Source organism: Cyprinodon tularosa, unplaced genomic scaffold (assembly GCF_016077235.1).
Source record: "Cyprinodon tularosa strain WSP-4 unplaced genomic scaffold, ASM1607723v1 ctg1369, whole genome shotgun sequence".
In the NCBI taxonomy this organism is placed as follows: Eukaryota; Metazoa; Chordata; class Actinopteri; order Cyprinodontiformes; family Cyprinodontidae; genus Cyprinodon; species Cyprinodon tularosa.
The window spans coordinates 28,706-100,794 of NW_024038188.1; the positions used below are offsets into that span (position 1 = coordinate 28,706).

The 72,089-nt window shown below is 39.7% G+C and overlaps 2 protein-coding genes across 2 annotated transcripts in view; one reads left to right on the forward strand and one right to left on the reverse strand.

Annotated features, from left to right (window-relative positions):
• The first annotated feature begins 2,219 nt into the window (after positions 1–2,219).
• LOC119778649 (solute carrier organic anion transporter family member 5A1-like) lies at positions 2,220–58,737 on the forward strand. Its single transcript, XM_038277990.1, has 9 exons — positions 2,220–3,806; positions 35,880–36,012; positions 36,926–37,146; positions 38,151–38,315; positions 44,144–44,342; positions 45,656–45,815; positions 48,560–48,804; positions 50,259–50,323; positions 50,441–58,737. The coding sequence occupies exons 1-9, from the start codon at positions 2,846–2,848 to the stop codon at positions 50,962–50,964; spliced, it is 2,673 nt and encodes an 890-aa protein (XP_038133918.1). The 5' UTR covers positions 2,220–2,845; the 3' UTR covers positions 50,965–58,737.
• Positions 58,738–63,583: 4,846 nt separating this feature from the next.
• stard3nl (STARD3 N-terminal like) overlaps positions 63,584–72,089 on the reverse strand; it is a 20,497-nt gene continuing 11,991 nt past the window's right edge. Inside the window, exons 5-9 of the mRNA XM_038277993.1 lie at positions 70,935–70,988; positions 68,356–68,473; positions 68,139–68,237; positions 67,792–67,859; positions 63,584–64,352 (exon numbers count right to left, since the gene is read on the reverse strand). Coding sequence (XP_038133921.1) covers positions 67,795–67,859; positions 68,139–68,237; positions 68,356–68,473; positions 70,935–70,988 — 336 coding nt within the window. The 3' untranslated portion in view covers positions 63,584–64,352; positions 67,792–67,794. The remainder of the gene's footprint in view (positions 64,353–67,791; positions 67,860–68,138; positions 68,238–68,355; positions 68,474–70,934; positions 70,989–72,089) is intronic.

Sequence of the window (72,089 nt, forward strand, 5' to 3'; positions counted from 1 at the left end):
AATGCTGCCTGTTACCTCCAACCCCGAGGAAGCAAACGGACCGTTCACGGAGTTGTAATTTTTAGATACGCATGTGTTTGGATACGCGTTGTATATAGTTGTGTGTGTTTTAATAAAGCTCTTTCTTTGCATAAACAGCTTCCTGGCAAATCTTCATTTCCTGTATAAATTCATTCATGTCCTTGATGGTAGCATAATAATTGTGTAGTAGTGTAGGATAACATAAATACACAGCATATGAATGAATAAATATATGAATGAATAAATATATGAATATATATATATATGAATGAATAAATATATATATGAATAAATATATATGTAAATATATATATATATGCCAACCAATCACGAGCGACTTTACTTGTTTAAAAGGAAGCGGTTCCGTCCAATACTCAGTAAGAAAATTAAAGCCTGGCGTGGCCACGTGTGGTTTTGCTGCCAATCACGAGCGATTTCACTTGTTTGAGAATAGTGGTTTCAGCCAATACTGAGAAGGTTATCCAAGCCAGACCTGGCCAGCCGCGCGGGTTTGCTGCATTCATATGCTAATTAGGGCCATTAGTACAGCTGATCGCTCTCCACATACGTCAGAGTCCGTTTCCGACAATTTGTGGCACGACAAACGCGGACAAGCACGGGTTGCAAATTGTCGGAAACTGACGAAAATCAGGCAGATCTGTGGGAGTTTACGGGGGTTTACGGGGACGAAAATCTCACTTTTCATGCAGTGATAAGTAGAGGTAATGCAGCCTGATGATATTTACACCCCATCAGATACCGTTCCCCCCATATAAAGCAGGGGGAACGCTATCTGACGGGGTTTATACGCCCGTCAGTTAGCGTTCCCCCCTCAATGTCATTTACATTGAGTTGCAATAAATGCAAAACTCTCTGCAGGTTCTTGTCTTTGTCTTCCGCTCTATTCAGCTGTCTTTGGAAACACGGTGAGAAGGTGGGGGCCGGGTGGTGAGGGTTACGAGGGCGAGAAACGCAAAAGTAACGCAATAGTTACTTTTACTAGTAATTAGTTACTTTTATTGTGGACTAACTCAGTTACTAACTCAGTTAATTTTTGGGGAGAAGTAACTAGTAACTATAACTAATTACTTTTTCAAAGTAACGTGCCCAAGACTGGTCTTTATGTGTGGGTGTTGGGACGGAATAAATATCCACATGCTGTGAGATGGACAATTAGGATTCAATTAACTCTCCTGTGCTCTAACATGGCCCAAATATCATATTTTCTCCACACACACACATACACAGACGCGTTACCTCCCCTGGTCCATTGCATTGAATAGGGCCTCTGTAGCCACCACTGCTACATGGTGCAGATATTAAAGATAACAGCAGATGGCGCTGGTTAATTCCCAATACAGTTGGATTTAACCAAGGCTCATTTGTTACTGTAAACAAAAAAGAAAAAATATATAAAGATTGGATATGCATAGATGCAAGATTGCATATGAGATTTCTATTATGTGTTTCATAAAAATCAACTTTAACAAATACATCATAGAAGGTTGGAGTAGGGATAGGGGTTAGTTAGGTTAAAACGAGCCAACATAAAAAGAAAAAGTGGTGGTCCTTATCCAATTTAACAGGGTTGGGCGAGTGTTTTTAATGGGGCACAGGAAAAAGAACAGCAAACAAACAAACAAAAAAAATAGGGTACAGGACAGGTGCAGTTATTATATTAGGTGAGACACAAAACCAAGGTTGATGCCCCTGAACTAAAGATGAAAAACCTTTTATTAACAGGGCTGGCTAAATAACTGTTAACATGAAGTGTAATGGAAAAGTGTCGAATGAAATCTGCAAAGATTGAAATAAGTAAAAAAATATTTAAAAAAAAAGTGCATTTGCCCTTAATTCATGCAGGTAAATAAGAGATTCAACAAAGGGAAATAATAATGCTGCTCATATATTAACATAATTAGATATGATGCAGTGAAAATAAGATAAGAATTATATATTTAACATAAATCAACTTATTATGTTGGCAAATTATCCGCTTAAGTTAAGGGAAAATTGCACTTAATTAACAAAAATGCACTTGCCTTTAATTCAATTTTGGAGTATATGTTTTAAGTGGGGGGACCATAACAAGGACAAAAAATAAACAAAAACAAAATGTTCTGTTTCTGCGCCTGTCTCTTATTTTGAAGCGCGGCTTGTTCTGTTCCGGATGTTAAAGCTTTTACTTTGCAGCTGTTTATCAAAACAGAGCAGCTGAAAAACACTGCGGATTGCTGCAGTGCTGCTCCTGTTTCCTCTGATAAATCCTCTCCTCCTCCTCTAACTGCGGATTTTCCCCCATTATTTTAATCCTTCATCCTGAGGGGAGGATCTCTGCGCATGACAGCCTGTGGGAGGACAGCTGCTGCGGACCGAGGGTTGCCCTTGACTAGGGGAGGAGCTGGAGAGGACAGCGGGGGCCCCCATCTCGCCCAGCACTGATGGATGGGACATTGTGACGGAGCTGGACCGCCGGGGGATGCTGGCCGGGCCCCGCAGAGGGACTTCATCTCAGCCGGCCGTGGAGCAGCAGCAAAGGGGGATCTGCTGGGAGCCCCGGTGAGGGAAGCCTAAATGTTCTCCACCTTAGGATTAGATTGTGTCAGAAGGCAAGTGTGCATGAGCAGATAAACAAAGCCAGCCCAGACTGAGGTGTCTGCACTGCAGATAAGCAGAAGCTGCATCATTTCTTTCTGTATTGTTGTTCTAATGTGGGCCTCCAGTTCTTATTGATTGTCCAGACTGGTGATAACCATCATGGCATCAGTGACTGAACTCTGACTGTGATCTTGCACTGTGAGGTTTTTAGGCTTTGTTAGAAATAATGGCTGAGCATGAGGAGGCAGAGTTGTCGGAGTCTCTTAGGAACGAGGATGGATTCTCCAGTGAACCAGAAGAGCCGGGTACCAATTTCAAATCCAAAAGTTTGCCGGTCTTAAATGAAGCAGCTCCCCAGGAGAAAACTTTACTGGACAGCTCCACATGTATGTCCATAACAGCTGAGGAGAGCTCAGAGTTCATCCGGCTGCCCAAAAAGAAAGAATCTTTCCAGTCGGAGTCCCCAGTGAGATCCGGCTACCTGACAAAGCCTGGGAAGTCATCTCTGAACAGGCCGAGCTCCTACATGGAAAACACGGAGATCCGTAGGAGTAAAACCTTGGTCAGTAGGAACCCCCCGAACTTTTTCACGTCCAGACTCGCTCAGATCCGCCTGCCGAGCAGGAAGTACCTGAGCCTCATCCTGCAGGACTCTCGCTGCTTCCTGTTCTGCATGTGTTACCTGACTTTCATCCAATCTCTCATGGTGTCCGGCTACCTCAGCAGCGTCATCACCACCATAGAGAAGAGGTACAGCCTGAGGAGCTCAGAATCAGGCCTCCTGGTCAGCTGCTTTGACATCGGAAGCCTCCTGGTGGTGGTCTTCATCAGCTACTTTGGTGGAAGGGGTCAGAGGCCTCGCTGGCTGGCGGTTGGTGGGATCTTCATCGCTGTGGGCGCCGCTCTCTTCTCCTTACCTCACTTCATCTCCCCGGCCTACCAAATCCAGGAACTCAACTCATCCTCTGCTAACGAAGGCCTGTGTCTGAACAGCAACGCCAGCGGCAGGGATCGAGTGGACATCACTTCCTGTCCCAGGGACCAGGATGGCAACGAACATCGGCTGTATGTGGCGTTGTTTGTCATCGCACAGATCCTGGTGGGAATGGGCTCCACGCCCATCTACACACTGGGACCCACATACCTGGATGACAACGTCAAGAAGGAGAACGCCTCGCTCTATCTGGGTAAGAGTCACTTTTAACGGGACAAGGACTCCCCATTAGGTTTTACTGGGAATTCAAACCCATCCAGAGTCTAGAGAGACAATGGGCGTTTCTCAATTGACGAGAACGCGAGTACGTACTCGCGTTCTCGTCAAGTCCGTTCTTGGCGAGAACGCAGGAAGATCGGACTTGACGAGAACGCGAGCATGCAAGCATGTATGTGTATTAGATCTATGTATGTGTATTAGCATGTATGTGTATTAGAACGCGAGTACGTACTCGCGTTCTCGTCAAGTCCGTTCTTGGCGAGAACGCAGGAAGATCGGACTTGACGAGAACGCGAGTACGTACTCGCGTTCTCGTCAAGTCCGTTCTTGGCGAGAACGCAGGAAGATCGGACTTGACGAGAACGCGAGCATGCAAGCATGTATGTGTATTAGAGACTGACACGGGAGTGGATTTTCACTCCTGTCCCGTCCCACTCCCACAGAAAAAAATGGTGTCCCGTCCAGATCCCGGGCCAGAGTAGAAATCTAAATCCTGTCCCGTCCCACTCCTGGTGAAATTACTCCGACTCCCATCCCGCTCCCATTCAGAATGACTCCCGCTCCCGCACCACTCCCATTCTTGTTGTTTTTGAGCGCGGGTGAAAAACTCAGAGCGGAAGTTACTATTGGTTTGCTCCCGCTCCCGTCTGCTCCCGTTAATGTTTAATCCTGTACCGTCCCAATCCCGTGATCGTTACTAATACTGACTCCCATCCCACGGGAATCCCACGGGAATCCCGTGACCCATGGGATTCCCGAAAAAATGTCAGTCTCTAATGTGTATTGGAGCAGAAACGTACTCGTGACGTCATCACAGGCAACGTTGCTTAGCATTTCTTTAACAGTCAAAACTATTTATTCCCTACACAAAACATTTTGAAAACAATATTTTTAATTTCTAAAGCTTAAAAAACATTAAAAAAAATTACCGAACCGCAAAAAAACGCCATCAGAACGAGCGGTAGTTCACACATAACTAGACCGAGAGAAGTGCACTACAGACGGGGTAAATTTAGCCCTGGCTGCGGTTACCCTCGGAGGTCTGCTGGTCCCTCTGGTCCGCTCAACGTCTGACTTTTTTTTTTTATTTCGCACTATCTCTGTAAACAGACCACACAGGGAGGCTTAAATGTATAATGTTATCGCTTCAAACGATTTCAAAACGTACTTTTGAAGAACAACAGCAGCAGAAAAGGGAATGTTTAACTTAACACTGTGAGCGCTGTCTCGAATCAAGCTGCGGCCGCGGGGCATTCTGGGAAAGCGGTCAGTATGAAGAACGCACAAGTCTGCTCTGATGCATGCTCGATAAAGAGGGCGGGGTGAGAACAACATCCGGGGATTTAATGCGTTCTCGATCTGGCGTTCTTGAGAATTGGAACGGTACTCGGGCTGAGGCTGATGACGTATCACGAGTACACGAGCACACGAGAACGCTCAAGAACGCATATTGAGAAACGGCCAATGTCCTGCAAAGCACTGTCCTCAGCACATTAGGCGGCCATCTTGGGTTTAGTGGAAGCGCTTGGTGACAAACCGCCAAGTTTCTGAAGCAGATCTTCTGGCAGTTTTCTTCTTGGGGAGAAAATATGATTTTAATTCTGCATGCTTGAAAATACAAACCAAAATGAAGAGTAATTTCTATTGGATCATTTTACTCTGCACATTACAGTAGGGCTGCAACTAACGATTATTTTGCAAATCAATTTATCTGTCGATTATTTTTTTCGATTAATCGATTCATAATTGGATAGCCAAAGGTTCCTTAGAGAAGATTTTTATGAAATAAAGCCAGGTTTAACTACAACTTTTCCACTGTAGGAGTTCTGGATAGAGCATATTGACAGGCAAAAACATTATTTTTATCTTAAATGTAAAATGTAAATAGATTTTCTTTACAATTTAGATATAATTACTGCTCTGAATGGGTTGCTCTGTCAGCTTAAGGCATGTTTTAGAGTCTCTATACTCCAGTTAATGATTAATCTATTTCTAAATTAGTTGAGGATTACTTTAATCGATTAATCACGATTATTCTGATTAATTGTTCAGCCATACATTAGAGTATGCATCTAAAAATGTGATTCTCTAACATCTTTAACAGACTAACAAGAAAAATGTGAAAAATAATGAATATTTTTAACAGCAGTACAACTTTTCTTGCAGCTTCTAGTTGTCCTGCTGTTATTGCTGCTGGGTATCATTCAGCAGTGGTTCAGAAAGTCCATGGAGAATCTTTGACACTATTAAGAGTCCAGTTCCTGCAGCAGCTCTGCCACAGACCATGGACAGAGACTAGGGATACTCCATTGGATATCTCAGCTCCTCTCACTATCCTTTCCTGGGCCATTTTGTCTACAATATATTGCAGGCTGGAGATGGAGTATCTTAGCACTCTTAATTCCAGATCTTATATGGAGAGGTTGTTTTATTTTGTAGCTCTGGTTTAGATAAAGTAAAACTAGCTGTTCTGAAAGTACTTTCAATCAAGTTAATAAATGATGCGCAAAGGTTTCAAAAAACAACCTAAACTAAAAGGTTTAATTTAATTCAGTTTGAATTAATTCCTCCTAAATGTAGTCGTGATAATGCAATAAGAAATATTACAAATAAAATATCAATGCATGGAAAAGACTTATGTGTTTTAAGCTTTGTTAAAGGTTTAAGGGTTCTGTTTTTTACTCCTGCAGCAGCAGTGACGTTCAGCTCTGATTTTACACCACAGCAGCCACTCTCTCTGTTGACTCAGGGTATATGAGGACATTTGAAAACTGCTCCAGAAAGATCTGCAAGCAGATCAGCCGTCGTAAGAGCCGTCACCTCGCAGGTCCTTTCACATCCTACCCCAGAAATTCTCGCCCCAGTAGCCTCCAGCTTTACAGTAATTAAAGCAGCAAATGAGAGCAAGGTTTATGAAAGAGGGTGAGGGAGGGTGAATACCAACAGGGAGGTCCTCTGTGATTCTGTAGTCGGGGCGAAAATTCGAAAGCCCCTCAGAGGCCTGGATTCAGTTGGAACTTCATGTTCTTTTGGAAATGACTTGAATAGTAACAAGGTTTGATCCTGGGAGAAGCCGATGGTTGTGTGGACTCACTGGGATTGAGACTTACTATAATAACCCTTTACTGTCAGAATCTAACGTTTAGATTTATTTAATCCCACTCTAAAATAAGGAGATATGGTGCATAAACCAAAAAAAAAAACTCGGTTTAGTTGTAGTAAAAGAGTTTATGTTATAAAAACCCAGATTTTTTTGTGTGTTCTGCAGTATTCATAGCTGTCTTAAATTACCACTAGTTCACAGAATGAGGGGAAAAAAGGCAGTAAGTCAGTAAGTCTGGGGTTATCTCTTCATATCAGATTTTAAACAATGAAAATCACTGAACCCACAGAAAATGCTCTATATCCTCTGCATCTTCCTCCCCATGCATCTTTAGCTTTAAATCATACAGCATGGACTTGATGTCAAGCATAACGAAGTGTTTTATTATGTTATCAGAGCTCTTGATCATCTAGCATTGTTTGATTTAAATTGGGAAAGCTGATTATTGGCTACTTTCAGTTTTCTTTGTGTTTAAAACGGCGTTTCAGTTGAAAACAGAAGCGTCCTTCTCAGAACAAAATCTTCATTCTAAAGGAGATACAGTAGCAACAACTTTAACTCCTCCTGTTCAGAAGGTCTGCTAATTCTAATGCTTTTACTGTTGGCCCCTTTGCATCCTTATGTTAGCACCAGTGCTGAAAGAATGACTGATCACTGTCATTTTGCTTTCTTTTTGCTTTTTGTTTGCTTAGATCTGAGAAAATTAAAATCCAAAAAGAAAGGCCATTTCTAAGCTCTATCAGGGAGCTAATATTGTCTGGCAACGCCTGAGCTCCTTCTCACCTGTCTTCAACCTACTTTTCCTATCGGTGCAGAATCCTTTCTTGCCATCATTGGTTTTGTTAAGATAAAAAAAATTTTCGGTATCAGTCAAAACGTATAAAACAATTATTTGTACGCTATATTTTTTTCATTAAATAATACTTTTTATTCTGCACCACTGCTGTGGATGTGCAGTTTTCTTTACTTTTAATTTAGTCTGTCTGTTTTCCTGCTAAAATCTGTAGAGGTTGAACATCGGACATCAACCTTACTGGGTTTGCATGGAAATGTGGGAAGAAGTTACAGCCTAAAACTTTTTAAACCCCTTTCTCTGTTTGCCTGTCTAATGTAAAAACAATGTAGACAGCCACATCATTCCTAACCAAAAAGCTTCCTGAGCAAATATCTGTGGTTTAGAATGTTTTTAGTGGCTGTCTTAAGGTTATATCTGTGTTTTCCTAACTGCTGGGCATTGCTTATAAATTCAAGTTCAATTGAAGTTGTGTTGAAAAGCGGAATCTCTTTTGGCCTGTGTGGATAACCAGAGAAGGAAACATAATGTTAGGTTCTCGTCAGTCTGCAAACTAGCTGCAGTTGTTAATTTGAAACCGTAGGATGATTTTGATAATGAAACATTCATCTGAATTTAAGTATGCATGAAGAGAAGAGGGTGAACAAGAAGAGCTGATTGTCTCGATATGAAAGCTGAAAGTATCTGCAGAGGAAAGTGCTCAGGAGAAAGGGCTTAGCATGGAGGTGTTGTACTGTAATCCTGTTGTATTTGGAGCAAACTGTGTCACAGAACAGGCATTTTATTAAAACCTCAGGAAACTGTGTCAGCCTGTAGGGAAAAAATGGGCAAAAAATATAAAATATCCTCTTTAAATATCAGGGAATTAAAGATGCTGTACGTGTTGCATTCTGTAAAAGCAAACTGTTTCGGTTTAAGTACATCCTTACTGAAATTTTGGATCAATTTGGAGATATTTTGATTTGGATAAGCACTGTTTGTATTTTTCTGAAAACACATGTTAGAAACTAGAAATCCACAAGATTTGCATGAAAAGTTAGATAGTTGAAAAGAGCTTTTTACTGATGTTCAACTGTGGAAGTAACTTTCATTCAACAAATAAAAAAAAAACCCACAAAAACTCCGTACTGAAATTTAAAAGAAACAAGAGTTTGACATTTTATGTCAAAGAAACATAATTTATTAGACTTTAAGCTGAAGGCAGAGAAAAGAGTTGTTCCAACCGTCATGTTGGCCAGCACCCAGAATGCTTTTGTCTTCCTAGATGCACTCGACCAGTAAATGTTGGCATTCAGCTTCTTTTGTGACCACTGAATGCCAGAGACTGTCTAAAGTTGACAATCGGCCGCTGCTGAACATGGCAGGGCCTGAGCCGGGCGTCCCAGAGAGTAGCAGCAGACACTTTGGCTCCAGAAATGCGTTTGTTAGGTTAACGCCGGCTGACAGCTTCTACTGTTGCTGGAATTGAACACAGTTTGTTTAAAATCTGCTTTTAGTTTTTATTTTATTTTTTTTTTATTGTTCAATTCCTAGCATTGGGTAAACTCCTTCCGCTTGAGATCAATGTTTTGTATGAAATATACACTTTATTAAATTAACTTTCAACTCAATCTTTAATTATAAATGCATTTTTTCAATTTTCATCTCAGTCAGCAGAAATCCTGCCTCCATCCTCCAGATCAGAGCCAGATTAATTTGGTTGGCTGATTAATTGGGCCGATTATTTGCTATTTTGAAATAATCTCCACTTGCAGAAACTCCCTTACTTTCCCCATCAAACACTGCAGCTGAAAAAAAGCAGGTGAAACATGTTTATCATTCAGAATTACACCTGTAACACATTTTCCTGTTTATTTCTTCCCATTTCATAGACTTGGGTTTTCAGTTTTTATTGAACTCGTGGGACAAACAGTCGGATCTAAGTTTAATTCAGGAGCTGTTTGTGCAGCTATCATCTAGATGGATTCTCTTCCGTTTAGAAGAGAGATTACCAAGTAAAAAACAAAAAAACCCGCCCTATTCCTACAAACACAAACAATTAAAAACCTCATGTTCTCCTCAGGAAGGCAGCATTTTAGATAAGAAAACTCAAGGTTGTGAGAGATTGAATATCTGGGGGATGTTTAATCAATGGCATTTAGTTTTGTATCACTTTCTGTGCTTGGAAATGAAGACAACAGATGACTCATTTTAATTATTCTCCATCTCCATTAAACATCAGATGTAAGCCAAAAGTGTTATTGACTGAGAGAAACTGTAAACCATGCAAATAAAATCTGTGCTGCAGAACTTTTTTCCCCGTTTTAACCATGTTTAGGTCGATATTTTGAATATATTTATATTAATAATCTTAACAAAGCTGCACGAAGGGGGGCTTTGAAGCAATTTTTCTTTTGCGGTGAGAAGTTCCTGGGTTCAAATCTGGATTTTTCATATGTTATCCCTCTCCATGCAGGGGTTCTCTACCGGTACCCTGGTATCTTCCCACAGGTTAAAGCCATGATTCTCTGGTTAATTGTTGTTTTCTAAATTTCACTTTAGTATAAGTGTGTGCAGATTGTTTAACCTGCCTGTATCTTTCTTCTCCTGGACGGGGTTAGACCATCTCCTGTCCAGCAGACTGCTGCAAATAGGAACATTTAAAGCACAGCTGGGGTATTGAAGGGACATGACGAGCTGCATCATTTTGCTATACTCTAAATCTGAAGTAGCTTCTCTGCACATTTTCTCTTTCCAGGGTGAGAAAGGAAACTAAACTTTGCGATGTAAGCGTATATTTAAGATTAGACCAAAATCAGCTCATTATAAAAAAAAAGCATGGGGAAAAAAAATTAATATAAAACATTTAGTTTGTCATAATTTAGTTTCACTACATTTCTGGCCATGACGTAATTTGCGAATTCCCTGGTTGTGTTTCAGTAAATGGTGGAAGCTTCTTTGCAGGTTTCTGGGAGTCATTGTTCAATATTTGATGCATCGCATGAGTTGGAACCTGTCTGATATCGACCGTGCACAAAGAGCTGAGTCTACGTTCCTCTGCCTTTTATGCTACTTAGCCTTCTTAGGTTATTGTATTAGTTGCAGAGCTTCAGATATAAGTGAAGACAGATTATGAATTGAATGAATCTGAAGCCATAATGTGGACTGCTGCACATATAGACCTCCTCTGTTTGATTTTCCACCACTCCTAAGTCTGGAACCCAGAACCACAGTTTCTGACACAGACTTGTCTTAAAAAATTTTTGACTCAGAGTGTCTGCTGATTTTATTTTCCCAGTAAAAGGGAGAAAATGCCAACGGGGACAGAGGTTTGTAATAAATATTCATGTAAATCATAAATCATGCTTGATCCCACTGGAACATGGCCAGCAGCTACACAATGAGGCAGTTTATTTTCAGATCTGGTTTTCATGATTATGATTTAACCTAAGACTCCAGCTGCTTATATGCTTGCATCAGTCCACACAGCAGTGGTGCTGCAGTTAAAGGAGCATTTAAGGGATTGAATCAGGGAAGTGATTAAACCTGCCTTAGGTAGTAGGAGCGCTCTCATTGGTCAGCATCCGGCTCAAAGTTCAACTGGATGAACAGAGTTTCAAAATATTCTGAAATAATCACTGAATCAAATCACTAGCCAGAAGAATTACTAATAAAACATTTAATATTAAAGTTTCCCCCTCGCCCTGAGTGTGAAAAGCTATTGTTGACATTAAGGTAACCCAGGAATTTAGAGTTATAGTACCATAACATAACATACCATAAAACAAAATGAAAACTGTCAAACGTGGTGCACATATATACATGTATAAATATACAAATAAAATACACTGTAAAGTGAAAAGAGAAAGAAAAACAAAACAAGAATAAAAATTTCAGAAAACAAAGATGAAAAATTAAACCTGAGTTAAAAGTCAAGGAGAAAAAGTGTTTTCTCATACGAGTTTTAAAGATATCAGGAGATGGAGCCTGACGACCACGGCAGTTTGTGTAGGACCCAGAACTGCATAAAGAGCTGCCTCCTCTGCTTTTATAATGGAGCAGATAGAAGCAGATCTAAGAGTTCTTAGATGAACAGACCAGTTTAAAGTTCCTTATTACCGAGCAACAAGTCATGCATTGAAACTTTTGGTGTCAGCAGGTGCTCCCTGCTGAGATGCATTTGGGATCAGAAGGTTAAAAAAAATCTCATATCTCATTTATTTTTGCACTAAAAATAAGTCACCGCATTTCATTAGACATGGACAGTTGGCATGGAAATCTGTCCTCAGAGATATTTTCTTTACTTCCTGTTCCACAATTTTAAAACAATAAATCTGAAATAATCAGAAAATACCTAAAGTTACTATTTATGTATCAACTTAATGGAAAATATGTACTCTAACCTTTTAAGGCATCTTTTGCAAAGTAAGGAGGCATTTCAACAATGATCTTCTTCAAGCATATGGGTTGATTTTAGCCTCACTTTGTGTTACCCTACATATGGGATAAAGCCTGAAGGCTCAGCAGACATCCACCAGAATAATACAATATTTCTCTGTGACCCCAATAAGAGACACTCTGTAAGGCAGTGATGGAAGGCAGAAAGCTGCACTAAAAACCTGAAAAATAATAAATATATAGAAGCATGCATGGATTGTTTCTCTTTGCTTAACAAGGTTTACCTACAAGCCGTATTCTGCAGCTCTGTAAACACTAAGTTTACACATACATGTTTACTGCACTATCAATAATAATGAGGGATGAGCCTTATCCAGTGAAGCTGTTTGATTAGATTTCGGTTTAAAGAAGATTAAAGCAGCTTCTGTGTGTTGACTCTTCTTCTCTAGTGTCAGTCAATCCTGAAATGTAGAAAATGATGTCTTGTTCATTATTACAGGAAGAAGAAGATGTTCTGATTACATTCATTGACCAGCGGATGTATAGAGAAAAATATGTGGTATTTTCAAATCCCCAAACCAACACTATGTTTGGTTCATCAATGTTTTACACAGAATTCAGATGTTTTTTCAGATGTTTTTTTCCCCCTTTAGGTTTGCATATTTCTACCCACCTACTACATGCAATAATAACAATAATATAAAACACAGAAAATTAACTTTTCTTGTTAATATTTAGATAAATAAAAAAATAATAAAAAAATAAAAAAACGCTCCGTTTTTTTAATATTCTTTTGAAAAAGGAAAGCTTACAGTTTTTGAAAGGTACCTGCTTTATAATATGTGCCATTTATTTTAGAAACTACCCCTTTGTTTATGCTTTTTTTTTATTAAGAAAGAGTAATTTAGCTAAAAGAAGATCAATGCAGTTTTGAGGTCATTTTTGGAAAATTAGGGGGAAAATAGTTAAGTAAAAGGCTGCACATGTTATTATTATATGTTTATTTAAAACATTAGTTTGTTCCCAAGATTTTATGCTCAGTCTGAGACTCTGGAGCAGCAGGTTTTACTCTATCATAGGTCTGGGTTTTGGGTTTGTATTGAAGCTGAGTGGTTGCTAAGGGAGAACTGCCTGCAAGGAGCAGTCATTACAACCTTATGGCACTGTATGAGGGGAGGCATGATGGGAAATGTCCCGCTGCCCTACGCTTCTCCAACATTGTGCTTCTGTGTCATCTTTACAACCAAAATGTGGGGCAGCTCCACTTCCCCACTACCGGACAGTGTAACCATTATTAAACTCAGTCAAGCTATAGTAATGCTGAGTGATGCTTCCAAAAGATGTTCTCTGTCCCCTGACCTTCACTTTGAATCACAGTACAGTTGGCCAGCATCTGCCTGTGGCACTTCTCTGTTCTTCTTTACATGCTCATCACTGTGTACCAAATGACAGTGAGTTAAAGGAAAGCTGTGTCTACACCTTGAGGCTTTCTCTCTGCGGTTCGTTTTCCTGAAAAGAGAACACTGTGGACAAACTCTTTAAATAACACTTCATTATGTACACTATATGTATTAAATAAACACTGGATATGACAACAGATTTTGATAGAAATTGTAATCTTATTCAGATCAGATAAGTTGCTTAGGGTAACAGGGAAGTGGCCTCAACAACAGGGGACCAAGCTTTTAAAAAACTCAGATAGTTGCTCCATTTTCCTTTAAAGCATGCAACAAACAGTTAAAGAAGCATTTTATACATCTCTAGTTTGCCACATCATCACATCATTACATCATACATGTTTGCAGATGAGGAGACATCCATGGCTCCAGCCATATCAAGATATTACACTTTGTTCTTAGCTGAAGGACACCGCTCTCATTCCGTTCTTTATCCAATCTTTGCTACGTACAGAATAAAGATTATAAATGTATATAGCCGGACCAAGGATCTGGCCTAATTAGATAAACTACTGGGGAAAACATTGGTCCTGACATGCAACAGGCAGCTGATATTAAGGTGTGATAAACACACATAATCAATGATAATATCCTAATAACTGAAACTAGACTGTTTCATTAGGGTATGTTTTTAACTTAGAACTAAAAGAGTCAAACTAATTCTGAGGTTCTGACCACAATCCACACATTGCTTCCCAATCCTTCCCAATCCTACACTTTTTTCTTCCACTAAACGTTCCGTTAATGCGATTGGATAAAGAACAGTTGAAACAATCAGCTTCTTTAATGTTTCCCATTTTTTGGTTTTTATCCTGCTGCCGGTGACCGTCTCCTGAGCAACTAAAGCCGACCAGCACAATCATTTGTCAGGTGATAACCTCATAAAATCCCTTAATGGACCCTGTGTGTCAGCGTAGCTTTATTATTCATTATTAAGCCCGATGTTCTGTTACATTTCAGCCTCTGCTTGTTCATGTGGGCGTTTAATTTGTGCCGTTTTTCTCTGTGCATAACAGCAAGCGGTCCCTTCTGGCCGTTTATTATGGTGCTCAGATTACATGGAAACGGTGGTGGCAGTTATGAAACAGAGCCAGCATATTATGTTTGTGCTTTTTTAGATTTCTCTTTGCTTTATTATGTTTAAATAATAGGAATCCAACGCAAATAAGCAAGTGTTTCATGCTCAGAACATTGAACCCTATAACCAACAGTTCATCAGGTACTTCTGTACATAGGAGGTCACAGGTCAAACCCAGAAAACAAAGCAACTATTATCCTTTAGTAAGTCAAGGAAATTCCCTCAATTGTTTCCAACCCATGAAGATCCTGTTGTCTGAAATCACTTACATGCTTACATGAGAAAACGAGGCCTGAACGAAATATTTTTGCTCAGAAGAACAGCTGTTCGTGTTTTAGTTTCTGTGCCACAAAGTCTTATCATGTTTTCAGTTTATCAGCAGCTGGTGTGGGAGTGAGTTACACTTCTTTTTTATCAGTCTGTAGGCCTATCTGTAGACAGCAGAAAGACTCAGACCAAAGCAGAGCTGCATGGTTCTGACCTCCAGAGGTTACTAAAAGCTTAAAGTAATCAATAATGGTGGCTGAAATCATTTCAGAGATTAAATCATTGTTGAATCCTAGTTTGTCGCCATGTTTTCGTCACTTTCTGATATTTATTTTATAAAACATGCAGCTTTCTGTGAACACTTTGAATACTGATATTAACACATTGACTGGTGCTAAGGTACAGAGAGAAATTATCAAGAAGAAATATAAATACTTTGCAACCCAAGTAATGGAAATTTCCTTTTCTTTTACCGTATTTTCCAGACTATAAGCCGCTACTTTTTCCCAAGCTTTGAACCATGCGGCTAATAAGAAGGTGCAACTTTTCTGTTGTTTTATCCTAACTATCATAGAGGGAAGTCAAAGTTGGAAATGAAAGAATAAGGGGCTAATTTTCATTTAGCACAAGAACATGCTATCAGCAGGAACGATGGAGAACAAATGTCCCAAAATCACACATTTTGACATTTATTTGCTACATTAAAGCTGCTGAAATAACAAAGAGACTGGGCTCAACTCGTGCAGAGCTGAAATAAAGAGCTGACTAAACTCCATCCTTCATTATAAACTCAACTCCCATTAGCCAACAAGCTAATGGGAGCTAGCATTCTTCTTCGTCCCTACTCCAGGTGCGATATGTAGAGCTCCCCCTACAGGTTTGGTGGTAGTTCTGTAGACATCAGCAGCTTATAGCCTGGTGCTTCTTATATAGAGTATGTATGTTTCCAGTTTATTCAATAAAAACTTAGTGGACGGGGCTTATAGTGAGTTGTGCTCTATAGCCTAGAAAATATGGTAATTTTCAACTTTTCTTGAAGTGGAACTTTTTATGTTCAACACAAATTATTTTCTTATATAAACACCTTTTTAATTTTACTTTTACTCAAAAGCAGATTTCTGCACTCTTATCCATGACGCGTTTGTAATACGCAACAAGACATACAAACTTTGTATGTCTTGTTGCTTAAAAATAATATTTTCTTTCCAACCAAAAAAAAAATAAAAAATCCACCTGAAAACACTTTGGAAACCTCAGACAATTAGTTTAAAAAGGCATTTAAGAACAAATCTTTATCTGTGCACACTTAGTTTATTGATACATTCACAATACATTTTATCTTTAGTCCAAAAAGATGGTTTTACTTTACTCCCACGTTTGCACAGAGAACGGTTTGTACAGCTACGACTTTAAAATTATTATTTTTTTTTTGCTGTTGTGATTATTTTAATCAATTAAATTGCCCAACATCTTTTGCCCAATATCTTTTCTTTTTTATTTTATTTAGAAAAGTCTTAGAATTTAAAATTCACAAGTTATACCAATCTGATATTTCTTATTTGTGTCCCTGATTTTAATATATATATATATATATATATATATATATATATATATATATATATATATATATATATATATATATATATATATATACATGTGTGTGTGTGTGTGTGTGTGTGTGTATTTACACCTTTGATAATCAAAGGACTGTCCAAACATTGTTCGTAAAGATATTTAGTTTAACTGACAGTTTCTGCTGTCACCTTTCAGACATCAGATCCCAAATTGATCTACAACATTTTGTTGATGCTCTGCACAGACAAACATGGCTCTGTGTACAAAGGTAATTGTCTTCTAAAAGAAATGGCATCCAAGTGAATACATATTTCACACAGGTCTTCATGGAGTTTGATGCTGGAGCTGCAAAATTATCAGGAAGTTGTGAGCAGACAGTGCTGTGTCAGCATATAGCCTTGAAAAAGCAGTCCGAATCTCATTGTCTATGCCCTCTTTCCATCTCGACCCAGGTCGGCGTGGCCTCCATGGTGTCTGTCTCCACAAAGCCAGCGCCACATGGCTCCTCGCTCAGCATTTACTCAGACTGTTGTGTAGGAAAAAGGGCTGCTTCAGGGCTGTATGACATAAATAAACCCAACGAATGACTGGCTAAAAGCCAATGAAACATTTGCTGATTGAACGCTAACAAGCTTTTACCTTGTTGAATGACCTTTCACGTATACAAATGTGCAGCAATTTGGAAATTATGCTTTACATTTATGATCAGTTGAGTCTTATGTAGATTTTCTCTGATTTACAGCTGGCATCGATCTGTTTTCTAATGCAAGCTGTACACGTCCAGTTTGAAGGGATTTTTTTACTGTTGCAGCAACACTAGAGGAGGCAGTTTCTGCCATCATTTAAGGCCACGCTGATGCAACACACCAGCAGGAGTAGGAGCTAGAGAAGGGTGCTTTTAATCATTTTAGGGAACAGGAATGTGCTGATTAATTGGACCTAGTAATCAGAATCAGCAGATTTTCTAAAGGATCCTCTACGGCAGGATGTTTTCATAGAGGGTGATTTAAATAGATAAATAACATCCAAACATGGTAGAAAAGCAGCAGCAGTAGCCAGTCAATCTAATACTAATAAAAAAAAAACACGATGCTTGTTATATAGTGTAGTATCCTTCTGTCTGTCTGATAGGGTTTGACCAAAGCCACAGCAAAACAAAACACACATTTTAGCATGAATGCCTTCTTTAAACTGTAAAGCGCCTTGGTGGTGGGTTGAGGACTCTGGTTACTCCAGCAGTCTCAGGACCTGGCCTGATTGCTGTAAAAGGTTAACCCTGAGTTCCTCTGTGTACCAAGGTACTTCAGGGTAAGATATGAGTCCATTTGTAAAACCAAACCTTACCGGAAACTGGGTTTTCAACAAGATAAGGATTCCAAATTCACAACAGAAAATAGCTGAGGTGCTGCTGCGGTCCAGTCAAAATGTAGGGCTAATCCTTATTAAAATGCTTTTCAGAGCTTCAGAGAACCAAATCTCTGCCATCAACTAAAACATTATTGGAAAAAAGCAAGTACAAGAACCTTACCATAAACAAACACCCTCTCAGATACACATCTGCATTTGAATACTTTTACACTTTTTTCAGCAAGAGACACAAACTGGTTACAAAGGCGCGATATAAACCAGATTTCCAAGCTGGTATTGCTTAATTGTCCTCTTCGTCTTCAGATAAGTCCATGCCTTCCACAAAAGTCATAAAGGGTCTCCATATATTTTCAAATAAATCACCTTTTCCTTTTAGGCAATATGTTATACGTTCCAGGGGTAAAGTTGTCTTTACATTTGTCTGACCCAGTGCCTGATAGTTGGTGCTGCTGATTTCTTGCTTCTGAAGATTTTTAATATTAAAGTTACTTCTCTAATATATTGAATTGTATGATGGATTCTTAATTTCTTCCATTATTGTAAGATATTCAGTTTTCTATTTTAGAATTCAGCTCAAAGTGAGCCTTAATAGAGCTACTTTCTTGTCAGCAGGGTCTTGTGTTAAAAAACGACCTGTAGTAGAAGTTAATTGTAGTTTTCAGGTCAGGCTGGTTTAGATTGTTTCTTTAGACTTTATTGGTTAAATCGTTACTGGAAAATTAATTCACTCTGCTTTTAAAAGGGTACTGATGATATTAAGATTTTTTTGTTGACACACTGATTACTTTAATGGATGATCCACCAATTGATTTAGTCAAAAGCAGTTTTAAGTTGAGGTGCGACATGAATTCATGTCTCTTTAAAAAGGGGAGTGAAAACAAAGACGACTCCCAGCAATCGCTCAACTGTCCTATTTGGAAACTTCAAGGTTTCTCAGGCTATAGTGGAGGAAGAAAGACGGATCCGGACCAGAACTTTAACATATGCATCATTCTCCATCTATAAGGTGTACAGCTTTCTCAGCATTGAGCAGAAAAACTCACCTGAAAAAAAAGTCAAGATGAATCGACTGCTATACCTGCTTTCAGGTATAGCAGGACACAAATCTGTAAACACTTCCAAAGAGACTGAAGGGTGTTTAATCTTTAAATGCTGTCCAGTATTATGTAAACATTTCTAAACATCGGCCATTTTTAGTGGCATTTGTTGTATATTGATCTATCAAAACATTGTTGTTTATATTGTTATTCAATGAAAGCAATCCACCCCCATCTCCTGTCATTTATCTTCTGTCCACTTTTAAGTTTTAGATCACAATGAAATCAAATGTAGCTCATAAATACGAGGATTCCTTATTCAATTTAGCAAAAAAGAACATTCATTTTGTTTTTGTCGATGTAACTGTCAAATGTTTCCATGGAAAGCTATGAGAGAAGGCTGCTTGATGCTGTTTCTGGCTGTTGTGGACGATGTTCTGTGTGGGCTGCGTTGCCATGCAGCTGTTTTTACGGCTGCCTCGCAGCAAGAAGGTGCTACGTTTGACTCCCAGCCTCTGGTATTTTATACACAGAGTTCACTGCTTCTCTTCGTCTATATTTCATATTTCAAATTAAAAGCAAACTTAATTGAGCAAATATCCTTTAAAAATTAAAGGATTTTACATAAAAATCAACCTGTGTATCTTCTGTGGAGACATTCTTTGTTTCAGAGAGCACACAAAAATGAAGAGCTTTATCAGGATACAATCTAGGATGCATAATTCTTTACCTGCTGCTTACTGCCAGCTGCTGATTTTTTCCAGCCTCCAAACATGACTCACTCCACCGCGCTGTTTTAAACTAGATCCGACCAGATCAGACTGCTTGGCTCAATCTATGTACCTGTTGTGTAACATGTTGCATGTTAAATGTTCACTTTGTAACTACAGGGCTCTGGATGATGGGGATGCAGTGATGGGGGATGTTATATTTATGCATTTGAGTAGATTATAGTTCTGATGCAAGGCTGCCAGGAGTTATATCAGACTGCATGTTTAACCTCGGAAGCCAAAGGTTGTGGGTGAATAAGCAGAAGAGTCAGTGATGAAATGTCACATTAGAGTGTTAAACTCAAGGCATCATGTAGATTTTTCTAAGGGCAGAAAGGAAACAGAACAGTTTAGCTTCTGCAAGGAAAGAGAAAAATTCTGATTGAAAAAAAAAGAGTTAAGTTAAATAAGCATGTAAGTCATCCTTCTAGGTTAAATGTTCAGTTCAGGGATTTATAGTTTTTTTTTCCTTTTTTTTTTTCAAAAGTCTTGATCCATTCCTTATTTCTTCATGTATTTAGTATTAAATTTTGCTTTTTTATTAGAAATTCTTTGAACAAATTTGAGTAACAAAATAAGATTGTCTAGATGGTTTAATAAGTAGTATTGATTAGACATCATGTAGCTGACATGGAATGGGTCTGTATGAAAAGGTCATCCTTTTTTTGCTGTATGGTGCCTCCAGATAACACCTGCCAACCAATGTCATGTTCTGCATTGGATAAACGGCTTTCATGTGTTTGGGATCAGCTTTCAGTTGAACCACCAGCTGTGTCCATGTCTCAGCCATAAAGCTGTTGCTCTTAAGTAAAGCAGAAATATTTGGATTCAGTATTTATTAACTCTTTCATCTTTGTGCAATACACCAGTACCACAGGAACCCAGGAAGGCCCTCAGCATGCTGCTGTCACAACCATGCTTTACGTATGACAGAGTGCCAATCTGTTTAAAAAGCCAGAGCTTTACTCTTCCAAACACTCCTTTCCTTCTGCGTAAAGGGATCGATCTTTGCTCATGTCTTTGAAAGACATTTGGCTCCATGTTGGCAGCGGCGTTAAAGGTGTTGGAACAATCGTTGCAGTTTTCTGTTTATTTAAATTAACAATATTATTCACTTAGTTCATTAGTTATTTATGCTTTTATTGGCTGCACTTTATTTAAATGAAATACATCTTATTGCTCGTGCTGCACAGTATTTTTTCCTTTTATTTTTCAACTTTATTTACGTTATTTTTTTCTATATACACTTCTTATTGTATATACCTGTGGGACCCTTTATAATGCCTGTCACTTTGCGGCTGTTACAACAAAATCTCCCCATTATAGGGGCAGTAAAGGGATTGTTTTTTCTATTTTCTATTGCAGTCCGATTTAAATAAACAATTAAAACTTAAAAATTTATTAGGCTATCATTCCAAAACATGACTGGATGCAAACCGACTGTTAGTTTGAGCTCTTGTTTTATGACAGGTAATTGTCATGATGGGTTCTCAAAGAGCGACCCAAGTATGCAGAACACCACTGACGGACACAGGAATAAAAGTTCAACAAGTTTATTTTGTTACAAGCACACAGAATGTACTGGTTCTGGCTCGGGCCTGGACACTGGTTCACCGGAGTCTGTGTGGGAGACAGTTCAGTTAGCGTTGCAAGTTGGAACTTGATTTCTTGATGATAACTGATTGTACCTTGAGGGTTCTTGAGGTTAGCTTTGGGAGAGTGACTGTTGGATCTGGAGAGGAGTTGATCAGCAGAGTCCGCTTGCTGCTTCAGCGTCTCACGTCTATTAAAGAACAGACCTTGGCTTAGGGTTTTCCAGCTCTTAGTCCTGAGCTGCATGAAAGTTCTCTATGGTTCTTCGGGTTTGGCTCTTAGGGTCGGCTCGGCAAGTTAGCTCTTCCAGAGCTTCACAGAGGAGACACTGGATTCAAAGTCACAAAGTTTACACTGAGAGTCTAGGCTTAGGCGCTGACCAACTGGATCAACACTGCGGCGTTGAGGCAAGGTCTGAAGACAGCTTATATAGTGGATCCTCTGATGATCTAGATGGGCTGCAGCTGTGCAGGAGGCTCACTCAGAAGGATCCACGGCGGACTCTGCTGGAGAAAGGTGGAACTTCTCCAGCTCCCAACAGTACCCCCCCCTCAACGACCGCCCCTTGGCGGTCCGGAAGAGGTCGAAGGGCAGGAACGCTCGTACTCCTCGATAAGGGCAGGATCGAGGATGTACGAGCCCGGAACCCACTGGCGATCCTCCGGTCCGTAGCCCTCCCAGTCGACGAGGTACTGCCAGCCGCGACCTCGTCGACGGGAGTCCACGATGCGTCGAACGGTGAAGGCTGGATGACCATCGACCTCCAGGGCGGGTGGTGGGGAGTCGGAAGGCGGGCACAGAGAACTCTAGACGACAGATTTGACTTGGGACACGTGGAAGGTTGGGTGAATCCGGAGAGACTGAGGCAGTTGGAGACGGACGGCTGATGGACTGATGACTCGGGAGATCTTGTAGGGACCTATGAATCTTGGCGAGAGTTTTCGAGACATCCCCTTAAGGGGAATGTCCCGAGTGGACAGCCATACCTCTTGGCCTTCTGTGTACTCGGGGGCGGGACGTCTCCTGGAGTCAGCGAAGCGCTTGTTGGTTTCTGAAGATCGGTTGAGGGTGGCGATGGTTTCTCTCCAGATCTTCTGACAGCGTCGGATGTGTTGATTTACTGACTGGACCGAAATCTCTCTCTCGTCTGCGGGGAAAAGTGGAGGTTGATAACCGAGACTAACCTGAAAGGGAGATTGACCAGTGGAAGCAGATTTGAGGGAGTTGTGTCCGTATTCGATCCATGTGAGAAATTGGCTCCAGTCCACGGGATTGTTAGAGGTGAGGCAACGAAGGGTTGATTCCAGCTGCTGGTTCATCCTCTGTTTGTCCGTTTGATTGTGGATGGTAACCAGAGGTCAGAGAGGGTTTACAGCCGAGAGCAGAACAGAACGCTTTCCAAACCTGGGATATGAACTGAGGACCCCGGTCCGAGAGGATCTCTTGGGGAATGCCGTGTAAGCGGAAGACGTGATTGAGGAGCTGGGCTGTCTGGAAGGCCGTTGGGAGTTTCCTAAGGGGAATGAGATGGCAGGCCTTCGAAAAACGGTCAACAATGGTGAAAATGGTGGACATACCTCGAGAAACGGGGAGGCCGGTGACAAAGTCTATAGCAATATGGGACCAAGGGCGCGAGGGAACCGGAAGCGGCTGAAGCAGGCCAGAAGGAGGTTGATGTGAGGCTTTATTACGGGCACATGTGGAGCAAGCCAACACATACTCCTTGACATCTCTATGGAGGGTGGGCCACCAGAAGCGTCTTGAGATCAAAGCTATTGTTCTACTGACCCCCGGATGAGCAGAAAACTTGGCAGCATGCATCCATTGGATGAGACGGGACCTGACGGAAGATGGCACATAGGTTCGGTTAGTGGGACCGTTACCTGGGTCGGGTTCAGTAGCCAGGGCGGAGTTGATAAGGTCAGTGATTTCCCAGTTAACCACTCCCACAGTGGAGGAAGCCGGAAGGACTGGTTCAGGCGTCTCGGGATGATCGACGGAGTAAAGACGAGAGAGAGAATCGGGTTTGACATTCTTGGATCCGGGTCTGTAGGAGATGATGAGATTAAACCGTGAGAAAAAGATGGACCACCTGGATTGACGAGGATTGGCTTGCTTGGTTGACTGGATGTAAGCCAGGTTCTTGTGGTCAGTCCATACTAGAACCGGATGCTCAGCTCCCTCCAGCCAATGTCTCCATTCCTCCAGCGCCAGTTTGATGGCCAACAGCTCTCGGTCTCCCACATCGTAATTCTGCTCAGCGGAAGAAAGTCTACGGGAGAAGAATGCACAAGGGTGGATCTTCTGATCCGTGTCAAGTCTCTGGGATAGGACTGCTCCAACTCCAGAATCTGAAGCGTCCACCTCGAGAATAAATTGTTTAGCAGGGTCAGGCTGCATTAGCACTGGTGCTCTGGAAAATAAAGATTTCAATTTATCAAACGCTGCTTGCGCCTCAGGAGTCCACTGAAAAGTGCGTTTGACAGAGGTCAGAGAAGTTAATGGAAGGGCGGTTTGGCTATAGTTCCTGATGAACCGACGATAAAAGTTTGCAAAGCCCAGAAATCTCTGTAGCCGTTTGCGGTTCTCTGGAACTGGCTATTCTAACACTGCCTTTATCTTGTCCTCAGATGGTTTTACCTGGCCGCCCTCGAGCACAAACCCCAAAAAGATGACTGAAGACTGGTGAAATTCGCACTTCTCGGCCTTTACGAACAGCTTGTTCTCCAGCAGTCTCTGTAAAACAAGGCGGACATCTTTCTTATGTTCAGCGAGGTTCCTAGAGTAAATGAGTATGTCATCAATATAGACGAAGACAAACACATTTAAAAAGTCTCTGAGAACATCGTTCATGAGGGCCTGGAAGCAGGCTGGAGCGTTAGTTAGACCAAAAGGCATTACCAAATACTCAAATTGGCCCAATGGAGTCTTGAAGGCTGTTTTCCATTCATCTCCTTCTCGGATCCTAAGAAGATGATAAGCATTCCTTAAATCCAGTTTAGAGAAAACTGTAGCTCCTTGAACAGGTTCGAATGCAGAGGCGAGTAGAGGAAGTGGGTATTTGTTCTTTATTGTGATCTGGTTCAAACCTCGGTAATCAATACATGGTCTCAGGGAGCCATCCTTCTTTCCAACGAAGAAGAACCCAGCGCCCAAAGGAGAAGAAGATGGGCAGATTATTCCTGCAGCTAATGATTCATTTATGTATTTTTCCATGGTTTCTCTTTCAGGCTTGGAAATGTTATACAACCTGCTGCTAGGTAGTGGTGCACCAGGTAAAAGTTCAATGGCGCAGTCATATGGTCTGTGTGGAGGTAGGGACGTCGCACTGACCTTACTGAAGACAGGAGCTAGGTCATGGTACTCGGAAGGAACAGAAGAAAGGTCAGGAGAGTCAATCTCCCCCCCACCTCTAGGAGACCCCACCAAGGGGGCAGTCGAATGGAGGCATGTTTCATGGCATGAAGTGGACCATGATTCCAGGTGACGCTCAGTCCAATTAATGTGAGGATTATGCTTCTCCAACCACTCGAAACCAAGCACCAGAGGGGAACATGCAGAAGGAAAAACAAAAAATGTTATTGTCTCTCGGTGGTTACCTGACAGAAGTAGCTCGAGGGGCTGAGTTTGATGGGTAACTTGGTGAAGTCTCTTTCCGTCAATAGCAGAAACACTAAGAGGTTGAGTCAGAGGAATGGTCTCAATTTGGAGTTGTTGGACGAGGTTTGAATCGATTAAGTTCCGTTCACAGCCTGAGTCGATGAATGCAGAAAAGGAGAGGCTTTGGTTAGAACAAAACAACGTTGCAGGAAGCAACAAACGAGGAGATTTCTTAGTGTTAATTTGGCCCGCCCGACTCCTCAGATCCTCTGGCGGGCTCAGGCTTTTGATTTAACCGGGCAGGAAGCGATGAAGTGTCCACTCTCACCACAGTAAATGCATAATTTGCTTAGAAAACGTCTTTGTCTCTCCTCTGGGGTGAGTCTAATGCATTGGTTCGACATCTCTTTCGCCCGAATGAGAGGCCTGAATAGGCAGCGGTAGAGACTGGGACTTAGGTCTCTGTATGGGCAGCTGCTCTGTAGGGGAAGAACAAACAGTCACGTTATGTGAGGCAGATGAAAGTGTCCCCTGCTTTTTAGAACTGTTTCTGGCACGGATTCTATTGTCCAATCTGATCGTTAGACGAATTAGATCTTCGAGGGTAGCTGGTTCGTCGAGAGTTGCAAGCTCATCTTTAATGTGCTCATTTAAAGCCATGAAATAGGCTCCCTTCAGAGCGCTTTGGTTCCATCCGGAAGCTGCCGCTTTAACCCGGAAGTTGATGGAAAATTCAGCCACAGAAGAATTTCCCTGCTTTAGATTGAAAAGAGCTCGAGAGTCAATTGTTTGATCAGTTTCTTGGTTGAATACCTGAGTAAATTCGGAGATGAAATCAGAGTAATAACAGTTAAGGCTATCGTCGGTGGCAAATCTTGCCTGAGCCCACTCCAAGGCTCTTCCTGTTAGCTGAGAAAGGATGAAGGTTACCTTCTTGTAATCCGTGGAAAAGCTGCCTGGAGAGTTCTGAAAAATCAAACGGCACTGAAATAAAAATCCTTTGCAATCTTTCATGTTACCAGAAAACCTCTCTGGAAGACTTGGGCGGAACTCGGATGACGTCACTGCTGGTGACCTCGGAGGTGGAACTGGACCCGGAAATGGTTGAGGTGCCGGTGCAGCATTAGCGCTGTTCAAATTGTTAGCATAGCTCTGTAGCATATGGTTATGAGTATCAACCAGGCGGTATAACTCACGGAGCGTTTGGGTTTGTCCTTGTATTTGGGCATCCTGCTCCTCCAATCGACGGGTGAGGTGATCTGCTGGGCCTTGAGTTTGGCCGCAGTGTTCTGTCATGATGGGTTCTCAAAGAGCGACCCAAGTATGCAGAACACCACTGACGGACACAGGAATAAAAGTTCAACAAGTTTATTTTGTTACAAGCACACAGAATGTACTGGTTCTGGCTCGGGCCTGGACACTGGTTCACCGGAGTCTGCGTGGGAGACAGTTCAGTTAGCGTTGCAAGTTGGAACTTGATTTCTTGATGATAACTGATTGTACCTTGAGGGTTCTTGAGGTTAGCTTTGGGAGAGTGACTGTTGGATCTGGAGAGGAGTTGATCAGCAGAGTCCGCTTGCTGCTTCAGCGTCTCACGTCTATTAAAGAACAGACCTTGGCTTAGGGTTTTCCAGCTCTTAGTCCTGAGCTGCATGAAAGTTCTCTATGGTTCTTCGGGTTTGGCTCTGAGGGTCGGCTCGACAGGTTAGCTCTTCCAGAGCTTCACAGAGGAGACACTGGTTTCCTGGAAGACAGAGACAACGGTTAGAATCCAGGCTGGATTCAAAGTCACAAAGTTTACACTGAGAGTCTAGGCTTAGGCGCTGACCAACTGGATCAACACTGCGGCGTTGAGGCAAGGTCTGAAGACAGCTTATATAGTGGATCCTCTGATGATCTAGATGGGCTGCAGCTGTGCAGGAGACTCACTCAGAAGGATCCACGGCGGACTCTGCTGGAGAAAGGTGGAACGTCTCCAGCTCCCAACAGTAATGTTTTTACTGGAGCTGGGCAATTAACTATAGTTGCAGTATTTTTAAATTGCACTCAATTTTACTCGCATTAGAATTAACAACAGCAAGACAATCAATTTCTCACTCCATCCCTTTAGGTGACAGTAATACACTTAAAGTGGGTTAGCTGCCACACAGAAAGATAGAGTTGCTTCAATATCTATATATGGGTGTTGAGGGAGCAACTTTTTTGGACAAAGGTTACAGTAAAGTCCTGCAACAATGGACTCTGGAAGAGCAAGCTTTTAAAGTACTGAAAGCCTGGGGTGAAGCATCCACTAGTTTGGGGTTAGTGCAAAGAAAATTTTAAATAAAATCACAATATTGGTTAAAGCCGCGGTTCTCAAAGTGTGTGGCGCGACCCACTGGTGGGGAATTGAGACGTGACAGGTGGGGCGCGCCAAGTTCCGGTGTGTGTGTGTGTGTGTGTGTGTGACTATAAATGTAGAACGTGTGAGAGCAAACTGTCCTTATAGCTGTATGTTGCCGCTTTTTAGACCAATCAAACCCACAAAGTAATCATTACTAGCCTACATGCAGTCTAATTAAAAGAACATTAGATATGAGAAACATTTCACCTGGAACTGAAGTGCCAAAATAATTATTGACGTGACGTCGGCATATTATTTGTAACGGAATAAACTTTCGCGCCCCAGTGTTGCCAACTCAGCGACTTTGTCGCTATATTTCAGACCCCTCCAGCGACTCTTTTTCAAAAAAGCGACTAGCGACAAATCTAGCGACTTTTGGAGACTCTTACGTGAAAGCACGTATCGTTCCTTTTCTTGTCCTCCAGCGGCAGGTGCTGCCGTGGGGCGCCTCCTCCGTCCCAACCCCGTTCTCCCCCGCTATCGCAGGAGTCCCTCTCAGCGCTGCAGTCAGAGCAGAGACACAGCATGTTTAACTTTAGCGTCCAGACTGCAAATAAAGCGCACATGCGCCGGGATTGACGGCGCAGGTTGATCATAAATAACTGAATTTGAAATATTTTATTAGTTTATTATGCAATGAAAAATAAAGTAAGTCTATTTTTTCCTATTCTGTCTGCAGCACCTGCTGATTTTAGGTCTGCTGAGGAGGACCAGTTTATTGAAATGACGTCTGACTCCACCCTGAAGCTCAGGTTTAATGCTCAGACTAATAGTGAATTCTGGTTAGGAGTGGAGAGGGAGTATCCACTCATCGGGCAGAGAGCTGTGTGCATTCTTCTTCCCTTTGCCACATCATATCTCTGTGAGATTGGCTTTTCAGCTGTTGCTTCAATGAAAACAAAATACAGATCTCAGCTGAACATTGAGCATGACTTGAGAGTGGCAGTATCAAGCCTGCAACCCCGTTTTGAGAAACTGTGCAATGCAAAACAGGCTCATTGCAGCCACTAATGCAGGGATAAATAGACCTGTCTTGCCAGATGGATTTCACTTCTTTTCTTTTATTAACAGATTGCAGAGTGGCACTTTAATTTTTTCTATCTTTGAGCTTGATACAAATTTTGACACAGCTGCATTTTTATTTTCTTTATTTTTTAGCTTGCTGTTATTTGATGTAGATAGTTTGTATTTAGATACTACTTGTTACTTCAGTAAAATTGGAACATTTTAAGATTGTTGCATATTTCATTAGCATTGTGTTGGGGCGATGGGGACAGGCGGGGCTTGAAAATTCCCCCTTGTCCAAAGTGGGGAATGACAGAAAAAGTTTGAGAACCACTGGGTTAAAGTAATCACAGTTTTGATCCAGTGAAGGTCTGGATGCCAATCTTTCAATTGTGGCTACTGTTGAGCTAAATAGAGCTGAAGAGATATGACTAGGCTTCATTTTAAATCCCTGGCCACACATTTAGTCATGAATTACTAAATCATGTGTGTTTCTGAGAACTGCAGCCCAATTTGAGGAAAGCTTGACTGCAGCAGGGGCTCTGGCTGCAGGATGGAGCATTACTGCAGGAACCAGAGTCCTATCCTGCTTATGGCTGTAATGGACGGGAACGATGAGGCTGAAAATCAGTTGGTTTGATACCATTAGAAGCGTTTCTTCCATCAGCAGAAACACTGCTGCCTCAACAGCAGCAGCAGGCTGATGTCCACCGCTCATCTGTCTATCTATGTCTGTCTGCTTCCTGTCTCTTCAGCTGCTGTATCTGGATCTCTCTCTTCTCTCATGTGTTGGTCTCTTCTATTTGATTTCAACATTTGACGCCCTTTTCATCCTTTTATTCAAATAATTGTTTTTTGTTGTATTTTTGAGTAACCGCAATCTGCAGCGGTTTTGTGGTTTAAAAATTTTTGTGCATGTGTTTCTTCTTTTTTTTATAGAAACCTGCACTGTTCTTATTTGTGAAGGTTTCTGCAGCTAGATTGTAAACTAACTCCAGTTTTGCATAAACTAACAAGAAAAACTGCAGGTAATTTGCAGTTCCTGCATATTTGACTTTAATAAAATTTATCAAAATCTTAATTTTTTCTGGTAGTTTTAAATAATAAGTTAGTTTAAAAATTAAATGTACTCCCCAGCTGTTTTTTAAACAAAAGAAGACTGCTGAATTTGAAATCTAAGTAGGTAAATGTTCTTCAAAATAAGTGTTTTTTTTAATTGAGCAGGTAAATGAGACACTTTGCCAATGGAATAAGACAATTTACTTTTAAATAAGAAAAAAACAACTGCAGTCTCTTATTTCAAGTGCGTAATATGTAATTGTCTTATTTTTAGGGTAAAAATACATAATTGGCCTATTCAAATAAAGGCTAAATAAACTTATTTCAAGAAATCTTTAGTAATTTTTTTTATATTGTTTTTGCTAAAAATATTTAAAATGTAACAATTTCCAGGTTTTTGAGGATGAAAATTCCCCCCCATCATATTTAACCAGCAGGAATGAAAGTATTGCAACACATGTTTGGAGAATTTTTCTCCTTCCCCGCTTTTGGTCTTATGCTGTCTTCACATTTTCTTCCCTCTGTAGCGCCTGCTCAGGATCTGGGTCCTGGTTATCCGCCGGTCTGCATCACGTTGCGTAACACGGCTGGAGGCCAGTTCAGGGTTTTCCTTTCCCTTTGCCTCATGTAGGATTATCCATGATGCAGCTGAATCCCTTTGGGAAGGCTGAGCCGTTTGTGCTGACCTTATGTTTTATCATCCTGAGCATCGGTTGCATCTTTCTGGTGATGCAATAAAGGAGGATAGTGATGGGGAATCTGAAAATAGTTTGTGATGATGTTGACATTTCTGGGAATATTTTAACAGCCTCAGAGCTGCATCCTTTTATATTCATTAAAGCCTTTTGGAGAGACAAAAATGGCTGTGTGTGTACAACCCTGTACCCGCTCCCAAGAGAGAACACCTATTAAACACGTGCCAGGGCATGCACAAGCCTATTTCTCCTTGTGCACGCTCTGTTTAAAAGTTGCTGCTCTCATAGCTCAGACCAGCTTACTATGTCCAAATGTCTGCCCTCATCACTATATAGAGCGGGGACTTTATAGGAAAACTCAGTTAACTGACAGTTCGGACAGATGATCACTGCTTTATGCTCCCCGTTGGTCACATAACTCCTCCTGCACTGCACAGTGCCTGTGCCATCTAAGTTTCGGCTGTCCGCTAGCGACAGCCTATGGCGATATCGGGCCACTGTGACAGCAAATCCCATAATGGGATTTGCTCCCATTGCTCAAGGAGCCTCTTGAGCAATGGGAGGCTCAAGGCCTCAGAAGAGGCTCCCCGTGCCTCTTCTGAGGCCTTTCTTTTCTTCTCATACACTTCTCTTACAACCCTTAGCCATTTTCAAAGAACCGCAGTGAGAAAGGTGAGCTTCAATTACTTTCTGAAACCATAGCGCACCACAGATATATACGCCTGAAAGTGCGCAAATGCAGAAAAAGATAGCTAACGAGGACGAGCATGCACGTAGACATGTTACATTAACATATCACCAGAATGATTGACATTTAGGAGGACCAATTTATGTTTTAGTGTTTAGTATTAGAAACACCCCGATCATTAAATGCTGTGTATGCAAAAGGTGAATCATAGGATATGCTGTTCTGATGACTTGGAGTCTGTTTAAAGCATTATTCTAGGAAGACAGCATTTTGGAGAGCAGTAACTGATTATAAACTAAGCTGCAAACTGCATATATAATACTTAAAAAGTCAATAGCAATTTGCAATAAACAAGACAAATGCTAAATAGAAAAGTTTGGTATTTAATCCATTATTCACTGGTAGACCCTTATTTAACAAACTGTGTGGAATTATGGGGAACAACTTACAAAACTGCAATAGAAAAGATTATATAGTATGTATTATATAAGATTATATTGCAACTAAAAGAGCCATATGTTTATAAAACAGGATTTTATGATCATACTAGTCCACTAAAATAATTTAACAAAATTTAAAGATTTTTGTATAGTATATAACAGTGAAATTAATCCACAAAGCAAAAACATAAATCACTACCGGATTGTATCCAGAAGTTATTTCCTATTCAACAAAATGAATAAAAGGAATACTTGTAAGGGATTTATATTTTGTTCTATTATTATTGAATTGTTTATTTGTGTTAAGTAAAGTGTAATTTATATTTCTCATAAGCAGAAAGGTATTCATAAGCTTTTTCTTCATCAAGACAATGTGACTATGTTTTTGATATGTTTGGATAAAATGAAACTATACTAAACTATTTTATTGTAGATTTTAGATACGTCAACTAATGCAAATCATCTACAATATGTGTATCTTTTCATATTGCTTATTTTTAAACACATTTTAATAAAAAAATGTTCAAAAAAAAAATTTAAAGGTTAAACAGATTTTTTATCTAAGATCTCATCACAGTTTTGTAAGGTGGTCCTTTCCATGTCAGTTAGTAACACAACACCTTTTATCATTTACCAATCAAAGCACTTCAACGCCAAAACGTTAAAGGTGATACAACAACATTAAGAATATAATAAATGTCTAAAATAATATAATGAGTTTTATCGAAATCCCTTCTATCCATTATGGATAGGATTTCTTTTAAGAAAGATAGAAATCAAGATATTTGAACATGCTGAAGGTAGCAAACCCTGCAGATTTAAGGGGTTTTGTAGCTCATGGAGAGTGGGCAGCATACTTGAATGGTGTTTTGTCCTAATTCAGTCCGGACCTCCTGAAATAGGTCTTACTGTAGGAAATCACCATGGAGACACTCAGAAAGCCTCCTCATTGTTTCCGTCTGTCTTCTAGCTTTGAGTTGGATAGTTTTCCAAAGTTGTTGTGTAGTTTAGTATTGGAGTGGATCCAGGATGCTGCAGCTGCCTGTTGGTCTTAGTGTGGAGAGGAACTGGGTTTACAGGGAAGTCTGGTTCTGAAATATTGAGACTGGACCAGTCTGCTGTTTTCTGCAAAGAGACTGATGCATAAAAACAGCTTTTACTCTGAGCCTTTTCTAATGACGGGAATCATACCAAGCAATTTTAATTTAGTTTTAATATGTCAGGTTCGGGTTTCGAGGTAATAGGAATTGGTGGGAAATGTGATCATGTTTAAAAACTTTTGGCTGCTACAACTAGAATTTACATTCATGAGCCAAATTTAAAATTTCTCATAGTAATGCTCTATTATCCTGATTTATATACATTTAAATGGGGCATCATAAATACTTATGGTTGCTCTTTGGGCCATACAAAACATTTTGATTACAGATTTTGCATAAAAAAATTATGCTATTTTGTGACTTTGTCACTTTTATACAAATTAACTAAAGTAGGTCCCACCACCAAACTCAAAGCTTAAACTACACCCCACTTAATGAGAATGGGTGCTGAAGATGCACACTGGTACAACTGTTCATCTTTAACTCTTAGTCAAACCCAGAAACTGTTTAAGTAAATTCTCCTATGCAACCAGCAAGGATGCAGCAAGCATGTGGGGGTAAAATAAGTTAATGAAAACTTATGCTTTAATGTGTAGATATACGTCAGTAAATGTGAATACATTTAATATTTTGATTTATTGTCAACGCAAACATACATGTGGCATGAGATGTTTCATCCATGAGAACACAAGTTAAAGAGTTGTACAGCTCATGATAAAGCTGTTATATTCCTAAACATTTGGCGGCAGTAAAGAAGAGAAGAGAACAATCAATCAAATGTTATCATTTTGCTTTTGTTAAAAAAAAAATAAATTCAGCACAGATATTACATTTGATTGATGGTGTTGCTACCTGATCTGTACCATCAGCTTATTTGCGCATGTGCAGCCACATATACATCCGGGTAGCCCTTGATTTTAATTTGTAAAAAAGACCTAAATTAAGTTTTTCCCTCCATAAAGATAATAAGAGTATTAAACTATAATGTATTAAAGGTTAATAATTTTTTCCCTGAGCCTTTCTGTTTTATCACTTATCTGTGCCGAAACGGGATCCTACGCTACTTCCGGGAGCTAACTTTTTCGGTTTTGGATTTAAACATAAATCTAGTCTTTTTGAGTTTTATGTTTTTCTTTCATGACAACCTTATGGGATATAGTGTGTAATCTAAACAAAGAAACAACTAAAATGCAGATAAACGTGGTTTAATGATATGTTCTGAGCATGTCCGAGGATGATGTCAGACAAGCGGTCAGACGGAGAAAAATTAAAGAGCATCAAATTGGCTCAGAAAAGTCATGAAAATGTCTTAAAGATTTGTATTATTATTGTTCAGTGACTTAAGGATAGAAAAAAGTACTTTTAGTACCATAATTACATTATTTATGGCGATCTGGAGGTAAATATGCTTCAACATGTGGAAATGAGCTGATGGTACGGATCGTGCTTCCGGTGTGGATCAGGTAGTGACAGATATGGTTCTGTTTTCTACTTTTTTCTTTTCGTATTTAATGGAAGTTGGCAAGTAAGTCACAATTGCAATACTGCCCCCAGATGTTAACGAGTGTAAGAGCTTCATTAGAGGTTGTAGATCTGTAGCTTTAATAATTGCTCCCCTTTGAATAAATATGTTTTAATTATCCCATTTCAGCTTGAAGGAAAATAGAACATTATATTAAAAATGTAATAATGCTGCTGGGATTATGCCCTTCACTGGCTTAAACATTAATATCAGCCCCACCAATTAATCTAGGAGTCTTGCAAAGCATTAAAGGCTGTTATTGAACATCCTATTGAACATATTTTCTTTATATTGTGATGCGTAGTGTTTTATTTTCCATAAAAGCATTAGAGAACAGATCAATATGTTGATGCACCATAATTTTCTCAAACTTAGTAAAAGAAATCTTGGATAATAATCTGAAAGATTTAGAGTTAGCTCACAGCTTCACCTACTACAGCTAGAAACCACTTAGTATTGCTGAAATCTTGGTGTCATGATGGATTCAGACCTGAACCTTTAGAGCTACATAAAGGCAGTTATTAAGTCAGCCTTTTATCACCTGAAGAACATTTCCAGGATTAAAGGCCTAATGTCCAAGCAGGATGTAGAGAAACTTATTCATGCATTCATCTTCAGTAGAATTGATCAATTGATTGAACGGCAACAGTGTTTTGCAGTTATCAAAAGCCTGATGGACTTTTTTTTTGCCTAAAAAGTCCATCAGGCAGCTTCAACTGATCAAACACACTGCTGCCTGTGTTCTAACTAGAACTAAGAAATTAGAGCACATCAGCCCAGTTCTTATGTCTTTACAATGGCTCCCTGTAGCTCAGAGAATAAACTTTAAAATCCTTCTGTTAGACTATAAATCATTGAATGGATCAGCACCTCAATACATAACAGATCTGTTGTCAATGTATCAACCAGCCAGACCTCTCAGGTCTTCTAGTTCCAGCCTATTCTGTTCACCCAGAACTAGAACCAAACATGGAGAAGCAGCATAGTTGCTCCACTGATCTGGTCCAAACTCCCAGAAGACTGGAAAAGTGCTGAAAGCCTGAGTTCTTTTAAGTCAAAGGAAAAACCAATTTAGAGCTGCCTTTTTACTGAGATATTAGTAGTTTAAGGTTGCAGTCAAACTGGTTTATTTGCTTTGCAGCCTGCTTTTATCATGTTTTTATCTATATTTACTTTAATCTGCTTTTCCCCCCCTATTTTTTTGTTTCATTCATTTAAAGCACTTTCAATTGTCTTTGTACCAATAAACTTGCCTTGCCTAATTTACCTGCTTATTATAGAACTGTTTTGCCCTCAGTAGAGTGCTAAATGACCCAAAAGTACGTATTTAAGACTAGCTTAGAATAGCTTGACATGAGCGTCAGTGGTATAATGTGCCAGATTTGACTCTTTTTGTGGAGACCTTCTCAATAAAAATTTATTGTAAAAAACAAAATCAAGAACTGTATGTGTAAAAGACTGGAGAATAAAAACTAAGTGTCCCTATTTAAACAGAACATCATCAGTGACATGAACCTGGTTAGTTAAGCCTCATCTGGTTCTGTGCCTGGCCCAGCTTTGAGTTCTAAGTCACGCCATCACATTTTTGTGTTTGCTTTCAACCCGAGCCAGGGATTTAACCACATTAATTCCCTCTAATTGGAGAAATCTTAACTCCCAGTCTCTAGCTGGGCCCTTATTGCCCAGTCATATGATCTGCATACTGGACAGGGACACACGGCCCTTTTGTGCACAGCTCTTATTGTTTGAATAGTCATGGTGTGGATTGTTGCATAAGTCCTTCAAAATCAGCAGATGTCAGTGAGTTCATAAACATCTCAATATAAAAGCTGATTCATAGGGCTTCTCAGGGTAATAAAATGTGATATATTTGCTTATTAGATACAGAATATGTGGAAGAACAAAGTCTTTGTTGTACTACGACACAACAGTCTTTTAATAGAAGGTTTTCACATGAAAGACAGATTAACTCTTCAACTTTTTACTGCGCATAAGTGCAAATATCTTGGCGTGAGAAGCAGCTAAATTAATGGAAACAAGAACCTTAATAGAAAAATATTTTAAAATGCTAATTTAGAGTATTTGTGTCCCCTAGTGGCGATGAAACGCTACATTTGTCCTTTTCTTCTGTTTCCAGCCATCATGTATGTAATGGGAGCACTGGGCCCAGCAGCTGGTTACCTCCTGGGAGGAGTCCTCATTGGTTTCTACGTCGACCCCAAGACCGTGGTCAACATCGACCAGAGCGATCCTCGCTTCATCGGCAACTGGTGAGACCAATCAGCTGCAAATAAAGTTGATGATAATGGAGATACAAGTGATGTGTTTTCATATAATTTGTGATTTTATATAGATCTTAATTTTATTTAATTGAAATGATGAATATGTATCCAATGCATTAAAATTAAAACTTAAATTCACAAAATAATTCAATATCATAGTTAATATAAGAAGCTGAGAGAGCATAGAGTTTTAAACAGAGTAGAGGTGATCCTGTTCTGCTACAGGATCCATCCATCCATCCACCCATCCACTTTGCCCTTACACCAATAATCTAGATATTCTGTTTCTGGCCTCAAAATTTTATTAGAGAACATCACAGACCAATTATCATCATGAAGACCTGGAAACACAGCAGACAGGTCAGGGAGGAGGTTTAGAGTATGATTGTGATATTAAATAAATGATACTAAGCTCTTAATATCTCAGGGATTTTCAGTCTAATATTAGAAAATTAAACGTGTATAGCACTACTGCAAACTTGCCCTAATTGGAAAACAAACATTCTGAGCAAAGAGTTCACTATCAGAAAAGCAGTCCATGGTAACTCTGGAGGAGCTGCAGAGATGCCCAGGTGTGAGAAGCTGGTCAGAGTTGATGGATCTAGCACAAAACAGAACAAAAAGCTACAAAAGAGTAAAAACTGAGGTGGAGGTTCTCCGTCCAGCAGATAGCTTCAATTATTTATAAATGATATTTGATTTTCATTCTACATTACATTTATGCAGCACCTTGATCTGTCACAAGAAACCACTTAGAGACATATAGGTATTTGGTTGTTAAATATCAAAAGAAAATAAATGATGGAAAAAGTCCTTAACTGTCCATTTTATTTACAAGAGAATAAAGTTGCACACATGCTGCTTCTGGTTTGAGATAAATAAGTAACTTTGTGTGTCTAAGGTGGAGCGGGTTCCTGCTGTGTGCAGTGGCCATGCTGCTGGTGATATTCCCCATGTTCACTTTCCCCAAGAAGCTCCCTCCTCGACACAAGAAGAAGAAAAGGAGGAAAAAGCTGAGCCTGGACGACATGTCCAGCGACGATGACGTGCTGAAGGAGAAGAGCAACAACAGCAAGCACCAGACGGTCACATCGTCCATGGGCTTCGGCAAGGACATCCAAGGTACCAATGATTCACAAACTTCTCCCTTTTTATTTTAAATCTTCTTTTGAGGGCAAAAATAAAACCAAATATGAGGTCAGAAATGTAAAACTGCATCATTTTCATTGAGAGAACATAATAAAATTTAATAAGGAATGCTTTTATACAGATTAACTGTATACAGTTATGCTTGAAATATGACATACCCTTTTATTAAAGACAGAAAAGAATCAGCAGCTGGTAAAATAAATTGACAAAAGTAATAGTAAGTAAAAATTATAAAGAATAAAAATAAAAATTCATGACATTGTATAAATATCTATATACACATATGTATATATAGCTATTATTAATAACATAAGTCAACCAGCCTGATGGAGCTCCTAAACTAAAATTTTGTTGAGCAACACTTTGAGGCAATCAATTCCTGAAATCAGGTGACAGGTTTGTTGGTTCACTGTTCTTGAGCAAGGCACTTTAATTTGTTTCTTAGAATCATTCTTTAAACAAAAATTCAGAATCAATATTTTATTTAACTTAATGTATCGTTTTGTAATTTTTTTAGTTTCAGTTTTGTGTTATGTGAATTACTAATTTAGTTGTGTTAACTTTGAAGCACAACTGTATTTAAGTTCTTTATTTAAGCCTGTTGGTGTAAAGCAGCGTTTAGTTCAGAATACCAGTGAAAAGCCTCATAAAATGGTGAAAGAAAATAAAAATTACAGAATTTACTGCTGTAAGGCAAAGTATGAACTAATGGTCAAATTTAGTATCTTGAATGTATATCTTTTTATTTATAGCTGAAATAATTAAATTGATTTGCAAAAGCTGCCCGTTTTGGTGTTTTTGCACATAAAAACTACCTCAAAATAATTAGCTGGAGTACGAGAAGTTTTAAGCTTTAAACAAGTCTCATTCCTAAGATCTTTGCAGATTTCCTTTCTCTGAACATCTACAGCCTTGTTTTTTTCTCCACCGATGTTTTCCTGGTAAAATCAGTTTTTGTTCCCCCCATTGTCTTCCAGACCTCCCTAAAGCTGCAGTGAGGATCCTCAGCAATGTCACCTTCCTCTTCGTCAGCTTGTCCTACACGGCAGAGAGCGCCATCGTCACCGCGTTCATCACCTTCATCCCTAAGTTCATAGAGTCCCAGTTCGGGATCCCGGCCTCCAGTGCCAGCATCTACACTGGTGAGCTGGAGCAGCTTGACTGATTCAAAGAGCTTTAACTCCAGGAGACTCATGAGAAGTAAAATATGCCATCTTTATTTGTAACTAAGCAGGCGGGATGCAGACAGACAGGACTCCACCCTGGTCTCTCCTCTGTTCGTTCAGTGTATCTAGAAACAGTGCTGCAGAAACCTTCAGGGCTTCCAGCACGCATTAATAATAAAGAAACTGCTGTTCTTCAAATGAAGGAGAGCACCTAAGAGGCTGAGCTTGCTCCCTTATAGGTCTGCACAGCAAATATTCATAAAAAACCCACCTACAAGCGCTCCATATCCCACACACACAATACCATGCATGCTTAAATAGGCATATATACAAGTGGAACATCTATATGCAGATTATAAAGTTTAAACTCAATTTAACTGCACAATTATAGGAAAATGGGAAAGGCTGATAAATAGACCTAATAAGTCCCTCCTCAGATCACTGAAGTGGAGAGAAGCCAACACAGACTGGAGGAGTTTTGGAGCACATGTTAATAAAACATGTAGACCAGCATACTCAGAAATCTGATGTGTTCCCAATTCAGCTGCTGGGAGAAGGAATAGAACAGCAGACCTCGCAATGAGGTGGAGATTATCGTATTTCTAAACTGGCCATCACAGGTTACTGTTATTTATTTATTATTTTCCACCAGAATCAGCATAACCTAAACATATATAAAGCTTTCATAAAATAATGAATCAGTTATTTTAATTTATAGCCATTTATATCCAAATATATACAGTAAATACCAGGATTTAGTTAAAGCTAAATTACAATTGCAATTATGATAAAGGCATTCATCTAATTATTTTCTGATATTTCACTTTATATATAATATCTTGAAAGTATGCATTTACAGATATGTTTCTGAAAATAACATTCTACCTTTAACAGTGTGAAGTCACATGACCTTTCCCTCTTGAAACGCAACAACACAGCAACAAGATGGAAACAAAAACCAGATTTAATATCAGCCCAGTTTCCCGGTACCGGAAGTAACGTTAATGCATCTCAAAGTTAATGTGCCTAAATATATTCGGCATCACTAACTAGAATAGCTGACTGCTTCTGGCTATTTTCAAAGCTAAGCCGTTATCAAACAGTCTCAGACCTCTGAAGCTGCAAAACCTGCAGGATCCTTAACCCCCCCCCCCCCCCCCCCCCCACTAATTACCAGGGTTTTATTCATTCCTAACATATACATTTTATAATGTTTTTAGATGATATTCAGGTTACAATGTTTGTTATATTCAATTAAGAAATTGTTCATATAGCAGCAAAATATTGTGATTGAGAGAGAGAGGTATAAACTTATAATATACACTCACCGGCCACTTTATTAGGTACCCCATGCTAGTAACGGGTTGGACCCCCTTTTGCCTTCAGAACTGCCTCAATTCTTCGTGGCATAGATTCAACAAGGTGCTGGAAGCATTCCTCAGGGAGTTTGGTCCATATTGACATGATGGCATCACACAGTTGCCGCAGATTTGTCGGCTGCACATCCATGATGCGAATCTCCCGTTCCACCACATCCCAAAGATGCTCTATTGGATTGAGATCTGGTGACTGTGGAGGCCATTTGAGTACAGTGAACTCATTGTCATGTTCAAGAAACCAGTCTGAGATGATTCCAGCTTTATGACATGGCGCATTATCCTGCTGAAAGTAGCCATCAGAAGTTGGGTACATTGTGGTCATAAAGGGATGGACATGGTCAGCAACAATACTCAGGTAGGCTGTGGCAATGCAACGATGCTCAATTGGTACCAAGGGGCCCAAAGAGTGCCAAGAAAATATTCCCCACACCATGACACCGCCACCACCAGCCTGAACCGTTGATACAAGGCAGGATGGATCCATGCTTTCATGTTGTAGACGCCAAATTCTGACCCTACCATCCGAATGTCGCAGCAGAAATCGAGACTCATCAGACCAGGCAACGTTTTTCCAATCTTCTATTGTCCAATTTCGATGAGCTTTTGCAAATTGTAGCCTCAGTTTCCTGTTCTTAGCTGAAAGGAGTGGCACCCGGTGTGGTCTTCTGCTGCTGTAGCCCATCTGCCTCAAAGTTTGACGTACTGTGCGTTCAGAGATGCTCTTCTGCCCACCTTGGTTGTAACGGGTGGTTATTTGAGTCACTGTTGCCCTTCTATCAGCTCGAACCAGTCTGGCCACTCTCCTCTGACCTCTGGCATCAACAAGGCATTTCCGCCCACAGAACTGCCGCTCACTGGATGTTTTTTCTTTTTCGGACCATTCTCTGTAAACCCTAGAGATGGTTGTGCGTGAAAATCCCAGTAGATCAGCAGTTTCTGAAATACTCAGACCAGCCCTTCTGGCACCAACAATCATGCCACGTTCAAAGTCACTCAAATCACCTTTCTTCCCCATACTGATGCTCGGTTTGAACTGCAGGAGATTGTCTTGACCATGTCTACATGCCTAAATGCACTGAGTTGCCGCCATGTGATTGGCTACTTAGAAATTAAGTGTTAACGAGCAGTTGGACAGGTGTACTTAATAAAGTGGCCGGTGAGTGTATATACCCTATTCACATAACAGAATATTACAATACGCAAAATTTAATATATATATCAAACAATTTTCATTAAAAGTTCAAAAGTATTATTCTGTATTCTCCAATTTTAGTACAAAGAACAAGGTATAACCTTCAAAATGTACATTTTTGATCAAAACAGGTGTTAAGTTGTATGCCTGCTTATAAAAAACACCATATTTCAATCCAAATTTTCTTTAACACTGGTTGAGAAGAAGGAGCAACATGACTGTGCAGCTATTTTAAAGCTCCAGTTTTTGTGACACTGAGGTCGAATCGTGAAATATTAGTACGGTACATTAGACTTTAGGCTTTGTTTGGGTGTATTTTCCAGCTAATGGGCTCCAACTACATTATTTAGAAGCAGCTGGTGATTATTTTCCCCAGTTTGTTTAAACATCTGTTCTAAAAGCTACAGTAAATGATGCTCAGCGCAATTTTGCTCTTAGGGATAAAAATAAAGAGCAGCTTTTAAAAGAGGTTATGATAAAGCATTGTTTGCTTCAAAAACGGCTCATTAATAAATATTATTCAGTTAAATGTTATAAACCCTTCAGATCATGCCTTGGGAGGCTTCTGTCATCTGAGATCTGAAGTGTTTGGTTGCATAAGCGCCTCAGCTGGACGAGGAGTGGGCTGCAAAGTCGTGATTTCATCTGCCACTCAGACAAACACATCTTGATTTTTAGTTCATATCCATCAGATACGAACTAAAGCAGATATCTTGCACTGAAATATACTGTTAAAAACCTCCATGATAATCAACTCGCTTTGGTAAAGATTTCTGTAAAAGGATCTTTGATTGCACAAGATTTTTTAAATTTTAGTATTTTTCATAAGGGAAAGACATAAATATGTTTTTTATTGTTGGCACACATCCTATTAATTATACACCAACATTTTCTATGAAAAATATTCCACTATTCCACTAATCCAACACCATACTTTCCAAAAGGTAGAGGGACTTTTCCACATATTTATGATTCATGTCAGACACAACTGGGATGCTTGTTGCTGGAAAGCTCTGTTTTAGTTTCATTTATAAGCAGAAAAAGTTCCAGTAGAGTGAAATAACCCCCCCTCCGCCTTCACGTTTGTGATGATAAGACAGCAGAGGCCTTTTCCTGATTTCTATGCCCAATAGATGGTGTTTCAATGTTATGACCCCCGGAAGCCACCTTGCTGCAGACCTGTTACAGTGAGCTTAGGAGATGATTTCCTCCTTCAACACTCTACCTCCTCAGCCTTTGTTTGATCAATTTGAAGCCTTTTACTTATTTCTGTAATTGTAGATATTTTGTGAAATGGCCTGTTCTCCTCTCTTCCTCATACTGAAGATTGACTTTAGCAAAATTTGGTATTGAAGGTTGGATTTCACTTTTTTCTATGTGGTATCCCGCTACAGTAATAATAGATAAATGTATTAATGATTAATTTACCAGCTGGTAACGTAATTGTGGAGAATGATGTGAGATGAATGTAAAATACAATTAGACAGAAGTGAAGAACATTGTAATGTTCTCAGTTTTTTTTTCTCCAAAGCTTTGACCTCCTGTTCAGTGTTTATCATGAATTGTGTGCGAGTAGCTGGAAGCAGCGTTCAGCTTTCAGTCTTTATGTGGAGGTTTTAATTCATCAGAGGATTAATGACGCAGAAGATTTTTATCTGTTTCAACCAGACAGACAGCACACTGCCAGATAAATATGATATTAGTCATACTTAGAATATCTCAGACAGAAAAAAACCCCGTTATCATCTGAGTTAAATGGTTTATGGCCGTGCCTTAAGAGTTTATCTGTTTATTTATATGAGGGCTGTGTTCTTTGAGGTTATTAATGTCCGTAAAACTTTCAGTCAGGATGAGGAGAAGCTGTGAGGAGGCAATGTTTCTGCCTGGGTTCCACGCTCTCCGTCCGCCGAGGCCTCCCACGCTCACACTGTGTGCTGTCATGGTGATTCAAGGCTGCCTGGAGGCGGCGGCGGCTGCTGTGATCGCTCAGCTTTCTGTACCAGTAGTTGTGTTTGGGGGAGACTGATGGCAGATTCCGTTTGGAAAAGTTTAACTTGACAGAGATTAATGGCAGAGGAGGATCAGAGCACTTAAATCAAAGCTGGTTTGAGCAAAATAAGCATCAGTGAAATGAAGGGAAATGAAGAGGCTCTACTGCTACTGGAGGTCAGCTATCATGGTGAATACCCAACAAAAAACAGCTCTCGTTTAACGTAAAGACAACATCTGGGATGTTGGTTTAACTAATTTTACATGTCATGTAAACAAGAGTTAAAAATGAGGGAATTTCTGGAAGGTTTTCCTTAAATTTCCCAATTAACTGCAAAACCTATTTCAAAAATATTACAGCCAGTTACAAAGGTTGGTCCAAGTTGGGGAATCTAGCTGTTATTTTGCTGAACTGAGATGTGGAAATAAAGTCTTGCAGAAAATGCAGAACGCCTCATCTTGACCGCATCCTTTTTCTTGTCACTGTGGTTAAACAGGCTTACAGTCAGAAAATTCAATTTCAATATATGAGACTTTTTATATGATTTTAGTCATTTCTGTGCATTGAGGACTATTGATTATGTTACATTGTTGCCGTTTTTGCTCTAGAATGACTTTTTTGCACAACGTATGCATGTCCAGAACAGCAGAAACTGAAATATCTGCATGATTCACAACCAGCCAGAACCTTCTTTCCAGCGGAGCTATCATTACCCTTAGTATAGTACCCTTAAAGTATTGATCTTTAGCTGCTGAAAATGTCGTGTTTTCCTAATTTTTAAATCTCCCACAGTAAAATCCACAAAGCAATACAAGTTCCTAAAATTGTATCATTATTGCACATCCTGTTGTATTGGAGCAGCAAGTATCTATTCTCTCTGCAGCATTTCTCTAGTCACAGATCGAACTCCTGATCTTCATGGTTCGGATCCAGAGTTCAACAAATACATAAACCGGTGTTCAAACTTTTAGAGAAGCAAATATCTTCGTGAAATTTGCTCCATAGTTCTGATGGTCTTCTATTGGTTGCAGTTATTTTTGTGTGTATCTCATTAAGCAGCGTAAAAGAAACCAGACTACTAAAATCAGGCCTTTGTGTGGCTCTAAATTCTATTTAATTCTGAACATTTTAGGATTTGCTTAACGTTTAAGTTTATATCTGATTTAATTGATTTGTATCTGAACTCAGCAGTAGCCTCAAACCACTTGGAGTTCCCTGATGTTTAAAATGTCTCCTCCCCTAGGTGTGATCATCGTGCCCAGTGCCGGCGTGGGCATTGTACTTGGCGGCTACATCATTAAGAAGCTGAAGTTGGGGGCTCGGGAGTCGGCCAAGCTGGCGATGATCTGCAGCGGGGTGTCACTTCTCTGCTTCTCCACGCTCTTCATCGTGGGCTGTGAAAGCATCAACCTCGGAGGGATCAACATCCCCTACACCACCGGGTGAGCGAGGGCATGGGAGAGGCGGGCATTGCTGTTTTATATTAAATCTTAGATAAAGGTTTGGAGAGGAAAAACGAAAAACAGAAGTAAAGAGGAATGTAACACATGGATATGATTTCATAAATCAATTAATCAGGCTGTATCTTTAGCCCTGCTGGAAGGTAAACCCCATCATGATGTCTACCACTCAGGTTGATTTGCATGAAGACCAACCAGTTTGATCTGGTTTCATATGCGTACTGCCTGTTGCTCTATGGGGTAATAGTTATCCTGGGAATTGGTTCTTCCATCTATGAATTTCTGCAGCTCCTCCAAAGTCACCATGCCCTGTCGATTCAGGTGGATGTCCATATCTTGGTACTGTAGTTTTGCTGTTCGTCCATCCTCTCTACATGTTCAAATGATGGAACAGAGACCTGTTACATGAAACTTTTAGATAGTATTTAACTGTTTTACCTCTTCAGCTTTCTGTCTGCTGGACTCCGTGGTCTTCACAATGTTTGTTCTCCAATGTTCTCTAGAACAAGGCTCTTGAAACCTTCAAAATACAGACTTAATGCTTCACTTTATGTGTTTTTTCTATCTTTAGTTTTTGTATTTATCTGTTCAAAGTGTAAAAGCATTGGAGATAAGGGGAAAGCTACTGAAGACTGTGTGAAATAGAAGTAAAGTTTCTAGAACAGCTTTTGCTCTTATCTGCAAAAGCAAATGTTTTTCTGCCTCATGAGATTTTTAAAATCCTTCCCTCCCCCAGTCTTTACTCTCATTCACCACCAGACAGAAAATCTGTAGAGTTTTATCTAATCCAGTTTTGTTTCCAGTTCATCTGTATATTCAGAGAGTCTTCAGATCAGTGCAGAGATTCTGCATTATGAGTCTGTAAACGGAGGCGTTTTCTGGTTGGAGTGTCTCTCAGTGAGATTACATGACTCAGATGGAGAGGGTCCAAGGACAGCTTGGGGACAGACGGTCTTTGGCTTCCCGCCTTGTCATTTCACGTGTTTCTTCCTCCATGTCCTCCGCTAGCACCTAGATGTCCTGCCTCTTTCATCTCCTCTTTTTTTCTTACTCCCTTTTATTTTAGTTATTTTATTTCCCTCGCTTCTTACTATCCACTTACCGTAATAATTTTCTTCCCTTTTTTCACCAAATCACACCATCTTGCAATGAGGTTCTTTTCAGGTCATTTACTGAAACCATCTTCATGGAATTGCAGCAAGTAGATGTGGCATCCTGAGGTTATTGCTCCTCACGTTACCCTGTCATACCCATATTAATCCTGTCTCTGACTGTGCATGTTCTCCTTCCCACAGGCCGACTCTCACCATGACTCAGAGGAACCTGACAGGAGGCTGTAACGTGAACTGTGGATGTAAGATCCACGAGTACGCTCCGGTCTGTGGCTCCGATGGGATCACCTACTTCAACCCCTGCCTGGCCGGCTGCAGCAGCGTGGCCAACGACAGCAACGGGGTAAGAAAGAGGTTCGAGTGAGGAAACATGCAGCTGCTGATACTGTTTGATTAATGATATAACAGCCACTAACCCTGAGAAAATATATGAAAAAATAAACAGAATAAAAAGCTTATTAAGAAATAAATCAAAATTTCTTTTGATTCAGCTAAATTTAAACATTAAATGACTTTAACAGGGTGGTATGATTATAAAGCATACCCATATCCATGTTTTTTGTAGCCATCCTGAAGCTTCCATTTTTAATCTAACTGGATGTTTAGTATCCCTCTCTAATGTTTTCGCTTTATATACAGTATATACAGTAATACGCTTTATTTATAGTGGCAATTTACAACACTTCATCTCCAGGCACTTTACAGAGAAAATTCAACCAGATTATACAGTCAGATTAGTTCAAAGTTTTCTATCTAAAGAGAACCAGCTGATTGCGTGACTCATGGACTTTGCAGGACAACCTCTTCCTGGATGAGCTCGTGGCGACAAAAGATATTCGCTTCCATTATGTCATTGACTCCACAGCATGCATGTAGCTTTGGTGGAGGGAAAAAACTCCCTTTTAACCGGACGAAACCTCCAGCAGAACCAGGCTCAGTGTGAGCAGCCATATGCTGAGGCCAGCTGGGTGTTCAAGAAGAGAGAAGCAGTCATACAAAACAAAGCATAGAAGCACTGATCCATGAATACTTTCTATGGCTAGGAAAGAAACAGCAGATGAGCTCTTGGCCAGTTTTCATCAAAGGGATGAAAGGGAGCACATAAAGTTAGGGGTTGTATTAACAAATACTGCAGAATGGGAGAATAGAGATAGAATGATGAAAAGTGGTCCCTATGTCCTCCAACGGTCTAAGCCTATAGCAGTATAAATATAATTATGTCTAAACTGAAAATCAAAAGTTACATAGAACATGAACACGCACCTTTGAATGTCTGATTGGGCAGAGTTACTACAGTCCAGATCAACTGGTTAATTTTGTGGCTCTGGACCATTGTTAAAGCAAATTGCTTGCTGATGAATGGTTTTCTAAAAAAACGAATGTTAGTCTAATTAATCCCTTTCAACTCCAGATGTCTAGAAATTGATCTTTCTATTATGATGGTACCATCACTGTACTTAAAAGCTGGTAGTGTTGTTTCGTTAGAAGACCTCATCTTGACCAATAATTTTTCTTGTCACTGTGGCTAAACAGCTCAAATAGATAACTGTGAAGATATTTTAATGAGGGAACCTACTTCCTGGTCAACTTCCTGATCAACCCCTTAATATGATTCAGTTTCCAGATCATTGTATGCTTACCAGACATTCAGACAATGTTGACAACACGTTTGTCATAATAAGTAGTGTTGCACGTATACTGATACAAGTATCCAGAAGGGCTGCTGCACTAAAATGGTGGTATCGGTATCGGCGTGTACCGACAAATAGGGCTATATTCCAGGTAGGCAATAAAAAGTTCAACTGGATTCACTTTGCATTAGTCTTTTTCCTGCTTTACAAAGGTAGGCAGCAGCTTGACAAAGCCATGATGGCAATTATTTTACATCCAAGTAGAACACAGTTCTTCATATTTATACACACACATCAATTTCAAACAGATGGTATCAATATGGTATCGGTATCTGCCTATACTGCACAGCTAGGTATCGGGGCAAAAAAATGGCATCTGCACAACACAAATAATAACAGGGTTAAATGTGATTATCGTGGCATTTAAAATGCTTTATTAAAAAAAAAAAAAACATTTATGAAAACAATTTTGTAAGAAAAATCAGTTCCAAGTGTATATCATATTCCACATATTTTCCACAATCGTAAAGCCGTATGTTCGGTAAAGTAGGTCAAGGCAGAGCAACAGCTAGAGAATGGGAAGACGCAAATTTCAACAAAAGTGGCTGAAAAACCATGAATTTGGGACATTGCTGCAGCCATGTTGCCATGTTTTATATATATATATATATATATATATATATATATATATATATATATATATATATATATATATATATATATATATATATATATACATATGTATATATATGTATATCTATATATACGTATATATATACGTATATATACGTATATATATGTATATATATATATAGATATATATATATCTATATATATATATACATATACATATATATGAAGGTCATGGGTACTTGTTGATGGCATTTAAATTTGTTCTAAGCTCATTAAATGAGCATTAAAAAGCATTAAATTAGAGTTACCCATTCCTGTATAAACCCTGAATAAGACAGTGATTCCAAACGCACATATAATGCGGTTTTGGATTCACATCAGTCCCAAATGAAGCTTCAGTGGTCTGCTTCATAAAGTCAAGTCCTTAATGAGTTTAGAATGGGCTTAAAATATTCTGTGTCTGGAAATCAAACATTTCTGGTGCAAAGAAGACTGATGTATCCAAGCCGATTTATGCCAGAGGATTTTTGATGGCTACAGGTAGATTATAGTCATGGTTAAATTTGCTAACAGATATTTAATTGATATTAACACAAAAGTAAATGTATTTGAGCTTGTTTGGATGAATTAAACAATGGGGATTAAAGAAAGTCGATGATATAATTAAAGTTGTATGTTGTTCAGTTATCCCTCGCTGGAGAAAAACAAGTCAAAATAATGTCTTAATTTCCTTCCTATATGTCAGACTGTGCTGCACTGACTTACCACTTCATTTCTGGTGTGTTTTAAAGGTTTTATCTTTCATCCCTCTTCTTGTGTTCAGATCCGGAACTACTCAGACTGCGCCTGCGTCCAGAGCCGGCAGGTCATAACGCCGCCGTCCAGCGGTCAGGGCAGCAACCAGCTGCAGCTCGTCATCGTCAAAACCTACCTGAACGAGAACGGCTATGCCGTGTCAGGGAAGTGCGATCGCACCTGCAATACCCTCATCCCGTTCCTCATCTTCCTCTTCATTGTCACGCTCATCACCGCCTGCGCCCAGCCCTCTGCTATCATCGTCACCCTCAGGTAAATAATACTCCTTCCTTCTCTGTTTTCTCATTGTTATTTCTAATCACAGAGGGTTCAGACTTTGGTTTGGTTATCTCGTTATAATAAACGCAGCATCTTAAGGTTACATCCAGCTCAACAGTGTTGCAGAGTTAACAGTGTTATTTATTTCTAAAGTTTATTTCTAAAGTTGAAAGAGTTTTCCTCTGGAGGTTTGGTGGTGTCTGTTTTTCGTAGGAAACTGTGTTAGAATCTGAGGCTTTTGAGGGGGTAACACAGGTGAAGTTGAAAACTAGACATTTATTGATAGAAACAATCTGTCCATTAATCTGTCAAATAAACAACTTGACAGTCCTTAAACATCATATTGTCTATGTCCTAAACTCATTCAATCTATTTAGCTCAAACTGAATATTAAGCTCTATTTTTGTTTTAAATCCCAACGCTCCTTGAACTTGTTTTGTCATTACTTGCCCAGTGAGGCTGTTTTTTTTTTTATTACAAATTAAACTTGCAGAGTTAAACACAACTTTGTTGGGCTGCCTTATTTCAATCATGAATAGTATTTCTCTAAAATATTTATGGTAATTTGAACTGGTATAAATTTTTAAACCTCCGGATTAAATAATGTCTTCTTACATTTAGAAAGGAGTATCTTAGATCCATTCACAGATATCCAAAATGATTTAGACTGATTTCCGTAGTGCAGATATTTACTGGTGGGTCATATTTATCTATATGTTGAGACTTAATTAATTTATTGAAACAGTTATGTTCTAAAAATAATTACTTAACATTATTTTACATTTTCTTCTATGCTTTTCATATATAAAAGCCAAAATTCATGAGAAAAAAAACAAAAACACAAATTGATATATAAAACAAAAAACAACAAATGTACGATTTGTGACAACTAGGGCTTTACTAGATGAAGTAAAAAAAAAACAGCCTGTCTTAAAAAATACACTTCCTCAACTTCTCCCCAAATGTATGTTATATTTATCTGGACTCACCCTAGACTGCATTGGTGCAAACATCACTTCTTTGTCCATCTTCATCTCTTCCACAGGAGGGTACAGAGGCTGTGTGCAGTCACATGTTAAACTATTGTAGGAGTAATTAAATTGAATATATGAAACTTATATATCTTCCTTTAACCCTAAACTCAGTCTATCAAGAGACGGAAATGTTCCGTAGGACCAATGAAAACTATTTCTTATACTAAAATGTTATTATCTAAACATTCCCTGTTAACACCGCCTGCTGCTGGTAGACCTCAGTAAAGAAACCAGCTGTTCTAAGAGTGGCGCATCCAAGTACATTAATGGAAAGTTAAGTGGAAGGAAAAGGTGTGGTAGAAAAAGCAAAGAACAACAAAGATAAATTTTAAAGCGACTGTGAAGTAACAGCAGTAACACTAAGCTGCTGTGTGGCTTTTCTTCTCTTAATCTTTACGTCTCTGTGTGCTGCAGGTCTGTTGCAGAGCAGGAAAGGCCTTTTGCTTTAGGGATGCAGTTTGTTCTCCTCAGAACTCTAGGTGAGTGGAAACCAGTAGACTGCTCAGATCTGAGGATTCAGAGGGATTTTGTTTTACTGTCTTCCTTCTTCCCATAAATATTCTTCTTTTTTTCTTCCTCTCTTTTCTTGCCCCCAGCTTACATCCCAACACCAATCTACTTTGGTGCGGTCATTGACACCACCTGCATGCTGTGGCAGCAGGACTGCGGCGTCCACGGCTCCTGCTGGGAATATGACGTCACCTCCTTGAGGTTTGTCTACTTCGGCTTGGCCGCCAGCCTCAAGTTCCTCGGCTTCCTCTTCATTTTCCTCACCTGGTACTCCATCAAGTACAAGGAGGAGCGGGTGGAGCGCTGGCTCAAACGGCATCTGTCGCCCGTGGACACCGTCGGGAGTCTCGTGTGCCACCCGGGGGGCCATAAGGGCCACGCCCGCACCCGCTCCTGTCCCGTCAACATCCCACGCACCGACCACGCTATGCCTCACATTAACGGCCCTCTGCGCGCTGGCGCCCTTAACCGAGGTGTTAGTACACAGAGTTGTCCTGGCAATGAGCTTAAAGCAATAACTCCTCCCCCTCCTCCGGCAGGTTCGCCTGCAGCAGCCGCCTCCACTCCCGCTCCAGCTCGCTCGCTGGAACACGTTTCAGTCAGAGTTTAAATCCTTGAAACTCAGCCCAGAACCGTTTTTTGGCCCATGACTCCCCTGTCTTGGTCAGAACCCATCCAGAGGCCCAGATTTATTCAAATGTTGGGCAGACCAGAGAGCTCAGAGAGCTTTATGTGAGGAAAAAAAAAAAGAGAGAGAGAGAGAGAGAAATCTGCTTGAGAGGTTTTCTTTGTGATGCAGCAGCTGGTGCATTGAGCAGAGAAAAGCTCCCGTCTGGATGGATGGTAGTTCACTGATCATAAATCCCACCCACACCCCGGCTACATGTGCCTTCTGTCACTTCAGCCCTCACATGTGCAGAACAACCAGAAATCAGCCCGACAGACTAGAAGACTCTCCTGAATGGATACCTCAGCTTCCCCCTAACATCTGCGTACTACTTCTTCTTCATTTTCTGTTTTTCTGTCTTCACCGTCACGCAAGCAATGTTTGTCCTCTTCAGAACAAAAATTATTTAAAAAAAAGAAACAAAAAAAAAACTCCTGGAAATGTGATACAGGATGATTTAGTGTCAGGAACTGGAAACCGATGGCATGGTGCTATGTGAAAACAGTGTTTAGAGTCCAGGTTTTCTCTCTTGTATGTTTTAACAGTCTAAATGCAGCTTGCAGGTCAGCAGGCCGAGCAGAAGAACAGGTTTCTGTCCAGTGGAAGGCCTTTTGTTGTTCCCTCTAAGGGGAGGAACCACTAGTGGTCTGGTTTCCTCTTTGCCAGCTCTGTCCATTGCATCCATACATCTCAGCAGTGTTGCACAACCCACTAAGCTGCTCATTCTGAGCAGAATAGGATCAGCATCTGTCCTCCTGACTACAATCCTGGAGAAATGAGCCACCTGCAGTCTGTTGATTGAGGAAAGGAAGAAAGCTAGAAGGACATTACTAAGATATTCTATTGATAACAGAAACATTTTTACTGAAAACAAGCAGCTGAGCGCCATGAAGCGGTCCTGATGAAGTTATCTCCTCATTATCAGCAGTGAAAGGAGTACGCTGTCTAAATATGCAGGCTGAGAGCTTTCCTTCCCTCCATAATGGCAGTTACATTTTTTTTAGTCTCTATTGATCTTCCTTTTGGAAAAAATGAGATAAATTCTCAGTATCACACTTTGTGATACTGTTCACTACAGTCTCACACAGAATGATCTCCGCTCTTATCAGTCAAAAGCAGCTGGATCGAAGTAACAGAAAAAAAACCTCTCAGTCTGAAAATCATTTATGATGCTCCTATCCTCTTAGTGCTCGCAAACAAGGTTTATCCACACTAAGTTGCTCTGCTGCAAGTCTGAACAGGTTTGATTTCCGCTTGAGGAAAAATTCCTGCAGATCTTCTCTGTCTAAGATTTCCGCAGAATCGCTTAGAATGCAATCTAAAAAGTATGAAATTAAATTAAAATGGTCATTATTTAGGCACATTAGGTGAGCAACAACTTTATTGCCCCTAGCAAGTAGCAGAGATAGCTGTGGCGCAATTTGGAGGTGTGTTAAATCTCAATTTTAAAAACTTAGCTAGAATATAAACCTTAGAGAATAATGCTTTATCTTTTATAGTTGAGCCTTTATTTGTTTAATAACCTTAATTAGTATATATTTTTTTAATCTAGCTGATCAATTAGTATTTGCTTAGCGGTTGTTTCGTTGATAAATATTTAGATGAATAAGGCCTATATAGAGCACTGGATGGGGTTACGCAATTTTATATGAGTGTCCGAATGTCGAGTGGATGAAAAAGTAGTGAACTCAAGATTTCCTACGATGCGTCTTGAAAAGTAGTTTCATCCATGGTCACTAGAGGAGCAGATATATCTCAAAAGGCTTTGCAAGAGCTCTCCTTACAAAGCATAATGGGATTTATTTTCTGGGTGAGAGAGAACAAAGATGGTGCAGGCAAGGTGCGGGGAGACAGAGTCACGTGACCAATAGGGAGCGAAAACTCGTGGTCATTTCATCTGTTAGCTGAGTGCGCTATAAAGCCCACTATATAGTCTCTGCTCTATATAGTGATGGAGGGGTTAGGGCGGACGTTCAGACACAGCTATAATCTCATGCAGTACTTTTAGAGGTTAAATGGTAAGATTTTCAAAAAAGGAAAAGATTTGTTGAAACAGTCCCGATATGCAGGAGTACTGTATGCATAGCATACTGTTTTATAATCACATTTGTGACAATTCAAAATAAGTGCTTCTCAAACAGGTTCGAGAAACTGCTCAAATAAGAAGAAGCTGTTGCTTTTTTCTTGTTTTGTGTATCATTAGGCCCGCAAGGACAGATGTACTACGATTATTCCCAGAATAATTTCCCATCAGTTATGTGATGTAGCTGCAGCGCCAAGATCATTGTAGGGTAGGGCCATACAATGATCTGAGGTAGGGCCAAACATCAAACTGAAAACAGCGCCACCCAGTATTTATTTCAAAGAGTACTAGAAACTCTTTTGATGCAGTATGCTAAAAGACTAAAATAAGGCGAGCATTGTCATTAACCAATAAAACCTTAAAAACCATTACCCACTTAAAATAATTGGGCCTAACACTAAATGATACACTAAAATGTAAAATTGTAAAGGGTCATGAATAAGACCAGAAACACAGAGGCAGAGTTTGGAGCATCTGTGTGTATTCTTCTTCTTCTTCCAGCTGCTGTAGTGAGCATCCCGTACGGGATGATGGTTTGCCACAAACCAATTCTCTCGACAGTGAAGTAAAACTCAGGGCAGTCCCCTGTCCACACCACACACAAGTTTGCAAACTGCAGCAGCTGGCACATTGTGCCAGGTTAGTGAAGTGTCACTAATGCCCATGGGCAGAGAAACTCTTCCAAACGGTTGTGAGGATCGTCGTAGCCTGGCTTCACCCCGTCTCTCATGCAGCTGCATCTGCTGCTCAGTGTTGTCTCCACTCTTCCGTGCCATCGCCCTTTCCCAGCCTTTTAAACCATCTCCATGAAATGCTGCCTTAAATGGCCTTTCAAACTCATTGCTTATTGGGCAACAATGTACCACACATACAAATGCTCACAGGATTAAAAACAGGAAGTCAAAATGCACAAGTAGTATACTAAGAAAACACTTTGAAAATATCACTCTGAAATCAATATACACAACATACAATGCAGAGGGTGCAGTGCTTAATAGTCTTTCTGTGACTAATCCATCCTGTCCTGCCTACTGTGGAATCCACAAACAAAAACATGGTATTACTTACTGTAACAGGAAATTCCACAGGGAAAAACAGGAACTATGGACAGATGCCGGGCCTCATTCCTGCTTCATTTTTTAAGTGTTCTTCATGTGAAAAATGTCGGACGCTGCTGATCAGTCCACATAGAGCGTCATCTATTTAAGCAGAAACAAGTAAAGTGTTAAAGTTAAATCTTTTATCATAATTAAATCTCGTTTGTAAAGGACGCCAGTCCCTCCTGGAGCTGAACCTGATGCTACACAGAAAATGTTCCACTTACAGCTGATTAAAAAAATACATTTAAGATAATTATACAACAGAGCAATAAAAAGGTTTTGATACAGAAAAGTGGGCTTGATGTAACATATGAATACCCACTTAAAGGTTTGTATTGACCATTGGTAATTATAATGCTTTAAAATGAGCCTTATTAGATGGGATAGTCTGATTTATTGAATTTTTCTCCTGAGGTTTTCTTATGTGGTTTGAAATCCTGATGGTGGTAAGAAGTTCTATCTAGACATGTTTTTGTGGCGGCAGAGTTCAGAAGGAAGCTCCTAGGCAAGGATCTGTAGATCCCCCACCTCCTAGTGGCTGGCACTCTATTGCCACATTTACGCCACCCCTCTGAAACCGATCCGTGCCGAGATCGGACCGAGCCTGGATCAGTTAACCGTGCTGAGCTTGGTTCCTTACGACCATTTACGCATCACGCTAGCACGGTTCCTTGCCTCCTATTGGTGGTCCACGATACTACAGCTCTCAAGGCGGGAATAACGCAACAAAAAGGGTGGCGCTCATAACATTCAGGAACTTATGTGCCTGGATTGCGTCCTCCGCCAAAATTTAAATGAGAGCCTCAGTCTCTGCATAATCCCAGGTCGCACCACGCTCTTTTAAAGCCATTTATTGTGAAAAGGCTTAGAAGAAGTTCGTGTTGTGGACAGATGAAGAGAGCTGTGAATTACAAAGCCGGACATGGCGGAAAACCTGTGAAATGAGTCAGCTGACTGTAAATAGGGGATGATGTGGTCTGCTCATGCGCTCTTTGTTATCAGAGAACCGAGCTACAACTGAGCCGTGCTGAGCCCTACTGTTTAACTAGTACTAGATCTACCGCTGTTCAGTTGTGTCTGGCATGGTCCAGTTCAGTTGCGTTACATTGACACTCAACAGTTATCTCGGCTGCCGTGCTTTGACTGTTCTTAGCGCGGTTTCAAAAGGGTAGTGTAGATGGGGCTTAGGACAACCAAGCGGGTGAAATATAGTGTAATCCTAAATTGCTGTAGGTGAGGGTTTAGGGTTAGGGCTATTACTGCACAATTAATTTCACTGTGCTGCTTGGACTCACCTGCATCAGTAGTTTGGCAGAACAAACACATGGCATAGAGTTGACTTGTTGACTCCACATCTCCCACCTCTACCCCAAGCACCATTACCTGCAAAAATAAGGAGCAAAAAGGGCCAGTCTTACCTCAGCCTCATGCACCGTAACATTCAGAATACAATTTAACTGTTGAAGATTATCTACTAAAGACCGTAACAGGATGAATACCTGTCTCCCAACTGCTTTAAATTGGAATTGAAAATGAAACCCTTACTCTTAGTTTCTCGCTTTATCTGGGGACGGGTCATGGGGGCAACAGTCTCAGCAGAGACTCCCAGACTTCCCTCTCCACAGACACCTCTTCCATCTCTGCTGGGGGAAGCCCAAGGCGCTCCCAGGCCAGCCGAGAGACATAGTCCCTCCAGCGTGTCCTGGGTCGTCCCCTGGGCCTCCCCCCGGTATGACGTGCCTGAAACCTCTCCTGAGGGAGGCATCCCAGGGGCATCCGAAAATGATGTCCGAGCCACCCAAGAAATCGGGGCACGTGATGCTCCCCGGTGTAGAAAAGCCAGGACCCCACCCTGGAGCCAGTCTGTGGTTGGGGTTGGTCGGAGAGAGCCTGGTGGTCTGGTTCTCATGGTACACGGCCAGGCCCAGCCTGAAGTAATGACACAAGGCCATCCCCCAGTGGGCCCACAAACTTTAGGGGGAACCATGAGGGACAGGTGCAGAGAGGATTGGGCAGCAATCAGAATCGAAAGGCCTCGTTGATGCGCAGGCATCTAAACTGAAATTAAAACTCTATTCATTTATTGAGGTCAAACTAAAGGAAATTTGTGTTGTTTTTCTTTTTTGTAAAATATATAATATATATATTATATATTTTTTTCAATTCTAGAAACTGTTGGTGCAGTCTTAACCCATCATTGGCCCAAGCTGAGTAAAATTCACGTTTTAAAGTTTAGGTTTGGTGTTAAAAAGAGAATCCAACAACTAATGGACATACTTTTATAAAATATAATCAGATGAGTATCATTTTGAATCCTCAAACTGATTCACCTTAAATATTGGCTCCAGGTGACTTCTGTGTGGAAATGTAATGATTCAAATTATTCTAGTTGTTTTTTGTGTGAGATTTTACCTCATTCAAGGAGAGAAATTCAAAGAGGTTCTCAGATTGACTACTTACCTTCTATCTTTTATTACATTATATAATTTACTTCACTGAATTAGTTCTTGTTTCCAACAGCAGCAAACCCAGTCCTCAGATTGAAACGTTATCTGGGGACACCTGCTGGTCAGAAGAGAAACTGCATGAAAAAAAACAAAACAGGACACTTACAGTTTAACATGTGAACCTTCCTCTGCAGATTTTCTTACACAGAATTGAGCAAACTATGTTAAAATATAAAGACTGCAGATCATGCTGTTACTGTTACCTTGTTTTCCCTGCTGAAAGGACAAACCATTTATTCAATCCATCAAACTGCAGATGGTGATAAAAATAGGAAGCTTCTGTAATAATTCAGTTGTCTTGTAGATTTAAAATATTTTACATATAAAGGACAGAAAATTGCAGTTTAATGCGAATTTAGAAGCAGGGAAATATTTTCTGTTGCAATTATGTTTTTCATCAGTTAAGAATAAAAATACCTTTTAAGGTGGCAGATTTACTGGCGCAAATTTTGGATCAAATATTTAAAAATGAAACCGTCTCCTCATTATATGATCATATTTAAATAGGCTGTTTCTATTTGCTGATGATTATTAATTATTATGTTTTTTTTTTATCTCAGTAATTTCACTTTAAGACAATCAAAAGATATTTAGTAATATGGAGGTGTGGAAAATTGTAAAATAAACCTCGTGATTTTTTTTTTTTGTACTGCAGCAATCTGTGAAAAAAACTTAGAAATGTTAGAGATAAGCCTAAAGTTGTACTTAAAAATAAAAATCTAAAAAGATTTCCCATCTGACCTTGTTGAAAAGGTCCAATCGAATTATTTTAATAGAACGTTTTTCCACTAGAATGTTTTCACATGCTTTAAGTAAAAATTTGGGTAATTTGGGAATTTAGTTTCAAAATTAAATTTCTAGTTTCTGTTCTATTTAAACAAGACGGGCACTGGATCCATTTGATTTCTGTTGTTTTCACCTGTTCCATTGTTGGTTTGAACCTGAATATTGCAAAGTAAATCCATAATATATCTGTGCCATTTTATTTCTTCTTTAGTGTTTTAATTTATCTAGAATTACATATTACACTTAAATTTTTTGTGCAAAATGTTTTGTTCTCTGAGTTGTCTCCTGTTGTCTACTGTCCAAAAAAAAGTCATGTTTCTGTGATTATTTTTTTTTTTTTCATATTTGCAGGTACAGACTTTTACCAAAAACCTGCAAACTGCCTCAAACTTCAGTATTCTTTCTTTCTTTTTTTTATTTACTGGTTGCGACTTTAACAAATTCTGCAATTGAAGTCTTGCCTGTTGTCAAGGATTTAAAGATACGGTCATATCCTGTTTTATTGCAGGGAAAAAAGCAAATTAAAATTGATGCATATTTCTTCACCATTGTACAATAAATGTCCCTTTTTGATGCAACAGGAGCTTTTGAGATAAAGGTTGCAAACCTTTCCCGTTCTTTGTGATAAAAAAAAAAAAACTAAGAGTGTTCATCTCATAATGCTGTAAAAGAAGAAAAAAATCAAACCTGATGCCTAGTTTCAGTATTAAACACTTTAGAAGCAGTAGAATGAAGTAAATGTGCAGCACGACAGTCTGTCTACATGTGCAGGAAATAGAAACTTTAGTCTCGTGTGTATTTAATCTGCTGTTTGTTCTCTGCCTCCGCCGCTCATGTCTCACTTTTCACAATAAAACGATTCACAGGATGATGCCGCTGTTTGATATGTGAAAACTCATTTCAATAAAAAAAAACAGGCCTACAGTAAGGATCTATAACAAAGTGTTCTTCACCTTGAGAAACTTAAAACTCCTGCTCTGAGACGGTAAAACATTCTGATTTTCCCACAGTCATTGATCTCCACATGGGTTCATCTCATTGTTCCAGTCTGATCGAGGGCTGAAATCACTACTCTCTTTTATCTGTAAAAAAAAAAAAAAATAGTTTTTTTTTTTTTTTTTTACTTGAAACGCAGCACTGGTGAGAGACAGGATGTGGACACACCATTCACAGCTGCCTCCAATTCCTGATTTCTGTTAAATAAAAATGTGACAAACAGAATAAAATAGTATAACATAAAGCTTTTGTGTGTGCATTTTTTTTTACTATATATGTTTTTTTTGTTCTTTAAACTTTTAGGACGTACCAACCCTGTTGAATAGTCTTAAATCACTTCAGATTCTATCGGAAAAATCAGCCTAGGGTTTAAAAACATTGTTGGCACTAAGTACTTTAACATAAATGTGATTTATTCTAGTTTTAGCAGAGAAATAGTAAAATTTTACAGGGCAGGTATCATTGTCTGGAAGATGTTGCCTTTGTGAAAAAGGCTAATAAATGAAAAACACTCCCAGTGGTTTCTTATACCTCAGTGATATCAGTAAACCATATGTCACACCGAGTTGGGGCCTGATGGGGCAGGGCTCTGCAACCTGTGACTCTTTAGACACTTGAAAATGGCTCTTCATCACTTTGGCTCAAAATGATGAAGAACCAGCAAATCTTAGGGAATAAATCAACAGATTGACTAATTAAATAATTTGACTCTGAATGTAACAGAAATCTTTTAAACTCTTTTAAGTGGGAAAATGTTTTTATAAAAACAATTTCCAAAGATTTTAACAACAAATATCAAATATATTTATTCTGTTCTCAAGTTTTTTCCTTTATTTTAAATCTTCTGAAATGGCACAGTGATAAAAATTTGGGGGCGTTAAAAAAGAATAAATATTTTCTTTGCTGGACTGAATATAAAAATGGTTCTTTGGATTGTAAAGGTAGCAGACTCCTGTGATAGGGTGTGCCACTATTTGGTGTCCATGCCTTCATAGCAGTGACCTCTTTAATTCTATGGCTATAAAAAATGTCTCCTTTTATTAAATCTGCCTTTAGAGAAAAGTAACTATTACAGTATCTATATAGGCCATTATATTGATCTAGGCCACTCTGCATCTTTCCATCCTTTTCTCCTAACCTTATGACTCATACAGTGAAAATAATTACAAGGGACCTCTACTCTAACTAATCTAACATTTTAAGGAGATTAAAACTACACATTTACTATATTTAATAATCTCTGTACTCTTATCTATCCATTTGGGTATGAATGTATGAGCATGTCTGCCTTAGGTGGATAAAATAACTAGAAAAGCATTTTGTAAACTCATTTTTTTTTTTCAAAGATCCATTAAAAACTTATTAATGTGATCATTTCATTAATTATGCTATGACTTCCACCTTCCCTGGAAAATATAAATGATTTAAGATTTTTTTTAAATCCTTCTGCCCAATGGGAAGGGTAACAAACATGCTGTTGTAGTAAGATATGGCGTTGATGCTTAAGAAGTCAGGAAAAGGTGCAGTGGATTGCACTTTTTAACCTCTTAAAACCCTTAAATGGGGGTAATAATTCAGAATGCATAAAATTCCACCGCTAAAATTTTCACCAGCAGGTGGAGCCATTGCGCGCGGCTCCAAGCTGACACCAAAAGTTCCAAACCCCACAGCTCTGGAACGGTTATACAGGTGCTGGTCATAAAATTAGAATATCATGAAAAAGTAGATTGATTTCAGTAATTCCATTTAAAAAGTGAAACTTGTATATTATATTCATACATTACATACAAACTCATATATTTCAGATGTTTATTTTGTTTAATTTTGATGATTACAAATGACAACAAATGAAAATCTCAAATTCATCATATCAGAAAATTAGAATATTGTGAAAAGGTTCAAAATTGATGGCCCCTGGTGCCACACTCTAATCAGCTAATTAACTCAAACCACCTGCAAAAGCCTTTAAATGGTCTTTCAGTCTAGTTCTATAGGCTACACAATCATGGGGAAGACTGCTGACTTGACAGTTGTCCAAAAGACGACCATCGACACCTTGCACAAGGAGGGCAAGACACAAAAGGTCATCGCTAAAGAGGCTGGCTGTTCACAGAGCTCAGTGTCCAAGCACATTAATAGAGAGGCGAAGGGAAGGAAAAGATGTGGTCGAAAAAAGTGTACAAGCAAGAGAGATAACCGCACCCTGGAGAGGATTGTGAAACAAAACCCATTCAAAAATGTGGGGGAGATTCACAAAGAGTGGACTGCAGCTGGAGTGAGTGCTTCAAGAACCACCACACACAGACGTATGAAAGACATGGGTTTCTGCTGTCGCATTCCTTGTGTCAAGCCACTCTTGAACCACAGACAGCGTCAGAAGCGTCTTTCCTGGGCTAAAGAGAAACAGGACTGGACTGCTGGTGAGTGGTCCAAAGTCATGTTCTCTGATGAAAGTAAATTTTGCATTTCCTTTGGAAATCAAGGTCCCAGAGTCTGGAGGAAAAGAAGAGAGGCACTTCATCCACGTTGCTTGAAGTCCAGTGTAAAGTTTCCACAGTCAGTGATGGTTTGGGGTGCCATGTCATCTGCTGGTGTTGGTCCATTGTGTTTTCTGAGGTCCAGGGTCAACGCAGCCACATACCAGGACGTTTTAGAGCACTTCATGCTTCCTGCAGCTGACCAACTTTTTGGAGATGCAGATTTCATTTTCCAACAGGACTTGGCACCTGCACACAGTGCCAAAGCTACCAGTACCTGGTTGAAGGACCATGGTATCCCTGTTCTTAATTGGCCAGCAAACTCTCCTGACCTTAACCCCATAGAAAATCTATGGGGTATTGTGAAGAAGAAGATGCAATACACCAGACCCAACAATTCAGAAGAGCTAAAAGCCACTATTAGAGCAACCTGGGCTATCATAACACCTGAGCAGTGCCACAGACTGATCGACTCCATGCCACGCCGCATTGCTGCAGTAATACAGGCCAAAGGAGGCCCAACTAAATACTGAGTGCTGTACATGCTCATACTTTTCATGTTCATACTTTTCAGTTGGCCAACATTTCTATAAATCCTTTGTTTTTATTGGTCTTCAGTAATATTCTAATTTTCTGATATGATGAATTTGAGATTTTCATTTGTTGTCATTTGTAATCATCAAAATTAAACAAAATAAACATCTGAAATATATGAGTTTGTATGTAATGTATGAATATAATATACAAGTTTCACTTTTTAAATGGAATTACTGAAATCAATCTACTTTTTCATGATATTCTAATTTTATGACCAGCACCTGTAGCTAGAGGTCTGAAACTTTCTGCATTTGTGGCTGACATGATATAGAACAAATATAATGCAATAAAACCTGCATTTTCTCAAGAATGTCTTTATGACTGCTGTTAAAAAAGACCTATCATTTCTGAGAATAAAAAAACAACAACTCTGAGTCATGTTTGAACTGATGCAGGTTTTAATTCCTATATTAGGAAACTAGAGGGTGTTAGCTTTCAAATAATGTATTGCACATGTAATTTGGGCTTACAGTTCCTAACTTATTTGCTTTTCCATTTGGGTATGCAAAATAGGCGAGGATTACCCAAAATGGTTAAGTCAAAATGTCCCATAATCCACTCCCAGTCTCAGCTCCTTCTGTAAGCAAATGGAACATCTTCCCTGTCTGTGCATGACTTCTCTTGCTTCCTGCAGTCCAAAAATGTGGCTACATGTAAATGTTTACTCCAACTTGCTCACACCAGCTTTGTCCATATACTTCCACGGTACGTATAACATAATTTCATAAAACAAATCCGATGGAGGGTTAGTCTGTGCTACTGCGACTAAGCGCATCGCCAGGAGGAAACCTATGCAGAACATGCAAGCTCCACACAGATAGGTCTCTGTTAAGACAAGGACTCTAATCCTTTATAAAGCTCCCTATTGAAGAACTGCAGCAAAGAGGTGTGTTTTGTTTGTTATGTTTCCAACAAATAAACAAGTTTTATGGCTTACCATAGCTTGTGTAAACATTTGCAGTTCGCTCTGCTCAACTAGGACATGAAACTGGAATCATTCACTTTGGTAAGAGCAGACCAAAATTCAGCTTCCATCTGAATCTCATGTGAAACAAAAGATGAGTATTTTTCAGAGTCACACATGCCTACTGTTGAGTGTGGTGGAGGATCTATGATACTGTGGGCTGGTTCCTTTTCCAAAGAAAACTTCCTTACAACAGACAACATCTCTTAAATACCAGGCCGTTTTCAACTGTATCATGCTGCTATAGGCTTAGACGGCCGGAGGACATAGGAACCACTTTTTATCATTCATTAGTTCAACCACTAACGTTACACTACCTCTGCTTCTTCTCATAGAAGCTTAATCTAGTTTGTTCCAGTTTGGCTGTGATGCCTCCCCCAGAGAAAAGTATTAGCTGTGCTGCTGCCATCAACACCTTTATTTATAGATGTCGGAGCTTGGCTTGTTTTTCAGTGCAGTCCAGTTTCTCTGACTGTGACTAACTGTATGTCCTCTCTTTCATCCTCTGACAAGAGAGCTGGCTCAGAGCTCATCTGCCTGGCTGTGTTTCCTGTGGAGCTGGTTTACAGTTGCATTTTGTATCTATGCTTCTATCTCCTTGAACCCCCCTCGGCCGCGGCAGATGGCAGCTTATAGTGAGCTCTAGGGTTTTTTCCTCCTAAAAAGACTCTCCACTGTTGCTATGAGCATTTTTGGTGTGAGAATTGCTTTAGAGTCGATGCAACTAAACTGGTTTTCATTCGATAGAAAACTTTGAACCAATCTTACTGTATGATCTGGTCGAATTGTCTCTGTAAAGTGCCTTGAGATGACATGTGTCAATTGACGCTGTAAAAAATACACTGAATTGAATTAACTCGTGTTAGTATCTGTCAGAAAACTGTAGACCAAGTTATCCATGGGTCCTTTCGCAGGATAACTATACAAATCAGTATAGATATGATTAAACAGACAGGACTTCAACCTTCTTCGACAAGCATCTCAGTTCCAGACCTAAATAGAAAAGCTGTGGGCTGGGAGGGAAACAAGAGAATATCTAAAAACAGCAACACTCAAGGTTTCACCTTTTATTGATTTGTTTTACAGACAAGCTTTCCATAAAAACCAAAGTTTGGAAGGCATGCATGTAGACATGTATAATTATACTGTGTTACTCTTTTCTTCCCATCAGCAGCTTTTAAAAGCACAGTTTGATATATTTTATATATATTTGTTACACACAGTGCAGGATCCCTGACTGCAGCAAGCTTGAAGCTCATTTTCTCTTAAATACTCTTTATAGAATCTGTAATGTTGAAAGCAAACTTCTGCAGTGGCCCGTTCAGACTTCAGTCCGTAGCTCCAAACTGGTCCACCAACATTCCTTCATCAAATCACAGATTTTAAGTTACAGTAAATTCAAAAAACAAATTCAGATTAAAGTAAACATGGTGCAGATGTAAGACAAAGCATCAAGAACATGTAAAACAAAATGTGATCGTTTTAATTTGGCTGACAGTGGAAAAAGTTTTATTTTTATAAGAAAAAAAGAAAAATAGTTCCCTTTATTCAACCAAACTTTTAAGTGCATTTTGTATAAAAATGAATTCCCTTTAAGGTCCATACAGATGGTATAAACAGCTAAAACCTGAAGTCCTGACTGAAAAGGATATCAGCAGCAGCACTTGAAGTATCAGTGTGTGTAGAAAGCCGATATTATAACCAAGATGTCTGATATGAATATACCAGGACCGTTCAAAGAATGGCAGAAGGTGTAAGGCAGAACGTCCTCAGCAGATCGACAGGAACAGGAGAACACGGCCTTCTGATGGAGACGGGGCCCTGGGGACACAAAGGAAAGAGACCAGGCTCACCCAGGAATCTTTAACCTTTCCAAATCTTACCTTTAAACTGCTTTCCTTCTATATTCAGCCTTATAACTGAGACATTTCATTTGGTTATCCTTTAAAATACATCTATTCTAATTAGTTTCCCCTTCTTGACATAAAACTGCTATAAATAGAGCAGTGCTAAGGTGTTTAATATGCAGCAGAAAAGCCTCCAATCTTTCCTTTTGTTTAATAACTGAAGGCCGGGCTTTTTCAGTGGCAAAGAACAGCCAGTCCTCTAACCTTGCAGATGCTGTAATTAAAAAAACAGCTACATTTAAATGTACTCTACTAAAACAAGGTTATGATTGGATTCTAAAAATCACATTACTAGGATTTATGGCTTCTTCCTCAGTTTGATGCCGAGTTTATCTTCTATGTGCTCTAAATAAAGCTCCCCAGTGCTATAAATGTCTCCTGTGATTAATTGGTGTATGTATTAGGATATTAACATATTTATTAGAACTGTCGGAGGTGTGGGTCTCTAGTCAGAAAACTCCCGTGTCAAAAATGACAAGGAGAGAAATGCAAGAACTTTTTCTAAATAAGAAACTAATACAAAAAAAGGGCTAAGCTGAAAAAGAGAAACAATCAGCTTTGATCTTAGTTTTTATTTCAATAATATATCATAATCCCATTGTGAAAGCCTGCTGTAAAGCTGATGAGGGATGGTAACCGTTTTGTTTTTCATTTTCAAAATGAGTTACCAATTAATATTTTCATTAGCCTGTCTTTTTAGATAGCCATTTTCAGTGCACACATTTTAGTTAACTAGTTTCCTTAATTTTGGTTAAATGCAATGGATTTATTTATTTTTCCAGTTTCCTTTGGAGCTTCTGCTGGAGGGCTACAATGAGCTCCAGCTTTCTTCTCGTTATATGGTCGATGCCGCTTCCTCAGTGGGTCACACCACTTGTTTTAATGGGAGGGGAAATTTGTTTAGCTATTCTTTGTTTTGGATCTTTGTGTTAATACCTGAAATAAAGTCTGTTTTTTTGACCTCTGTTTTTGAGCCCAGTTGATCATTTTTGAACAATAAATTAACACCTTTTTAGAAACTATTAAATAGTTTTCTGGATGGTTTGTGCAAATCTCTCACACCCATGTAAACTAAAATGAGAGGAAGCAGATAAAACCCATCCAGGTTTTATCACAAACTAAACTGACCTTACCCTGTTTTACACCAGATATTCTTTCAGATAATTATTTGTAGGTCAGCTGTTGTTATACAATGTGCTCAGATAAAACATTTTATCTTTATCTACAATGTCAAAAACTTTAGACCCAGAAGATTCCACATGTAAATAAGATTCGAAAGGCTCCTGGATCTACAGCACTTCTCGTGGATCACCGTCTCCTGCTCGCCACAAAGAAGCAGATAAACCAGCAGAAAGGTTGTAGAAGGTACTGGAAGCACTTTGCTGGAGATCTAAGTTATAGTTAGATTACTAAACAGATGAGATTATGTTTAATTTGTTCTGCATTTCATTTAACAACCTTTTGTAAAAACAAAAACATTACTGTCTTTAGTTGTGGTTAGTTGTGAGAGTAAAGGGTTTTAAACTTTCTTTTTTGATTTAAAGGCACACTATGCAACATTTTTCAGTTAATTAATGTGTTCCATAACGTTTTGGATGATTAAATGAGTCATTTCAGGTTGAACAAAGGTATTCTCGGCCGCCCTGGTGGTCTGTGGGGGAAATACCGCACTTGCAATTGCAGGAGCCCTCGGCCCGCACCCACAGGCTCAGAAGTCTCGTGAGAGTCAGTCTTGCTTTACGGCGAGAACTGCTAGACGCCCCCAGTTAAAAGCATTCTCGTTGCTAGCACAGTGGCGATCTTTGTGCAGTTATGCTACGTTCACGCAGCAAAAGCAGCAAAATCGCGTCTGCTGCTGGTAGGTGTTTTTCATCTAAATAATCCAAACTGCATATTCTGTCGGCAGATTTCTGCATTTTAAGTTAATTTAGGCGTCAATAAACTGTTTAAGAGGAGTGATCATCAGCGCTGTGTCTCTCTCCCTGCGTCAGATGCTTAAACGCGCCGCTTCAGCTGCTCAGACGTGCTGCGCCTGCTGCTTAAAACGCGCCACGGGACTTTTTGCTGCGCCTTGACGCGCGTCAACCATTGACTTTGCATGTAAACTCGCTGCTTCTGTCGCGCCAGCTACGTCCAGTGTGAACGCAGCATTAGTCATTCGCTGCTAAGCTCAAAACAACCGCGCCTGGCTTGACGGAGAAACCAGGAGAACAGCTGTGCATATTTACGACAGTGCACTTTTACTTTCGCCCTCTGGGGGGAGCCTTGCTGGAAAATCAACACCGGTTGCATAGTGTACCTTTAAAAATACATCAAAATCAATAGTAATGTCTGCTTCAGTCCAAGTTTTTTTTCATTATTAAGAGCCATAAACATAGAAGAAAATAATGTTTATCAGGAGCTGTGAAAAGGGAAATGTTATTTCTGGGTATTTTTCATTTTTTTAACTTATCTTATATCTCTGTATTCAAACTGACAAAATATTAGAGGTGTCCTAAATCTGGCCCCAGGAACTATCTAAGGTCCCTAGAATAGTTTAGTGTGGCCCTGGCCCTCAAATCAAAGACCGCACAAATTTTGCTCCATTAAATGGAGCTGATTCACAAAAAGACTTTCTGTAACAGACTGCTTTTCAGTTTCATTAACAGAAAATGTTAAGTCATTTTTGTTCTTTTATAAGGCAGTTTTGTACTGTTTATATTAATTTTGTGATCAATATTAAAGGTGTTACACTTAGAACAGACCTTAGTGCATCAACTCATTACATGTGGCTAAACAAAAAAATTGTAGAACAAAATAGAGAACATACAACCCAAACAGTTAGAGAAACTGACATGTTTATATATATATATATATATATATATATATAAAACAAATGTCCAGGACTCTTATTAGACGTACGATTTGTTCTTTCCTATATAATATTACTCATATTACTTTTGTTCATTAAAATGTTGCAGGTTTGATTTATTGATGGTCAAGTAAAAAAAATCGATAATCTTTGAATTTTCCGAGAGAAATTAACCGATTCTGGCCAACTAGAGAAAACATTGCTTTCAGATGCTTTGCTCTGGAGGTGGAACAGTGATGCACTCTCACCACTAGAGGGCTCCCTCTGCTTTATGCTGCTACAGACTGGGTCCTGTATTGTGGTGACCTTCCACCCAGAGCTTTCATCACTTTGTGTGCAACCTAAGTACCAGGCATCCATGCAAACATGGAGGTAGTATTTTCACTTCTTTTAACAAACTAAACATAATTTCCCTTTGCTATGGATGTTTTTAATATTCCCATCCCCTTCACAGAGCTAAAATCCACAGCAGTGATGGTCTGTGGCTAAATAAAATTCTTACCTGTTAGGAAACTTTCTGAATCAGGGCTTTTTCTGGATCATGTTTATCCTCCAGATCTTCATCTGAGTCTGAATACAAGGCAGAGAAAAATCATTTAAAAACCTAAAGAGTGAATTCAGATCTACAAACCAGCTGCAGGTCAGTCTCAGATACAACAACAACTAAAATATGTAGAATATTAAGTTTCACATTAAAGCTTTTTTAAATTAATTATTGAAGAGGAATCTACATTCATGACGCCAATGGATAACTTAGCGTCCTCTGCTAATATTTTCTCTGGAAAGAGGAGGAGGTATTAAAATGTTAGTGAAGGATATGTTGAGTATTGTTAGAGTGAGAAAACTGACCTGCCAGGGACTCTGGTGGAGAGTAAAACTGTCCGTCAGATAAAGGACCGGGCCCCATGGGAGGAGCGTTCTCAGTGGCGTCCACGAATAACTGATATCCTGTAGACAAGAGAGGGCACACATCCATCTCACCATGGAGCTTAAACTGAGTTCATGTGATGATCTTTACTTTTCATCGAACGTTAATTGTTTGTCTGTGGTTTAAGTTCAGACTCACTGTGCTCATCCTCCATCTCCTGAGGGAGCACCTTAAAGTCCAGCAGCCATGTTTCTATCCAGGCCAAGACGAAGGAGATGATGGGAAGCAGGTATCCGAATGCACCCTGAGAGAGCAGCTACCCTCACAAACAAAGAGAGAAAAAAGATTTTCTGCTAAAGTAAACATTTATGTGACTTAAGAGTGAAACAAACCCAACAGGCTGCAGAAATATCACATTTTCAATTGCTTTGTTTTTTTTACATTCATCATGGAACCAGATGAATCTGAAAAATATATAAAAAAAACTCATTCTGAACTTTAAAAAACTCTAAAAAAACAAAAACAAAACATAGCAATAAAATAAGGTCTTGATTTCAATAGTTTAAAGCAGCACTCAGTAGTCATGCTCCTATTGCACTGTTGTAAACAGCTGTTAGATGCTGCAGCTCACAGAGAGCTGTCACTCTGCTGTTTTCACATCGTAAGCGTCTTGAACAGCAGGAGCAGCCAGTCTATTTGCAAAGTCTATGGTTGATGTGCATCAAGGCGCGTCCAAAGTTCCAGCAGCGCATTTCGAGCAGCTGGAGCAGCGTGTTATAAAGCAGCTGAAACGAGTTGGAAAATCTAAAATTTTGCTGCTCGACAAGACAGAACAACTAATCAGAGAGAGACTTCACTATGTGTTGGTGTTCTAATAGGATATGCAGGCATCGATGCAGGTCAGCAGGTCCTCCCACTGGGCTCAGATGAGATGAAAACCACCCTTATCAGCATTTGGCTCTTAAAGTAGGCGGTGAAACGCTCCATCAACTGAACGTCTCTGAAGTATCTGGTGAATCCAGACATGGAGCTGAGGCACCTGATGACAGGGTTCTCTAGCTTTATTTAGTAAAAAAAAAAAGCCAAGCGGTTTTATTTTTATATTGTACAAGATACGTGCAAAGAGAAGGTTAGCTCCTCCCAATGCGATTCAGCCCCTGGACAATATGCTTTGCCGATGTGCATCAAAGTTGCTGCTGACGCACGTCTGACCTTCATGTGGACAAGAATCAAAAATGAAGCATCAGACGCTTCTTTGTTTCCTCAAAACATGTTTGGTTTGAAAGCAGCTTTGCAGCAAGAAGATGCAGATAACGACCAAATGGTGGGTAGTATTTTACATTAGCTAATGTTAACTATGGTGTATCAGTCTTTTAGCTGGAGAAATACTTTTATAGAAGTCTGCCGCTTGATTTCACTGATTTCTAATTGCTCCCATAAGGTGATTCAGCCTCCCCATGTTACGTAGCTATATTGCTAAAAATCAAGCACTCTAAAATAACAATAGTAACACTAAGATTAGCAGTCAAAGGAGGAGGATGATGCCTCCACCCATCCTCACCACCTTCTACAGATGCACCAAAGAGAGCGTTCTGACCAGGTGTCTCACTGTGTGGCGTGGAGGCTGCAGCACCTCAGACTGGGAAAACATGAGGAGAGTGGTGAAAACTGCGGAGAGGATCATAGGGGCTCCTCTTTAAAAGACATTTCATCCTAGCATTGTGTGTCCCGAGCCCGTAATATTATAAATGACCCCTCACACCCCCACCATGGACTGTTCTCCCTGCTGCCCTCTGGGAAGAGGCTTCGAAGCATCTGATGCAGGTCCAGCAGGTTTAAAAAAAAACAACAACAAAAAATTCGTTGAATGTTGGAAACTGTAAATCGTATACCGGTCTTATGTTTACAAATGATCACCATGTTTACATTTTATCACTGATGCACTTTAAAAATGTAAATGTCTTGAGAGCTGTACTGAACGAAATTTCTTTTTTTATACACTCTGTGTGTGCAAAATGATAATAAAGTCCGTCTAAGTCAAAGAACACGATTACCAGGTCTGCATCAGTTTTTATATACCTGTTTTTTTGCAGTCTTGTCTCAATCTAATTCTCATCTTTTCCTTTTCCTGTTCTGACAGTTAATTTCTTTGCCCTTTTTGCCGTCTCCAACATCTCATAAATAAAAGCTATCACCTGGGGGTAGCACAGTGAGGCGTGTTGCTACCATAACCAGTGGCTTTATATTGGGCTGCTTGTCACACGGCCAGAATGAGAACAGAGTCATGAGTCACTGCCGCTGGGTTCACAGGCACAGAAACTTTCAATGTGGTTTTCTAACCAGAGTCAGTAGGGAGTGTGAGAGACCATAAACACTTTGATTACCATCACAGGGACTTAGAGGAAGATTTATTAAAGCAAAATGTTACTTAGTGCTGCTTTAAAGGGTTTGCAGAAACAAACTCATTTTTTCTTTTGTATTTTACAGTAAATCCTGTTCAGAGATCACTTTAACTCAAACATCACTAAAATATAATGCTACTTTATGACATGATAGTTTTATCCTCCAATGGCTGAAAAAAATATAAAGAAGTAGCATTTTCCAGCTGGGAAAAGGATACAGAAACAGATGCTATACTCAACCCGATCCTGCCATATTTAACATTATTATATCTCATCCATGTTATTTTAAAGAGAGATTAACATGAATCTTAGGAAAGGTCAGAAGAGATCAAAATATCCCATAAATGTTTATCTCTGCGGCAGCGCATCTCTTACCTTTGATAAAATGACTTTAGCGATCAGGAAAGCACAGCTGGTTGCAGTAGTTATCTGTACAATGAGAAAAACAAACACAGGGCCAAACACTGCATGTTAATAGCATGAACTTAATAATTCAACATTTACCTCTGACAGAAGCATTCAATCCAAATTACTTTAGATGGGTTAAAAAAATTAACAAAAACATCGTCATTAAATGAATACCTGAGAACATCTTGGCTGCTTCTTGTTAAATATATGAAAGTCTTTACTGCTAGAGCAGCTAAAACAGTGATTGGGACATTAAAGGGGTCATAGAATGATTATATAGGGTATTTGGTGCTGGTCCTTAATGTCTCTGAATAGGGTGTCTAACATTGGTTGGGCTGAAAATGGCATATTTGCTGTTCTACGAGCCCTAATGAAAGCCTGGTTAAGAGCCCCAGAATGAAACGACAGGTTTTCTTCCTTTTATGGTATGCTCATGAATATTTAGACGAGCTGTGCACTGATTGGTTGGTTTACAACGAGCAAAGCTGCTGAGCAAAGACGCATCATAGCAACAAGCACTCACTCACTGAAACATCAAATTGTTGATATGGTAGGGTGACCAAACATGTCCTACTTTTCATACGTAAGAAAATGTCCAGGGGGAAATTCAAAGTCGTCTCGGCCTGTCAATCACCCACACTAAAATTGTGACGACAGTTCGTGTCACCTCAGGGTGCAGCTTTGATTCTCCTACCGTATTTTCACGACCATAAGGCGCACCGTACTAAAAGGCGCACTCTCAGTTATGTGTCCCATTACTGTGTTTAACACACACATAAGGCGCACCGGACTATAGGGCGCGTTTTTTTATATACAGGTGCATGTCCTCTACTACCTTTAAATACCTACTACGTATTTAAAAATACAGCGGGGGCAAAACTGAGTATGACTGTGCTTTATTCATGTATTTATTACAAAGTATTAATCAAACCTGGGTGCTGGCCGTGAGACAGACACATCGCAGATGACAGTGCGCTGTGATCACTCCTAAATTAACTTAAAATCCTGAAACCTGCCGACGGAATATGTTCGCTTTTATTACCGGTATCCTGGTGCCTGCAGCTAAAATTATTTAGATGAAAAACACCTGCCAGCCACCGAGGTGAACCCAGAAGCTGCCCA

Bases quoted from the DNA above. Each gene is read 5' to 3' on its own strand.
- LOC119778649 (XM_038277990.1), top strand. From the start codon at position 2,846: ATGGCTGAGCATGAGGAGGCAGAGTTGTCGGAGTCTCTTAGGAACGAG. The intron at 36,013-36,925 runs GTGAGACCAATC...TGTGTGTCTAAG, and splicing joins CCTCGCTTCATCGGCAACTG to GTGGAGCGGGTTCCTGCTGT. The intron at 44,343-45,655 runs GTGAGCGAGGGC...TCCTTCCCACAG, and splicing joins AACATCCCCTACACCACCGG to GCCGACTCTCACCATGACTC.